Below are 72,089 nucleotides of genomic sequence, written 5' to 3' on the forward strand. Positions count from 1 at the left end.
CTGGGCGTGGCCAGTGGGCTGGGATTGGGCGTGGGCACGCTGAGGCCCTGCTTGGGTCCCTTTGTTTTTCGATTTTTCGGGTGCCAGTAAGGCCCTCTGGGTCATGCCATATATGATTTTAGGGTAGAATGAGCTGATCTACGCAATGAACCTATCTATTTCATAAAATTCCCCTTGGTTAGAGGCCAAAATTTTAATTTTCCTACATTCTCACTAATTTCGGTAAATTTGTGTTTACCTTTAATTCTCTATCCCCAAATGGGTCGAAACTACTAAGTTCGGTCCGGTATTAGCTCATTTTTCTAGGACGATGATTTCGACTATCTAATCTTTCAATTTCTGACTCGTTCCTTCCAATGTACTGGGGAAGTTCTAGGATAAAATGTTGTCAGGAGATTATTTAAGGAGATATGTTGGAAAGAGAGATTTCGACTTATGCTTGTCTGGCTAAGGGCATTTAGTTGCACTAAATGGGGTTGCAATGATACTCCTAACTCAAGATTTGGGAATGGCATGTGTGGAATGGGTGTGGGACGAAATTCCAAATTAACTTCCTAGGCTTGCTAGATGAGCCTGGTGTTAGAGGCGTAATGTGGAATTTCCAAATCTCATGATGATGGACTTTCCAAGTAAATTTCGGAAGGAAAACTCAAAATTTACCTCTAGTTGGATACATTCCAACAGGTCATCATGGAACATGGGATGCGCTCATCCCGTGGACAATACCTTACACCTACATTAATCGTTACTCTAACATTCATTTCACCCTAATCACACCTACTTCAGTTGGCCCAATGCATGGGCTCTAGGAATTTGATGGACTAACGAGCTAAACCTCCTAGTCAATCGAATCGAATCTTGCCGTCAGGTTAAGACCCTCGGACCCCCTCTCTCGCTACCCATTCCTAACCCCTTGCAAGTCCTTCCTTCCGTCTAAAATTGTCAATTCAGGGTCTGGGATGGTTCCTAGTGTTCTAAGTCCCTGTTGCATTTTCTAATAAGTATCATCTCAAGTCAGCGGACGCGTCAGTGAGTTCATGACCCATGGCCCAAGGGATTCCAAACTATTGCTCTGATACCATCTGTAACACCCTGAAAATCGGGGGTCGTGCATACGCTCGACTCCCGGGTTCCTGGGGTCACTTATAATGGTTTTCATTAATATGCGCTTAAATCAAGTTTAAATGCGCAGCTTAGGACTGGAGCAAAAGCCACGACCACAACAAGTCTACTGAAATGAAAAGAGATGAATCTATATAGATATATATATGTACCTGCCCCAAAGAATATATCAGGGTCGCCTAAGGCGTTGCCCAACAAAATTACAAAAATATATTAAAAAGGATGATAAGCCGAGTTCACCACTCAGCGATCCCAATAGGCTGCTAATCTATGACGAACCGCCCATCAGCTGGAAGAACAGCTCGTCCTCCTCGAACTCATCGCTACCTCCAGCCATTAAAGAGTCCGGTTAGTGTTTTAAAACACCGTCCCAGTGGGAGTGAGTGATCAACTCGATGGGTGCTATTAGTCTTAAGTTGCAACAAGCATCAATTATAATAAGAATTTAATGAAAAGCAATCAATCATAAACATCTATCTAGTCTTGTTAATGTGCATGCATGCAGGATGATATGATGTATGCCCTCACCACAACGCTCCCTCGTGCGACAACATCTAACGATCGCCAATGCCAACACTCCCTCAGTGCGACCTCGACTGCCGAGTCGCCAACCTAGCTAATGCCATGCAATGATGATGTTAACCGGGTTCTTAGTTAAGTCCATTCATCCAGTAGATTTGGAAATCTGATACACCCCACGTATCAAATGCCCTAAACTAGTTGCGAGGCCAAGGCCCCCCAATGTGTGAGGCCGAGACCCCGCGATCCTTGACCCCGTCGGGTTTCCCCCATCCCCGACTTCAAGCACATGGGGGTGCTGAATGTGGGATCGCTCGCGGTCACTACGGGGAGGCGCGTCACCCCAGCGTAGGCCGACAGCTCGGACACCGTGTCCCATTCCACCATGCCCGGCTCACGAGACTGTGGATCAATATTCCATCCGGTATCGATGGGCTACAACGGTGGTAGGGTGTTCCAGTTTTCATACATATATGAGCAAACAAGGTTAACAAACCAGGTGGGTCAGCCAGTGGACTAAACCGCACGAGCCCAGGCAAGTATGTGGCGGAACGACATCGGGTACAAGCGACCCATGTAGCCTAACTACTGCCGCCCACACGTACTCGCCCAAACCCATGAGTTTAGCCTCAAGGTGGTCCTACCAACGGAACCACCTTCGCTCTCCTCATGTTCCTGACCAACCCAAGGGTAGGAATAGTGACTCATAGCATGCCAACTACCAATGTAACATCAAGCATATTCAACACCATGTTCTCATGTTGCTCAACATACAATTCAAATTTCTCTAGCAAGCAAACTATTAATATCATGAATAAGGTGTATGTGTGTGGTGTGGGTTGGTGAGGAAGTTAAGCACTTCCTACACCTCAAGGGATCAATTACACAAGAACAATGAATCAACACACTAAGAAGCAACACATATGAGAGAAAAGAAAATCAAACAAACATGGGCATGTAATCATCCATACACTAGATCATGAGAGGCAAGATTTAACATCAAGGAGAACTAAACATGTCATTCCATACAATCCAACAACATACCATTCCTAGGTTCCTCTAGATTCTTCCATACAACATACCAAGCAAACAAAATCATTAAACTCCAACTATAATTGGTGCTAGGCCACCTAAGGATAATAGTCCGCACCTATGGATCGTTGAGATCTTGGAAAACGACCTAGAAACGCCAAACTCGATGTTGATCGGAATCCTAAGACATTACACCTGCATGTTAGAATCTCATGCAAAACCTCCCTCAACATGAGGAGTTTCCAAAAACTTGAGAGATTTACCTACCCAATCGGCGGAGAGGGATTCTCCCGGTTGTGGATGATGGATTTCCTTGAGGGAGAGGTAGGGTTTTGCAAGATGCATGGGACTCCCTTGGCCTCACTTTGATCTATGGCCCACCTTCACTCTCCTTCATTCTCCCTTCCTCTCTTCTTCCTTTCTTCTTTCTCCCTTTTCTCTCTTCTCTCTTTCCCTCCCTAGGGCAAATTCGTATGGGGAGAGGGGTGCCCCAAATGAGGCTCTTATATAGTCTCGGGTTTGGTGCAAATGGCCCCGAGTGCTGGGTTTTTACTAGATTAGACCTATGAGAGGGATTTTCTAAGCTCTAGGGCCCACTATGGGGAGTAGGAGTCGACACCCGCCGTAGGATAGCTAGCCCTAATGATGATCTATGTATGGATATGATGGGCTCGCCATTTGGATGCGCCGATCGATAGATATGATTAAAAGTCTATTCAACGGTCACCGATAGTCGATCAGGGGCGCGGATATACAGATATGAGAAGAGAAATATCCTTACTCCAAGGGTAAAGTTTGGTCGCAAACCGACGGTCCGAAATCCTCAACTTTGCATAAGAGTGGACGACTTAATTCACTTAAGTTCTAACTCTTTCCTTTAGGGTATTTGCACTTCTCATGCACTCGTCTTTCAGCTCAAGTTAACCGGTTCTGGACCGTACCCAGGTCCGATTCCCGCGATGGACGTCAAGCCCAGTAAGATGGACATTATTATATAATTTTGGAACTAGTGGCTCACCAACGAGCGGTCTAGAGCTTGTTTGGAGAATCGGGGCAGTTCTGTTGGCCCAATGGCCATGAAACTTATAGGATAGGTGTTTTATGGCCCGATGAAGGGCCATGCAAAGTTTGGGGACGATCGGATATGGCGTTTGGTCGCACGGGTACGATTCGCGATCAACGGTCACTGTGTCACGATCGGATCCTAGAGTTTGTGGACGGGCGTAGAAAAATACATTAAACTCTCATTGTAAATTATGAAGAAATCTGACAGCTGAAGTGTCTTACATTTCAGTTTTATTTATACGTGCCAGATTCCAATTTTTGGCTTTGGTGGGGCGCATTTGGCAAGGCCAGTATAGGTGTCCACCGGGTCCGTGGTTCGCGATGGTCCCCGAGCCCAGTGAGATCTATGGCTCCCTAAATTTTTATAATTTTCTGACCTTCCCATGTCGCGGTATAGCCCTTGCACGTGCCGCGAGTGTAAACGGCCATCTGGCTTGGAGGCCCGCACCAGGTTCTATCAGGACCTGTCTAGCCTAATCAATTGGGCTAATCTTGGTTTAGTTTATTTGTGATACCTCACTATGAGTAGCTTAAACGAATGGTCCTGTGGCAAATCCTACGTGGACGCCCCAGGACACTGTTCTGGTTGGACGGGACGTTACACTACACCTGATGTTCAAGTGATTGGGAGGATTTATTAGTTTCCTACGGCTGATTAATCAGACTGGTGCGGTTCTTTACTGGTACCACCCCTGTAAACACTAACATTGAGTGCTAATGGTTATTAAGTAATATTTAGGTTAATTAAAATTTTAAAATAAAAAAAAAAATTGATGGATTTTTGAAAATCCAAAACGGTGAAAAATCTAGGATGAGGGGACATACGAAGAACCCTTTGCTTCGCAGGAAATGCGAAATTGCCTAAATGCGCTCGAAACCAAGATGGAAGGGATAGAGCAGAGGCAAGAGAAATGGAATAACAAGTTATATCGTACAATGAAAGCGATCTTATGGTGCGTGCAAAATGAGGGAGGGCTCTTTCCTTCGCCTGACTTCGAGGACCAGTAAGCCTTAGCTCTATTGTCATAGGCTTAATAGGACTGGTGTTGTTGCTTCCTCTTTCCTTCTTTTTTGCTTATGTTTGGTAGTGTGTTGTAGCTGAAGCTTTAATTCTTGTTCTTATGTTGTTATGTACTTGGTGTCTTTAGTACATCAATTGCGTAGGATTGATGTATTAAAAGACCTCACTTATGAATAAAATATTGTAGTTGATAAATTTGTATGAGTGAATGTTGAGCATACCAAAATATGAGATTTTTGCTTACCCAGCAATACCACGTGACTCCTTAGTCTGTCTAACTCACCCTATATTGAATATAAGAAATGCCTCCCAAGGGCAACCAGACTATGATACGTCTTGCACACGGTGGATTGGTTGACGGGGCCCATCCCCCCACCGATAGCCAGTAGGGCCCTAGCTTGGGTCCAGAGAGCGAGACATTGCCGAACTCGTTACCAGCCATCAGTACTATGGCTGGGACTGTACTGGACTTACCATCGGTATTGGGGAAAAACCACGCCTCATCCTCGATGCCGCCTACGTCTCAAGCAACCCCATCCCTAGATATGATGGGACAGATGTTGCTCCTAATGCAATAGCAGCAATAACAACAGTAAACCCTAACGGCACTAGTGGGGCCATCACCCAAAACCTGAATGCGGCCCCACCGGTGTAGCATGTGCCAGCTCCCATGGTAGCGGCGACGAGCAGGTAGTTCGAGCGCTTCCAGCACCTTAAGTCGCCCACCTTTGAGGGCATTCATCGGCCTGAAAAGGTTGAGTATTAGCTAAACCAGATATCTAAGATGATAAAGCCACTGCACTGCTCCGAGGCGGAGGAAGTAGAACTCGTCACCTACGGGTTCGAAAAAGAGGTTGGCATGTGGTGGGACAGTGTTCTGAGGATTGTCCCGGCGGAATTTATATGGACTTGGAATGATTTCGAGACATGCTTCCTTAACAAGTATCCCCCCTCACCTACAGCAATGAAAAGAGGGCGAATTCCTCCGCCTTCAATAGGGAGGAATGATGGTAGTGGAATACGAAAACTGCTTCACGAAGTTGTCGAGATACGCTCCCCTGATCGTGGCCAATGAGCTAACGAAGATGCGCGATTTTCTTAGGGCTTACGGGCTGACATCCGCACCAAGATGTGATGTGCGAACATCCACACATATGCCAATCTTGTGGACATGTCATTGCGATCTGAGCAGGATGGTGAGCCAGTGTCCCGAGTGCGCTTGCAGAAGGGCCCGAGGCCTAGGGCCGAGTTATAGTCTCCACCGCTTTTCGACAAGAGGCCACAAGTGCATTTACCCTTAAGACTCATGGCCCAGCCGGGCCCACAGACGCGGTCTGACCGTGTTTGCACTTATTACAATAGGGTGGGCCACACCGCTCCCTTTTGTTTCACCAAGATGAGGGACAATGGCTATGCGCCACCCCAACGTATCAACCGCCAGCCCCCTCACGCTATTACAGCCCCTCCATTGTGAGCGGTGGCACCTGCTCAACAATACAATCGGCCCCCCTGCATACCGAAATAGGCCGCCCGAATGGCCTATGACTTGCCACCTAATTGTCCGCAACAGGCACATGTACATGCACTAGACGCTGAGGCAGCTGATTGCGTAGTTGTGGTGCCACTAGCATTTGAAGTCACAGCCCACATCCAAGGTACACCTGTGTTTCTTTTAGAGGACACAAGGTCCACTGTTTCTTTGGTATCATGCTCCACAGTCAAGCGTATAGGGTGAGGGTTATCGCTACGACAGGGACCTTCTCGGACACCACTAAGCTCTGTAGGGGTTGCCCTTAGATTTAGGGAGCAAAATTGTGTGCATCGACCTGATTGTAACCAAGATCCACTACTACGATGTCATCCTTGGCATGGATTGACTCACCGAGATGAAGGGGGAGATTGACTATGAGTCTCGGCTGGTGACGACACATGGGACCAAGGGTGCATCATTCACCTTCCCAGTTTAGGTCGGCCACCCCTTCCGGATCCGCTACTATGCTTCCATGTTAAAAGGTCATCATGATCCATCGTTTGTGGCCACACCAGTAGTCCGAGATTTCATGGACGTATAAAGGATGATTCCTGGGCTACCTCCTCAACGAGAAATCGACTTTACTATCGACCTCGTGCCGGGCGTAACGCCCATCTCCTTGCCAACCTATCGCATGCCTCCATGCGAGATGAGTTAATTAAGTACCCATATCAATGATTTATTAGCATCCGGCTTCATACAGCTGAGTGTATCACCGTGGGAAGATCCGGTATTATTCGTAAAGAAGAAGGACAGATCGTTATGATTGTGCATCGATTATCGCAAGTTGAACTGCATCACTGTGAAGAACAAATACCCTCTGCCCATAATATATGACCTGTTGGACCAACTGAAGGGAGCCCAGTACCTCTCAAAGATAGACTTGCAGTCTAGGTACCGTCGGTTGCGTGTTAAGAGAGAAGAGGTGTATAAAATAACTTTTAGGACTAGTTTCAGGTAGTATGAGTTCCTCGTGATGTTGTTTGGACTCACCAATGCACTAACTATATTCAAGGATTTGAAAAAATAAAATAAAATATTTTTCGTCTTTTTGTTTATGTCTTTGAATATAGAGTATTTTTATTTGGAGAAACAACATAGTTATAGAACAACCCGATTGTCATAATCATTGAATCAACTGTGGATAGAGTATAGCCCATAAATTAAAGAGAGAAGACAATATTAGCTATATGTTTTCTATTTCTAAATTGGACCACTCACTCATCAATCAAATCTAGATATATGATTCGTACAATGGCCCATAATTTGGATGGTCTGGATATCTATACATCAGTGCCACATGTGAGGATGATGAATCACTGTCATTTTGTAGATGGGACAACTAACACAGGAGTCCATCCCAGTAAAAATCATACTTTAGCAGAGTGTGATGGATGATACACAATCACTTAGAAATTACTAGAATTTACACACGTGGCATGCAAAAAAATCAAATTAAGCCATCTTAATTTGAAATTTTCAACTAATCTTATTTCGATAGTATGACCAGAGAAAGTGGGTTCCACAATTTTCTCGTTTGATTTGAGCTAATGAGTGGATTCCAAAAATTTACAAATGTGGCATACAAATAATTCAAATTAAGCCATCCAAATTATGTATTCAAGTATATATGCATCACAATCCAAAAAAATACATGTATTTGATAACCAGACTACTGGATTGGTGGACACTTATTGTACGGTTACAGATGAAAACTATCCCATGGTCCTACTTTGAAGTAGGAGTGTCTGCCAATAAGAGGCTACGATTGTTCAACTAATCTTATTTTGGAACTATAACTAGATAAAGTGGGTTTCACAAATTTTCTGGTTCGATTTGAGTTAATGCATGGCAAGTATCCAATTTCTCTATGCTTGTGTATCAGGCTTCATACTCTACTAGAGTATCAAATAATTTCCCTAAAAATAATATCAGTACCACAAAAGGAGTGTGGGGCTAACTTAATGCATGTTCCTTACATCCATACCGTCCATCCGTACTGAAAACTCATTTTAGAGTATGATTCAAAAAATGAGGTAGATCCAAATCTCACGTGGACCATAGTTATATTAGCGACCGCATCGTCGCCGCGACTCGAGCGCTGATGCGATGCTCTGGTCGGGAGTTGTGGGCCAGCGTTCGGTGCGAGGAAACGCCGCGCGTGCGAATTTCGAGAGAATCTCCACGAGGTGTCACATCAATCAATCAATCCCATCAATCCCATCATGTCAAGTACACATCAACTTTCACCCTTTCCCAAGCAACCCCTAAAGTCAAAAAGTTTCTTACAAACCCATACCTCTCTTACAACTTTTAAAAAGTCAAAAATCTCTTACACCCCCATCCCTCTCTCCCATCCATCACTCCATCACCCATCATTCTCTCTCTCTCTCACTTACAAGTCTCTCTCAATTTCAAACCCTCCCAAAAGCAATAATCCAAACGAATGAGACTCTCTCCCATTTCTCTCAAGCTTCATGTGTGGCCCACCTCCCCATCCTTAGATCTCTCATCTCAACCATCCATTTTTCATCTTCCTCCATCAAAGAGAAACACAAGGAGCTAAGGAAGCCAAGGGAGCAAGAAGATCAAGTGGTGGGTGCCTTGATAGGGTAGATTTTTATATTTTTTTAGATGGGCCAAGTGAGACCAACCGATCAATGGTTGGATCTCACTTTGGACCCTAAGATGTGGCCGATGGCCCATTTGGATCATCATGATCATTCCATGATGGGGCCATTCTCCATGGACCCCATCATGATGTTTATTTCTTTACATGCTTAGGGTCATCTAGACCATTTATTTTAGTGGAGAAGGGATCTTCACCTTGGATTTCGATTTCATGGATCCACATGTAACGGACCCACTTGATGTATGATTTAGTGCAAGGGAGGGCCCAGGGGGGTCCCTCCATCACACGGGCCTCACTCTCTATCTCTCTCCCTTTTTATTTTATTTATTTTATTTTTATTTTTTCTTTTATGTTTTATGGGATTATGGACCCCACAATGAGGTAGGTATTTTATCCCCCCCAAAAAAAAACTATATAAGGGGTGGTCCACCAGGGGGCCCACCCCAGCGGATATGCCAAGTCGGCGGGGACGTGGGCGTCTCTTGGAATAAACATAAATATCGAACTCTTTGGGGTGGCCCTTCCATGTAGGCCCCACCTTGATGAATGTCTTGATCCACACCAACCATTCCTTTCCCAAGCCTCTTTTAGGCGTTGGGAAAGATGGGATTAATCGGACCTTCCGGGCCATACCCTACCAAATGGTGGTTTTCACCATTGAAACCTTTCCTAAATTCCTATACGCCAAAACATGTCCGATATTGGACTTGAACAGCTCGTGGTGAGCCATGGAAGAACACGGACGGCGTGGATTCACTGGATATGGACCCCACCTGCGAAATCCTTACAAAAAAAAAAAAAAAAATTTAAAAACCCCTGGGGCCCGTGCGGCGGCGCCGCCTCCCCGGACGGACATTCCACCACGGGGGGGGCCCCACCTGATGTTTATAAACCATCTAAACCGTTTATAGGGTGGGCCACCGACATGGGCCCACCCCAAAATCACCTTAATCCAAGACTCGGGTGGCCCCACCGTAGGAACTGGGAATGAGCCCCTACCAAACCCTTTTCGGGCCCAAGTTTTGGATCGGGGTGAAATTTGTTTTCACCCTTCATCTGGGCCCAGGGACCTCATCAAGGTTGGATGAAATGTAAACATTATGGTGGGCCCCACATGGAGCCCTCATTGATGTATAACGACAGGTAAGAATTGGGGCAGTATGATGTTTGTGTTTTCCCCCCCGGTGCGGGTGTGGTGCGTGCGTGTGTATATTTATATATTTTTATATATATATATACACACATATATATATATAATATTATATGATATATAATATTATATGTACTTATATATATTATATACTATATTATATATATTTTTATTCGTCGGAGGCCCATTTCATTACTTGTGGCCCATGGTTGAGGCCCACTTTGATTTATATATAAGGCCCATGGGTCGAGGCCCATTAAAATGTATTGGGGCCTATGGGTCGAGGCCCATTTGATGCACGTATGGGGCCCAATTGGCGAGGCCCATTTGATACATTATAGGCCCATGTGAGTAGGCCCATTTGATGCACGTATGGGGCCCAATTGGCGAGGCCCATTTGATACATATAAGGCCCATGTGAGTAGGCCCATTTGATGCACTCTAAGGCCCACGGGTTATAGCCCATTGCAATGAACATAAGGCCCATTGGTGCGGCCCATTGATGTGGCCCACTTAATGAATATAAGGCCCATGTGATTTGGCCCATTTGATGTATTTAAGGCCCAATGGAATATACCTAAGGTCCATTGCAATGTGTAATCCCACCATGATTTATGTAATGATGTTTACGTCAGGGCTATGCCTTGGGAGCAATGGTGGTTTGAGGTCCACATTGCAAGTATAGTGTGGTTAAATGTCCGCACTATGACTTTCCCTAGGACCCATTGTTAGGCTCGTACGTTTGACGTCTAGGCCCATCTTTGTTATGATTATCATCCATCCCATATAACATGTTTAATTCCATGATTCATAATCATATGCATCATACGTATGCTTGATATGAGAAATGCTGATCATAGCATATGCCTTCGAAGCAGATGGTTTAGGGGCTCCGTCTGAGGGTGTTGCCCTACATGGGCACACGATACGCGATTGTGCATATGGATAGTGTGATTCATGCATTCGCATTGTGTGATATGGTTTCTTGTATGCCCTAGCGACATCGGTTAGCCTCATGCGATATCGTGGTTGCGAGATTGGATTTAAAATAAGTTCTACATGGGGTGCGATAGATATCCGGTGAAAGTCCCTAAACCCTTATGGTACCGGAGGTTGCTCCAACGTAGACCCAGTGGGTGCATGAGCGCCGAGTGCCGATTAACAGACGGTTGCGCTTTCCACCGTGTCGTGGTCGGTTGGAAGGGGTGCGGCCTTACCCGCCCGAGAGTAGGGGTAATGCTAGGTGACCGCTCGAGGAATGGGTCCGCTATTGAAGAGCCGAAAGCGGGTAATAAGGTCTTTTCCACTCACCTTATTGCGTGCGATGGGGTGGCAATCTGGCTGGACCCCGGTGATATTCCCGATTTGAGCCGTATTGACATGTTGACTTAGATGAGGATTTGTATGCTTGACTTGCATTTCGCATTGCATGGCCTATATGGCCGACATCATTCTTTGCACCGCATGGCCTTGTACGGCTAATGGGATTCCTTGCATTCATCCAATGTTCCGCATTACTCGTATCGCATAGCTACATTACCACCTTGAGCATACACTTTCACCACCCTCAAGCTTTCTATAAGCTTATGCACGCCGTGCGTGCGGTGCGAATTGATCACAGCAGGCTGGCACTGCTGATCTTGGAGCTTTTGGTCTATCATCATTGTATTTCCTTATGCTCATTGTACTTGTAAAGTTTTTGATTATAGTGGAAATGTGATGGAGTTTTAGTTTGTTTGTGGGTTATGCCTTTGGTTATGCTTATTATGAATCAACCATGTTGAAAACCCTCTTTGTAGCCCCCAGATCCTGGCGTATGTATCCAATTTCTCTATGCTTGTGTATCAAGCTTCATACTCTATTAGAGTATCAAATAATTTCCCTAAAAATTATATCAATACCACAAAAGGAGTGTGGGGCTAACTTAATGCATGTTCCTTACATCCATACTGAAAACTCATTTTAGAGTATGATCCAAAAAATGAGGTAGATCCAAATCTCACGTGGACCATAGTTATAGGTGTACACGAGTCGAATCGAGTCGAGCTTGGCACAACTCGAGTCGGCTTGGCCTGAACTCGGCTTAGCTCGTTCCTCAAGCCTAACTGGCCAGCTCGGCTCGATTCAGTCAGCAGCTCGAGCCGAGTTCGAGCCAAGATCGAGCTTGTGCGGCATTTTCACAAACACATGGAGTGCACTTTCAATTTCTTACTGTACGTAAAACACCAATAGCTGTTTATAGGTATTTCATCAAACACCTTGCAACTAGCCGACGCTTTGTTGAGTCATTTCATTAAACACTTGGTGAGCAACATCAATATCAAAGTAACTGAGCCACCGAGTTGGTTCAATCTGAGTTCGATTTGAGTTGGGTTTGATCCGAGTCGAGTCGAGCCGTGGCCAGCTCAAACTCATTTTCAAGCTCAAAAAATCAGCTCAAACTCAGCTTCTAACCGAGTTGAATTGGAATTTTTTTGAGTTGAGTTGAGCGAGCTAACCAAGCTAGCACAGTTTGTGTACACCCCTACTAGTGGATTTTATGATTGTTCTTATTTTCATAATCCATGATTGTACAAATTCAAGAAAACTTCTTGCTTAGCTTTTATGGTTTTCAAGGGATGAGATTGTAGTCTCTTTTTAAGTGCATCGGAACCGGACCGTGAAAATCGGTTCGGTTCCGGATCGGTTCTGGGCTTTTTATAGTCCGGGCCAATTGCATATTATATTTTATAATTCATTTGTGTTGTGATCCACTTGATGAATGGCTTAGATATTGTATATGGTGTGAAAAAAATACATTTATGAAAACAAGCAAAGGGTGCATTGTAAACTATAAATCATGAGTCAAATATATAACTAAAATATATTGTAAACTCACAGTTCTAGGTTCGATTCCATGGTTCGGTTCCAAGTTTGGTTCCACGGATCGGATCCACGGTTCGGATTCACAGTTCGGATCACGGTTCGGTTCGGTTCTACATACCCCCAAACTGGAACCAAATTAAACTAAACGGTTCTTTAATTTTTGGAATTGGAACTGAAACCGGTGCACTCTAGAACCGGACCAAACCGGACAGTTTGGTTGGTTCCGGTTTGGTTCTACGGTTTTACCGGTTCGATGTGCACCCCTAGCCCTAACCATACTACAGGAGAAACAATAATAATTGACAATAAAAAACTTATGTTGGGCCACAAAAGTTTTAGACGAAGATTTTATTTTTGTGGTCTATTCACTCTGCTCTTTGTGACCTTATCAACAAATTGGATGGCAAATAAACATTATGTGGACCCACGAAGTTTTTAATGGTGGAGATTTAATCATGACAGTTTCCAGTGGTGTGGTCTATCTAAGATTTGTATATCCTTCATTTTTTGCATCATAAACTAAAATGGGTTTTCAATACATATGGACGGCGTGTATGTATGTCACATACAACAATGTGGGCCCTACAGTCAGGGTCCCACCCACCTCGGTGGATCCGGAGATCCCCAAATGCCGCGCCCCAACAAAAGCTACCTCCAGGCCGAAAGCAATCAGAAGATTCTCTCTCGAGGTGCGCTCATACAGTCATATGGCACTGATACAGCCCCAACTTGTGGTGGTACAGGCCAAGGGTTCCACATCAACTAAAAATACCATCCACTCTGTCCATCATTTTTCACACCTCATTGTTACCATTGAAATTAAAAATCAGGATAATAAGAAACTTATATGGACCACAACACAATGAACAAAGAAACATCATGGCTAAGATCTCTAAGTTCACATGGTATGATCCATCTGGATCCTAGAACGAAAGGATTTTTATTATTTCCATTCATCGTAGTGAGGATCGTTTGATAAATGAATTAGATGTCATATAAACAATACAGTGGATCCCACAAACATTGAGAAAACTTTTATTGGTTGGATTTTCCCTCTTAACATTTATTTGTAGCGTGGCCTATCTGAGACTTCATTAGAGCTGATTTTTTATATTCATATATAAGATCGAAGGTCAGACCTAATGGACGGGGTGGATCATATCAAAAGTTGACATGGGAACAGAGCAGCACGGTCGTACAACAAGAGGACTCCCACGTATGAGCGCACCTCCTTATTTTTCAGAGCAATATAAATAAGCCTTTCAGCTCTTTAAAATCATCAAGCAAAGGCATTCGCAATGGAAGGAGCAAACATTTCCAATCCAGCGGAAAAGAGGTACGTATGTCTCCCTTCCACTTTTGCCATACACGCTCTCACACGTGCAGAGCCCTGCCCATCCACACGTGATAACATGTGCCAATATGAAAAGCATGTGTGAAATCCCTGATTTCCACATTCTTGCCTAAAATCAGGCCGTTTAATCCGGTGGAACTTTATATTCAACATTTTCACTGTTATTTTCAGGTGTGCAGTTGTTACAGGGGCTAATAAGGGAATCGGATTGGAGATCAGTCGCCAGCTGGCATCCAACGGTGTTACCGTCATATTAACGGCTAGAGATGAGAAGAGAGGCTTGGAAGCTGTCGCAAACATCAAAGAATCTGGGCCGTCTGATGTTGTTTTTCACCAGTTAGATGTGAAGGATTCTGTTAGCATTGCTTCATTAGCTAATTTCGTCAAAACCCAATTTGGGAAACTTGATATCTTGGTAAGAAGTATGGAGTTGTTATTCTTTGATCTGGACCTTTCATCTAGTGGGCCCTTTCCAACTCGGCCGAGTGTGCTCGGTTTTAGTTGATATTGAGGACCGGAAATCCTCTACAACACCTGTTTTTACACACAATAAAGCTTTGTGACCCCATCATGTTGTCTATTTGAAATCCACTCCGTCCATCAAATGTGATGCCCAATTGTAGACCGTGGGAACAAAATTCATCCACACCCAAAGCTCAGGTGGACCACACCACAAGGAACAGTGGGGATGGGAAACCATCCATAGGTTTGTGTGGAGGGCCACAGTGGTGTGAATCTTTCATCAAACCCTTTCATCGTATGTGATCCACTAGGATGAAGGGATGATAAAAAAAAAAATTCGTTCTGATTCAAAACTCAAGTGGGCCACACCGTGCTAACTTAAAGGTTTTAGCCCAATTTCAAATTGCTCCAATTAGCGCAGCCCATCTGAGCTTTTTATCTAACCGATCCTTCTTATATATAAGGGTTCTCAACTGATGGATGAGATGGATTTTAAATATACAACATGGTAGGCCCCACATAACCCGAGTCTTTCTCGCCTCACATAAAATAGGCGGTGTTGGAGTGTAAAACATGGTCTTTTGACTCGGCGACTCGCCCAACGCGTTTTTGGGATGACTCGTTCGCCACCAAAACTGAGTTGACCCGTCCGAGTCAACTATAACTCAGACGAGTCGTGAAATTTTATGTTTAAGAAAGAGAGGATATCATGAGAAATTTATTTTACAATGCAGGTGAACAATGCTGGCATCCATGGACTTGTAATAGACTCTGATGGTGTAACGGCTTTACAACTCCTAGGTGGTGAGGTGAGACTCATGGCTAATTTTCAGTTTTATACAAGTGGGGCCCATTATTCAGTGATCTAAGCCGTTCATATTAAGGTCCCTACTGTGAATTTCAATACCCAAAATCTCCTTTAAAGTTGGCCCACTAAGGAACAGCAATGGTTTTGCTATATATTTTTGGCTACGATCTTTGAATTGGATGATCTTTTGTGCATGGGCCATCCAATATGTTACCCACCATACCAACGTTTCAGATCGTTCAACCATGGGCCCCACTTGTACAAATTTAAAGCTCGAATGCATTATATAAAATGTACGGCTGAGCATTTTGCTGTACCTGGTAAAATGTATTAATGTAGATGTGGGGCCCATCTTTTCGATGATCTAAATCGTCTGGAGAGTGACCGAACCCAACGGTGAATGGGAGACCCAAAAACATCTCTCATCAAATGATCCTGACCGTCTACATAAGCATTTGTTATATATGGACGGACGTCACTATCTTCATGGTACGGCAGGGATACTTTTAGGGGAGAAATTGGGACATAGCCCACTGCATGAAGGGCCAACAGATAAGTGGATCTGGCTGCAAAAAGGTGGGACCCACCATCTGAACCATTGGGCTCATGGACATCCAAGTCCGGTCCAAGATCGAACCAACCAGGTCCATTCCTAGCCCGGCCCAGCCCAGCCCAAATCCATCTCAGGGCCAGGGTGGGCCCACCATCTGAACCATTGGTTAAAAACATGAAGCTTTTCACTGAGTATCCAAGCATCATGGAAAAAGCATATTAGAATTGGATTGTGAAATGAACGGTTTGGATTTTGATTGATGCAGATGGATGAAGAGAAAATGAAGATAGCGAGGGGATTGTGGCAGGAGACATATGAAATGGCAGAAGAGTGTCTGAAAACCAATTACTATGGCAGCAAATCAGTAACTGAAGCTCTTTTCCCACTCCTTCACTTATCCAAATCACCCAGGATTGTTAATGTTTCATCCAGGCGGGGTAAGCTGGAGGTAACAAACTCGCCTGAAATGTGTGGTCCACTTCCTTGTTATGGCATGTGGGTATGAGATCTGGGCCATCTATCTGGTGGGTCCTGCTGTGGATTTATGCTCGCCCAAAAATCGTGCCATTTGGCTATACGGCTGGGGGTTGTTGTATGTGATAAATGGACGGTCCAAAGGAGTCCATTACCCATCCGTGACTGATGTATCAGCATCATAGACACATTGTGGGCCCCACCTGATGAGAAGAAGCAAGTGTTGATACGTGAGATGAGCATGGATTGCTGACTCGGACTCAGTCAAGTACGATCCGGCCCAACTGAGTCACAACTGACATGGTCGAGTCACAACTCGACTCTGGACCGGATGAGTTGGTACGAGCTCTTGAGTACCGCTGGCCATAACTAGGGGTGCACATCGGATTGGTAGAATTGTGGAACCCGACCAGAAAAAAAAAAAAATCAAAGAATCTTTTAGTCCAGTTCGATTCTCAGTTTGGGAGTATATACAACCAAATTAAATTGTCAACCGATCCGTAGAACCAAACTGTGGATCCGAACAGTAGAACTGAACCTGGAACCTTCCTCTCTCTCTCTCTCTCTCTCTCTCTCTCTCTTTCACCCAACGAACAGCCACCTTCCGCTCACCCTCTGCCCACTGGCCACCGCCCAACGATCCTCTCTCTCTCTCTCTCTTGCTAGCTCTCTCTCTCTCTCTCTCTTGCAATTGAGCTGGATCATAAAAATGGTCCGGCTCCGGTTTGGTTCTAGAGTGCTACTGGTCTAGTTCCAGTTCCGATTTTCGTAGAACAGTTAAGAATGGTTTAGTTCTGGTTTCACCCTAGAACTGAACCGAACCGAACCGACTTGTGTGCATCCCTAGCCATAACAGGTCTCATGCAAAAACCGACCCGGAATTCCATGGTCATGTTTCTCACACGTTGTTGTGTTGTCGCACACGTGTTTGAGATCTAGGCCGTTCATCAAGTGGGCCTCAACATGCACGTGGCATGGACCAAAAAATCAGCCCTGTACAGTCATACTACAGTCCACGGGAAAGAATTGACTACTGTCTGATGTATGCATGCAGCCCATACAATAGATACATACATGGCCCACCCAATGAACTGCCAAGATCTCACACAAGGTCTCGCCTTGTCATTCAAAATTGCAAATTGAACATAATAACATTTCCAACCCTATGGTTTCAGCTCATCCCCAATGAAAAGTTTAAAGAAGAAGTGAACCATGTTGATGGCCTAACCGAGGAGAGATTAGATGAATGGCTACAATCATATCTGAAGGATTTCAAAGAGGAACGGTTGGATAAACATGGATGGCCCACCACAACATCAGCATATATGATCTCAAAAGCTGCTCTCAATGCCTATACAAGGATTCTAGCCAAGAAATTTCCCACCTTCTGCATAAACAGTGTGCATCCTGGTGCCGTGAAAACAGATATGAACCACCTTTGGTGGACGGAGACCGTTGAAGAAGGCGCTCATGGGCCTGTGATGTTGGCGTTGCTGCCCGATGGTGGGCCATCTGGCCACTTCTTTGATCAGATGAAGATGTCAACATACTGATAGGAAATCGTTGGAAATTTTCAAGGGCTGTGATTGCTTCTCTCCTTTGTTTATCTTGAGCGCTTGTGCATGTTATAATTCGAAAACATGAATTTGAAATAAATAAATAAAAAGTGTTTTTTTGGTTTTAATCCCACATCTGAATTTTATTAATTGAAGAAATAACATAATTGTAAAGCAATGTACATCCACCAAATCACTGATTCAAAGGTGGATCGGGCATAGCTCAGAAATCAAAGAGAGAAGACAATATTAGCTATATGATTTTCGTTTCAAATTTGGACCACTCACTCATCAATGTAATCTAGATATATGATCCATACAGTGGCCCAGAATTTGGATGGTCTGAATATCTGTACATCAATGCCACATGTGAGGATGATGAATCACCATCATGTTGTAGATGGGACAGAACTAACACAGGAGTCCATCTCTAGTAAAGATAAGCCGTCTTAATTACAAGAATTTATAGATGAAAATTATCCCATAGTGTCCTACTTTAACGTACGAGTGTCCACGATTGAGAGGCTAAGATTTTTCAACTAATCTTATTTCGAGAGTGTCACCAGAGAAAGGGGTTCCACAATTTGCCCGGTTTGATTTGAGCTAATGAGTCTGATCCATGGGGTCTAACTAGTAAAAATATACAATGGCAGAGTACGATGGATGACACGCAAGCACTTGGAAATTACAAAAATTTATAAAATGTGGCATACAAATAATTCAAATTAAGCTGTCTAAAACATGTATTGAAAAAATAAATAAATACACACATGTAAAGTTTTGTATTTGTGTCAATTTAGGGTTGAACATCTTTGGATATTTATCTTTGATTTATAGATTTGAGTGTGTATCTATGCATGCATTCGCATGTGTCCGGGACCACAAGGAGTGATGTGGGGTCCACAAAAACTATCTAAAAGATTGAAAGTTCAAACTTTAAGGAGCATATACTGACTCCAACTGTGCTACTGCCAATTTGGTGGTGCCAAGGAAAAAAAATGAGTTTTTGGACAAACTTCGGAGATACTACCTCTGTAGCGACGATGCCACTGCCACCCCCTATTCAACACTGTAACAGTGTTCAACAACTAATAATTTAGATATGTTAATTTCAAATTTTCATATCTTTTGTTTTACAACTCCAATTTAGGTAATTCAGAAACTATGTTGAAACTTGATGAGTTTAATTTTATATAAAAATAAAATTTAAAGGGGTTAATTTTAGGACATTTTACCAATTAAACCGAAAGTCATTGGTTTTAAGCAGTTAATACTTATGAAAATTTTAAAATTTTTCTAAAACTTGAAATAAAGTAAAATTTTGTGGAGATAAAATATATTTGATGATGAACTATCATAAAAATTATAAAAATATTTTAATAAATAAAATTTTAAAAAAATAATAATCAATATACCAATTGAAATTAAAATTTTCTGCAACTGCAAGTTACTGATTGGCTATACATATCTTTTTCATCTTAGAGTTTTTATATTTGATGTCTTCTTATGAAATACTTATAATCATACTATGAATCATTATATATAATTAAATTAAGATTTTTTTATTTTTAATATATTTTACTAATTTTGATAGTTTTAAGTATAGTTGAATTATGATTATTAGAGTTGAATCATCGTTTTTGCTAATTACAAATAGGCCACGCTATAAATTTAGTATAATGTACCATATTTTCGATATTTTGGATTTTCAAAAACCCTTGAATTTTTTTTATTTTTTATTTTTATAATTAGCTTATATTATCACCTACTGACCGTTAACACTCGAGGTGAGCTTATACGCAAGTGGTACCAGTAAAGAACTATACGAATCCAATTAATCAACCGTAGGAAGCTAACGAATCCACCTAATTATTTAAATATTGAGTTTAATCACGTGATTTGTTCATCTAGGATCCAAATCTAACGGACTCATCACTAAATAATCAAGACAATCATAATAAAATAAAGACATACAAAAAGCATAGATAGGTAAAGTTCAGATCTTAATTAACAAACTAAACTATCCCAATTATCCTTTTAGCTTGAGAATCAATGGTTTCTGATAATTATGATCGAATCGATATTTTCATTAGTTGTGAATAGGCCATACTATGAACTTAATTAATTCAAACCCTTATTATTGTGCACAATAAATCTCGCTATCCAATTCATTCTAGAAATGTCTTAATTATCCAAATAAGCTCTAAACCGCTCGTTAGTGGGCCTCTAAACTCAAGGATATAGAAATACGTTCGTCTTAATGAGCTTGAGGTCCATTGCAGGACATTGAGCCAAGATCGTATATCGAATAGTTCAACTTGGACTCGCAAGGCGAGTGCTTGAGTTGTGCATATACCTTATATGAAAATCTGGAAATTAAGTGAAATTAGTCTATTTGTTCTTTCACAAAGTTGTAACTTTCGGACCGTCAATTCATGACTAAATATGGAGTGTCGACTAAAGATATTTCTCCACACATATCTGTATAGCCATAACCCCGATTGATTATCGGTGACCGTCGATCTAAGTTAGGACTTTTCCAGTTAATCGACACGTCCGATCATCAGATGATCATGTCCAAATATAAATCGCCTCTTGGGATACTTATCCCATGACTTAGATTGACTCGTACACTTCCCAATGGGTCCCATTGGTTGGAAGCAACCCCCTCCAGGGTTAGTATAATGAATAAAGGGTCATTGGGGCTATTTGTGCAATATCTGACACTATAAATACCATTCTATTTTCACCCCCTCCCCATACGAATTTTGCCTTAGAAAAAAAGAGAGAGAGAGAGAAAAAAGGAAGGATATCTTTTGTTAAATTACTCGGTCTGTCTAATAAGTGAAACCCACCAACCATCATTACATTTATTAAGGTTTTACTTGCATCCAAAGGATGGCCCAACTATTATTAATTTTAATAGTAAGATCATCATCTTGGACAATGGGCCCAATTGAAAAATATGGGCCACTAAATGTCGAAAAGAAGAGAGCAGCTTTAAGCCCAAAACCGGGCCTTGAAAATTGGGAAACAAGTCCCCAAGTTGAGTCTTAATTATGCTCAAAGCTAAGCCCATTTAATGACGTAAACATCATCAATGGACATAGGCCTAAAATATCCAAAGAGAACCCCAAAAGGTTTAAAGATGAATATTACATTACACCCAAGATTAAGCCTAGTATGTACATCAGGAAGGCCCTTAAAATTAGGCTTGATTCAGTAAGTCACGGGCCTAAAACTCAGACCATGAGAAATTACTTAAACAATCCCAACTGGGCCTTATTCCATCATAAAAACAAACCCAAATACTATATGAAAAGGGCCCATAGCCAAGTCTAAGGTGGATATAGCTAGCAGGCCCAAAGCTGGGGTTCTATATTAATTGAAAACCAGCCCATACCTGGCCTGATTAGATCCACCAAATAAGCCCAGAAACAAAGCAGGCCCTATATCAACCTCAAACGGGTCCAAAACCGTGGTAGTTTGAAGCTTGAAACGGACCTGACCTTGGCCTAAAATGCAATTAAAACAGGCACAAAATGTAAAGCATGAATATCACCACATCTTGCACAACTAGGGGTCAAAACCCTAGCTGCACCCAACTTATGTATGTGTTGACAACGAAATCGGATTGAGTACTGAGTTACTCCGCACACTCTTATCGTAGTGAGTAAACTCTGTTTGGCCTACCGTGAATGTATTTGGTCTATCCATGCCGTCCATCCATTTTTCTATCTTATTTTAGTGGTTGAGACCAAAATTTAAGTATACCCAAAGATCAAGTGGACCAAAACAGTTGGAATAATGATTTTCACCGTTGAAACCTTTAAAGGGCCCACAGTGATGTTTATTTCTCATCCAACCCGTTCATAGGATGACATAAATATGGATGAAGGTAAAAAAAAAATACAAGCTTGATCCAAAACTTCCATGGCCCCTAAGAAATTTTCAATGGTAGATGTTCAATTCACACTGGTTCATGTGGTGTGGTCCAATTGAGGTTTGGATATATTTCATTTTTGGGCTCAAGCCTTAAAATTATTCGGTAAAATGGATGGATGGACTGAATAAAATACATAAATCACGGTAAACCCCCAGAGTTTACTCAGTATGCATAGCGGACTGAGTTGCTCAGTACGCAATCCGCTTCCTATGACAACATAGCCACTGCACCACCTTCCATTGCCAAAAAAAACGATAGCAGATTGGCTAGTGTACATCACACCAACTACGTATGTTGTAGGTACTTGTCGTGCAAAGACGAGCAGTGACACTCCTTGACCTCCGAGTTGTACGAACGGTCCAAAGGAGGTCAAAGTTATATGGCTCCACAGTCATGTATTTATTATATCTATACTGTTCATTTATTTTTTGAGATCATTTTACAACATTATCCAAAAAATGAATCATATGCAAATATCATCTGGACTACACCACAAATAGCAGTGGAGATAATAATTTTTACCCTAAAAAAATTCATAGGGCCCACCATAATGTTTATTTTCCATCCAATCTATTCATAAGTTCACAAAGACCTAAATTAAGAGGAGAAACAAATTTTATATTGATTCAAAACTTTTGTGACCCCAAAAAGAGTTTCAATGGTAGACGTTCAATCCCTCACTATTTTTTTGTAGTGTGGTCCACTTGATTGTTAGATCTATCTTATTTTTCGTCTTAAGCCTTAAGACGAGTTCGTCAAATGGATGGACAGTTTAGATATAACACATACCTCATGATTAGACCCATAGAACTTGTTGATGTCAATACAACACCTATATAGCTGATGTGAGGTACACCAGCCACTCTGCTTTGCTGGTGTACCTTACACCAGCTATATAGCTGCTGTAGAAGCAGATTGGCCGGTGTATCTAACACAGGGTATATAGTTATTGGATTGACGTTATCAAGTTTTGTAGGTCTGATTATGAGGTATCTGTTATAATCAAATCATCTATTCATTTGGTGAGTTTGTCTTAATGCATGAGATGAAAAATAAGATAGATCTTACTATCAAGTGAATCACACAATAAAAAGACGTGGGGGATTAAACTTCTACCATTAAAACCCTTTTTGAGGTCACATAAGTTTTGGATAAATATGAAATTTGTTTTTCCTCTTCATTCAAGTCTTTTTGACTTGATGAGTAAATTGGATGGAAAATAAATGTCATAGTGGGCCCTACAATTTTTTTAACGGTGAAAATCATCATCTTCGCTGCTATTTATGGTGTAGTTCATATAATCTTTGGATATGATTATTTTTTGTATAGTATTTTAAAATGATTTTTAAAAATAGATAAACTATATAGATATAATAAATACATCACTTTGAAACTTACGTAAGTTTGACCTCATTTGAACCATTTATACAACTCAAAGCTCGAGGAGTGTCTGTGCTTGTCTTCGCACAACATGCACCTACAACAGCTACGTAGGTGGTGAGGTATAATAACCCATTCATCCGCTTTCACAAAAGGAAGCAGGTTGGCTAGTGTACCATACACTTCATGCGAACATCCCAATTGTACGCGCAGTTCAAATGAGATCAAAGTTACATGGGTCGTTTTATAATGTATTTATTATATTTATACTGTTTGTTTTTTTTTTTTTTTTTTTTTTTGAGATGATTCTAGGGCATTAGAAAAAAAAGGGATGAATCGTGTTTAAATCTCAAATGGGCCACACCAAAAATAACAGCCAGTATAATGATTTTCACTGTTAAAAAATTTGTAAGCCTGCCATTACGTTTATTTTCATCCAATCGGTTAATAAAGTTAAAAATATATAGATGAAAAAGAAAAACAATTTTGGTATTGATCTGAAACTTCTATTACCCCAAAAGGGTTTCAAAGGTAGACATTAAATCCCCCCACTATTTTTGATAGCGTGGTCCAATTGATCCTTAGATATGTCTTATTTTTCGGCTCAAGCCTTAAGACGAGCTCGCCAAATTGTTGGACGGTTTGGATTTAACATATACCTCATGATTTGACCCACAGAGCTTGCTGACGTCAATACAGCAGCTATATAGCTGGTGTAAGGTACACCAGCCAATCCGCTTCCTCCACAAAAAACCCCGCCGGCCCCAGAGAGGATGCTGACAACTGCCAGCGTAGGCCGCTGTCAAATCTGGCTACACCGCAGGACAGCCTCTGCCCTTCTCCGATCTCCTTCCTTTGCAATTGGAGGTGGGATGTTTTTGTAGCCATTAATGGTTGTCTCTGCTCCGAGGAAGAAGAACGAAAGTAACGACAATCTCCACAACCCCATATGACCAAGAAATCGGAGGTGTGCTCGGATTTTTTTATACATAAGTTTGAAAGGAAGGTGGGTTCCGTCATTGATGGCAGTCTGCGGTGCTGGAAGAGGAAGAGGAGGATGTTCTTGACGTTATCTTCATTAGCTACCAGAACGGACAGAGAAGAGAGGGGAAGTGGCATCCGCCATTTCCTCTTGGACAAGAGGTGAGTCAACCAGTGACGGCCATGGTTACTGCTAATTCTAACGGATTTTTATTTTTATTTTTTTGTATAACATAACCTTTAATGGCTACCGCATGCACTGCCACCGTCTCAAAACCAAATCACCGCCCTTGCCTTTTCAAAGCCTCGACACCCTTGACTTCATGGATGACAGTCCGCTATTAGAGGAGGTGCTGAAATTCAGGGCTGATGGGTTCAAAAACCCTTTTGCATCAACCGCAATATCCTCCATCAGAGACGGGGCCTTATGTCAGAATCCAACAATGGAAAATTGAGCCTCCCTGTTTGGATGATCTGGCTAGATCTGGCATGTCATACAAAAGCCTTCTTGTATGATGCGGGATTCCGGCTTTCATCCTATCAGTGTGGTTTGGAATCATGCGTTTAGGGGCTTTGATGGATGCCAAAAACGAATCCACCACATTGATGCATAGGTGGCTTTGATATCAACTATAATATGAATAATGGACTAAACAGATTGTCTATGCATTAATAATGGAGATTTTTAACTGTAATCTTAAATGCGTACCTTGATGGGAAGACATTTCTGATGCCGTGATGTTGTTGAGAGATCTTGATCTTTCGCACCTTACACCCTTTAGAAAATCTCTTAATGGGACTAGGGTTTTTTTGTCTATGTTGGTGAGGAGACCAAGACATGTATTTATAGAGAAGAGGGTTGGAGAAGCTTACCCATCACGCTTCTCCCCCCTAGGATCTTTACACCGTAGGTTTCCATATCCATCTTAATAACTGCATATAGGGACCACGGTTCAAGTGTCCCGCCCCAAACCTATTTTTAATGATCACAATTGTAGTGGGGCTCATGAATTATTCAATCTGAAATAATCCAATGGTCAAATAAAACAAGATGATCATGTTGGGCGCACCTGATAGGAGTTGTATAGAATAATCTTAAAAATAGGAATATTACAAGACCCATATGGCCACGCAAAGTGAATTTAGATTTTTTAGACATGATTTCACAATGTTCCCTGCAAATAGGGTCATTAGGTGGACACAATGGATCCCATGTTGTGCTTGGTTAGTTGTAAGCATTTTTTGTGTAGAGGTTTGTAATACAAAATAAGAGAGTTTTTGGAAACATACTTGCACACACCTATTCTTCTAGGCTGGTACGAGGATATGTGTCTTTCATGTGAATCCTTTACTTTCTCTCTCTCTCTCTCTCTCTCTCTCTCTCTCTCTCTCAATATTGCTTTTGACACCCCCAAACATGCTTTTGGCACTAGCATGCGTATTGTTATCACAACCCTATAGGCAATTGCCACCACCACGCATGATGTTGTTGCTACCACGTGTGTATTTTTTTAAATGACAAAAATTAGCACGATTGCAGTTTGGAGCCAACTCCTCAATACAAATGCTGGTGGAGGAAGTCATAATTTGATTATTTCCACTTTATTAGACTAATAATTGCCATTCAATTTGACAGCGTATCCAAATGCACTCATAATTTTTTTAGTTTTTTTTTTTTTTTTTCTGAAGCTGAATCAATATTATTGTCGCCAAAAGCAAAAAAAGGCTGGCAAAAGAAAAATCAAACAAAAGGAAATAACAAAACAAACTAAAATATAATCCCACCCACATGCCTAGCCCAAAATAATCTTAGGACAACTAATCAGTAACAACCATTGTTGAACTATTAAGATTCCAAAAGGCACGATCATTCTTTCAAGCCAAATTGACCACATGATAGATAGCACCACAACTCTCCATTTACAGAACCCAAAAGAACCCTCTCCTCCCACATATTGACGCAGGAAGAGCGTGAAACAATAATGGAAAAAATTGACATCTTCCTTAAGTAGGCAAAACCTCAAATTCACAAGGTTATTCTTGAATCTACAAGATAAAAAGGGAAATTCAAAATTTTATTATTCAATAATTGTATAATGTGTATCATTTCTTGATTATACCAACAATAAAAAATAAAACCTTAATTCAAAATTATTTAAAACAACAAAATTCTAACCATAATAGTAGTCCTAATTCAACTAGAATAGAATTGAAATAGTAAGTTTTTCCAAAAATAAAAAGTTTCAAAATTAACCTTATTGGATGATTCCTAGAATCATTACAATCAATATCTATAAAAGATGAAAATCTAAAATTCTAAAAATAAAGAAATATGACAAAAATCAAAATTACTAAAAGTAGTAAATTTGATCTAAAATATCGATTTTTAACTGGAAGTATTCGTTTTCTCACGAAACGGACGGGCTTGACCTCGGATGGCCCATCACATAAAGATCGATAGTCATACGTCCTGTAACGATACTCGGATCAAAAGTTATGGCCAATTTATGGTTTACACTTCAAACGATAATTTGCTCCTATCCAAAGTGAATTTCTTCGAATCGGATGCGCCTGGGGCCTAGTTACTTCATGTCCAATATAGGATTACACCTAGGTCTTACGGACTACTTCCGCTTTCATTTGGCTCTTTTTTAAAAAGTCTAGTTATGCTAGGAATGCATCTATGCTACATCCTACATCAGTTCCCTCCACTTGGAAAGAACTCGTCCTCGAGTTATCCAACGGACTCGGCTTATGATACTCATATAGGTCTGCTACATCGAAAGTTCACGAGATCTCCATGCCCTCAGAAAGATCAACAACATAGGCATTATCATTGATTTTCCTAAGAATTAGAACATGATTGATCTTCTTATTCCTTAGCTTGTTATATTTCCCAATAAAAAAATTTCTCATTACACAGGCGAACAAGCACGTTATCGATCATCCACTTCAAACATCTTTTGGCACCGATGTATATTAGCCTTTTTATTATACTTGGTATTGGACTCCTGAAACTTTTTTTGAACTTCAACATGTATTGCCATGATCCGGTCCACCATATTTTCTATCGCAACACACATATGTATACCCGATAACTTAGGTAAAGGGACTAGGTCAAGTGTATGTTTGGAAACACGATCATACACAACCTTAAATGAGAACTTAATGTGGATCGATTTTGAATGTTGTTGCAGGCGAGCTCCACCTGAGCAAGAGCAATATCTGCATGGGGGACAACTTGTCGAGAAATTCATCAAGCATAATCCCCTTGAATTCTTGCAATACTAGTTTCAACTTTAATAAAATGTTCGTGGATTTTACTTCCTTTTCATTTAGCTATGTTGTGTCATATGATTACCTCTCAACACTTGGTCTTTGGCTACATCTGTGAGCTATAATGCCCTTCTTTCCTTCCCTGCTTTGAAAAGTAGACAGAGTGCAGTTTGTTAAACACCCAAAAATGAGTTCCATCTCATGTCATTTGAAGGTGTCGTGGGTTAGATGAGCTCATTTCATTTAATGGTGATTGTGTATTAGATGAGCTCATTTGTGGGTGCCTGCTAGACAGGCCCTTAAAGCTATATCACTATAAGAAAGTAAGCAATAGCCGGTGGTTGGGGTCATTTGCCCCTTCTCTCTCTCTCTCTCTGCGCCTCTCCCTCTTCGCTCTCTCTCTCTCTCTGCGCCTCTCTCTCTCCCTCTCCGCTCGTAAGCTCTGGCAAATGGATGAAGCGTTGCTTGGAAAACCTCACCAATCTTAGAAAATTAGGAATATTGGTAGTTACAGAAGCAGATGTTAAGGTATTGGTGAGACTTGAGAGAGCGAGTGAGAGAGAGAGCAGCGCAAGAACAACTCCTGAAAGATGGATGGACAAGAATCAGACGATAAAAAACAAAGCACTGCTGACATGACTGCCATTGTGCAAAACCTTCTGATGCAGATGCAAAGCAGATTCCAGGCAATGTCCGAGTTGATTGTCTCGAAGATCGATGAAATGGGTACCAGGATAGATGAATTGGAGCAGAGCATCAATGACCTCAAAACCGAAATGGAGGTAGACAACTTGTCCCCTTTGGCCCCTGCCAAAACGAAGCCTGAAGAAACCAAACCAGCAGATGGTTTTACATGAGAATGCTGAGTTGGAAGGATGGAATCTCTGATCTGAAAGATGACTCACAAGGCCTTTTACTTGCTTGATGTCTCTATCTACTGTTTTGTTTGAGATTGAAGGTGTGGAACCTAGAACTTTTACTTGATTGTCTGAGTGTTGCAGGTGTTTGTGTATTTTTCAGGATTTATATTTCATTCTCACACATGCCATAAAAAAAGGTATTGGTGAGACTTCAATCCCCTCTTCATTTTTATTTACCTCTTTAATCCACATACTTCAACTTCCTATAATCATATCATTTTCTTTTTCTTTTTCTTTTTCTTTTTGTAACTTAGAAAAATATATATAGTCTTATGCATTTAAATTACATGTATTCTTTTAAGTAATTTATTCATTTTAAATACTTTAAATTCCTGCTATGAAATTTTCGAATGTTTGCTTCTTTATTCCTTTTATAGTTTGTAAAACAGTATTTTATAATTTATACAGAAATCTGCATTCTACTTGTTTGAAGAAAAGCTTCAGCCAAAACCCCTTTTGTATAAAACCACGCTTGCGGGCTAGTGGTCCGAAATGCCATCTTCTCTACATTGGTTTCTGAGTCATCATGGTAGGGCCCACATAGCTTTTTCAATCCTCTGCTGTGCGGCTTACTCGAGCTTTGGATTTGCATCATTTTTGGGCCCATCAAGCTCACGGTGGGGTCCACCTAGCTTCTTGTCGCAGGATGCTTTGGCAAGGAATCCGCATCCTTTCTCACGAGGATGTGGATTGCCTACTGACACTGCCATTAGCCCGTCGTGAGATATGTGTTTTAGGCTTTGAAAAATAGAACTTATTATCAGTTTGATTTTTGAACAATGGTATCCTCGAAGGGGATCTCCTTGTGAAGACGACTGTGTGCAAAAATCAAGATTAACAACTAATAAGGCAGGCCACACATATATATTCAATTGCCATAGTTGGAAATTTTATTTAGACTGTTGATACTTTTTTTGTGCAAGACCACCTTATGAGTGGGCCAGTCTGAATTTTTTGCATGTGCAATATGCTCATCTTCTATGTGGTTATTTGCTCTATAATATACGTGTTCCTTTTAGTGGCAGTACCCTAGTTTTCGGTTGTTGACAGAGAACATTGATGCGCCAAAAAGTTTGAATTTTATGATCAGTTCATATTTTCAAGTAAAAAATGAATGAAAATGGTGATATCCTAACCAACAGTACAGAGTATCATCCAAATATCCTGTCAATCTGATTTGGGGTTCACGATTAGTTACAGTAATTCCCAGAGTATAGACTATTTAATTTGACGTATGTGTATACACATGTACATTTTCTGACTACTAAAAGTCACACTGCCAAATTATTGAATTGATTAAAAAAAATAGCTTTAGTATGAATAATTGCACATCATTTTTAGGCTTTAACCACACAGTTGATTCACAGTACGTCTCTAGATTTTATTGGAGATGTTACTTTGCTCGTTTTAGGCAATTGATGAGAGTTTACACATATTCTTGACCAAGCTGCTCATCAGGTGGGAGCCACTATGTAGCTTCTTTGGCGCAAAATTCAGGTCGTTTGCTCATCTGATGTGCCATCATGTACGTTAAATGCTGATTGTCCATTTTGTCCGTATACAATTGGCTCACCTAATTTGTGTCTGACCTTATTTTTGGACCAAGCATAAGTTGTAGGTGAGGTTTCCAAAGCCCACATGTGTGGAGCATTGCCCAACCAAATACAACCACATGCACCAATGCAGCATAAGAGTGTTAGATAAGACCTTTCCATCTAGTAGGTCAAAATTTTTAGAACTTCTAACTTAAAAATCAAGTGTTTCTTCCTTGGGTGGACCACTTTGTATGAAACAAATGGATGTTCGGAAAGAGCTGTATTAGTCATTCATTTCTTTTGTATATTGTGGGTTTCAACACTGAGATCATGAGTTTTGAGTACCCATGTGGTGTGTGTGGATGTGTAAAAAAGGAAAAAAAAAAAAAAGCCACTGGGTGTGAGGGTGTGTAAAAAAGAAAAAAAGAAGCCACTCATTTCTTTTGTATATTGTGCCACACTTTAGGATCGAAAAGACTGATTCTTGCATGCGGCTCATCTAATGAAAAGCTGGGATCTCACACGTGTTCCATATTGGCATGTGCAGCTGCATGTGAATGGACACAATTCCACATACATGTGGGCTTAACCTCTGTTTTATGTTTACTTCATATGTTTTCAGACTTTTTTAGTCACATATGATAGTTGGCATCATAGCTTGTATAATGTTTAATTATAGTAGCTTAGTTTTTGTTTGTGCATGGAGAACTCATTGAGAAGCCAATGTGTCTGGATTTGTTTGCAGTCATTCTATGATTTGAAGCTCATATTGGATGAGTATAGTAATTTCACATCTTGAGTTTGAAATTTAATCGTGTTAGTAATATTCTTATAAAGAGTTATCTATTTGTTATGACTCAAGAAAATTTAATTGAGAATTCTTGTCATGTAATCTTTGGCCATCTTTTTTTCCAGGCAATTGATTTATTATTTTTCTTAATCGTCTTTTGTAGGACATTGATTGACAGATTAGGAAATTCTATCTGTAAGAATTTTGGAGCATCTTCCATCTATGGCAGTGCCTATCAAATCAAAGTTTGGATTTTAGAACTATTGGCCCCACTTGTAACAAGCATCATCAAGACACTTGGACCGAATGTCCTAGGAACTTATACTTCCTGTTCTATCCATGAATAGTTTCTAAAGTTAGGTATATGCTTTGAAATCTTTTATAAATTTTTGAGCAAGCAAATTCTAGCATATAACTTTCATTTTTTAATCACAATTTTCATTTCCAGACATTTTTCTCATAGCAAAGAGTGCGATGACCTGCACATGCAAAGTGATTGGACAAAGTGAAGAATGGTGGAATGGTGACTAGATGGTGATGAAATGCTTGGATGATATCTTGTAATTGTAACAGGAGGGCATGGATGTTTTGTTTCAGATCTTCTGATAGTGCTAATATTTGTTATATGTTCTATACTTTAATTCGCAGAAACCGTTCACTTAAGGTTTGATTTATTTCACTATAGGCATTGTCTGCCTGTGTAATATGTTAGTTAAAAACTGAAATAGGAAGCAATTTCTTTACAGTATATGCCTAGGAGGGCTTCCATGAATTTTCATTTATTACGTACCATATAACTAGAATAACTAAGAGTTTCTGCAGTGAGCTTGGATTTTCATTTTTCAGTTGAAGATTTGCTAGAGGCTTCGGTATTTTTCAGGATTTCAGTTGGATGACTTGGAGCTACGAAATTCAGAGGTCGAGCAACCAACAACCTCATCAGCTGAAAGTGTGCATAAGCAATCTTTTGTAATTGGTAAGTAATTGTCATATAATTTTAACTCATTTATGTGCATCCTATTCTCGACAAATATCCTTAATGGCAAGCAATGAACATCTTATTTGAACTACTTCTGTAATCTGTTATTTGTGATGGGTAGGCTGAACTTTATCCATCTTATTTTAATGTCATGTTTTAGTGTTTAATGGAAATTTTTGATGGGTATGCTGAACTTTTTTCTGCACTTCACTCGCTAGGGGATGTGATTTATTCACTTGCATTTCTTATTTTAATGTCATTCACGCTATGTAGCTTGTACCTCATGCTTCAGATAGGTGAACACTACGCTACATGCTATTTGATATTTAAACACTGCTGTAGATCTACCATGGTATGAACACTAGACCTAGATATCAGGATTAAGTGACTAGTACCATTGGGCCACAGGTCTAATATGTGAATATTGTTGAGGCAACAATTTAACATGTGACTTGTGAGTTGTAATCAATCATTCCCCACCAGTATCCTGAGAACGTTTGGTGGTGCGGCGTCAGGAAAATTCACACCATTTGGTGCTTTTTGCACAGGAGTTGCTGGTGGTGCAGCATCAGGGAAGACTACTGTCTGTGACATGATCATTGAGCAGCTTCATGACTAGTGTGTTGTCCTTGTCCACCAAGTAATTTCTTGCTCCCAAATGCCTGTTCATTTTAACCTTTTGATCATTAACAATTGATCCATTGAGGGAAAAAGGGAAAAAAAAGAAAAAAAAAAGGAAAAAGAAAAGGAAAAAGAGAGATGTTAATGTTGAAGTTCAACAAGCCCTTTTTCAGGTTAAATGGTTTACGTTTCTTTAACTTGATCTTACTGAGTATAAAGTATTTGTGGTTGCCTTGATTCACGTTAATCTTGTAACAAATGGCTTCTATTTTGTGAAAAAGTGCTTGCATTTAAGACTATTGTGCTTATGATATTACATGATTCCTTATATCACAATTTGCCCAAGGAGGAACTGATGCGAGTTCATGAATATAATTTTGACCATCCCGGTAATGTCTACCCTTTCCTAAAGTTGGAGAAACAAATATTGTAGTGGTATTTTGTAGAATATCTAAACTATATATGTCATGTTGTAGTGGTATTTTGAGTCAAAATTCTGGCACCTGTTTGCTAATTATGCTGTGTATGAATCAGTGGGAGGATCCTTATAAATTCTTTGGCAGGTCAATCCTTCAGATGATAATTTTGGAAGGGATACTAATTTTTCATATCGTTTCCAAAAATGCTGTGATCTAGTCTAGTTACTCATGTATATGAACCATGCATCAAAGTGGCAGCTGTAAAAGCTAAAAGTCCATCTTTACATGCATGAAATCCACCCTCTCCATAAGGTACAATACCCCTTTTCTTGATTTGATACCAGCTCAACATATTTTTCTTACCAAAATTTCTCCTAATTTCTTAGTCAACTCTACCTGTAAGTTCCATCACATTTCTTGCAGTCCACTTTTGGGGGCGTAAAACAATGTAAGAACATCATTAAATTGGCTCCAATTGAAAGGCTAATAACTTTATTTTTCGACCAGCCTAACATCTTGTAATTCTAAGACTATTTGAATGACTTAGAACCATTTTGTTCTTTGGTGGAAAGCTTTTAGCCCTTTATGCTGGTGAAATTGGTGGGAGCTGCTTTGGTGGTTTTGTTCATCTTTTCTGGTACAAAGGTGGAAGCAGATGGGTCAAATCACAAGTATAAGGGGAGAGATCATGTCCCTTTGTTTGCAAACAAAGTGGGTCTTTTTCACAATCCAAGGTTTTTTTTTTTTCCTTTTCCTTTTTCTTTTTGGGTTTTTTGAAATTCATGTAGATCTGTATTTGTTTTGTTCTTTTTTCCCAAGACAATTTTTAATGAATTTATTTTGTTCTCTTACAGACCCCATACTATAAGTAGAGTAACATTGTAACCATGGATATGCCATTGATGGGAAGCCATGTAACATCCTTCCATGGTCCATGTAACAATTTTTAATGAATTTTTGGATTGGCAATGGGTTGGGTTTTGGTTGAGTTGGATCAGGGGTTTGACCTGTTCACTAAAGGTGTGTTTGGCCGGGCGGATTGGAAGGGATTGAATGGTATTAGGGTGGATTGCATCACTTTCAAGGTAATGATGGCAGTGTCAGTGGATTGGTGCAAGATCCATGGGATTGCTATATCCCGGGATTAGATCACCGAGTCTGTTTGGCCCGCTGTCCAATCCCGGGATTGCACCTTCCAATCCCTTCCAATCCGTCGAACCAAACACGTCCAAGGCAAAATTGAATGGGATAAGGGTGGATTGGATGGATTTTAAGATAATGATGTTGATGTCAGTGGATTGCTAGCGATCCCATGGGATTGCTGTATCCCGAGATCAGAATCCCATGTCTGTTTGGCACGCCCGGCCAATCCCGGGATTTATTACTTTCCAATCCCTTCCAATCCCATCCAATCCCTTCCAATCCGCCCGGCCAAACAGGCCCTAAGCAAGCGAAGAAGTCAAACCTATGCCCAGCTCATTTACTAAATGGGCTGAGATTCAAACTAGAGCTCAACCTAGAACTCTTGAATTCAAACTACTTTCTAATCGTGGAGATTTGACTTTTTATGTAAAGATTTCGCAGCTCATATGATTACAGAAATGTTTTTCCAGATGCTGTTTTTTTCTTTTCTTTTCTTGTTGTTCTTGTTGTTTGGTCTCGATATTTAGTACTTGTTTTTCTTAGAATCAGAATTTACCCATTGAATTTGACCCAGGGATCTATCTTACAACAATTTCAGTGGAGATTTGCAAGTCTCATTCAGTAATTTGACGAATCTTAACATTCTGTAAGCATGACAATAGGCCTATACTTCTTCTAATCGTGAATTTAGCATTTTCAGGTTTTTTCAAGTTGCATAAGAATCTTCCAGCCTGGTTGAAGGGCATTGTTAGTATGTGGTAGGTTGTGCATACCCGGTCCAAAAGCACCAGGTTTGGCAGAGATGTGTGTCCATTTAATAGCATCTTTACAGCGATTCTTGTTGAAGCTATTCCACAGAATCCCATCCAACTGTTTCCAATATCAGGGCCCACATGCTGATTGAGCCTGTTTTTTTTTTTGGGAAAATGTGTTTAAGGTTGGACCAACCTGATGATGTGTTGGGTCCCGGAGTGATGTGCCATGCTAGCAGATGTGTGCCATCTACATCAGCTTTTTTTTTTTTTTTTTTAGGTGCGTGCTTAGCAAAACTCTATATTATATGATGCATTCTGATATCTTGAACTTTGGATGATATTTCTGATCTTGTATGTGCATGGGTGGATGTGAGTCTGGTGAATGATGTTTAGTTTACTTTGTCCTCTACAGTGGGGCACATTGTATCAATAATCTTGATTGCTAGAAATGGGCCCACTATATGGGATGCTGAAGCAAATGAAAATGCCGACTGATGTATTGTTGAGAGGAGAAGAAATGGATGGATAAATTGGGTCTTTTAACAAATTTCTTGTGTTCATTTTGGATTTTTTTTTAAAATTTTTTGTATGTATTCTATTTTATTCATTCTAGTTTATTTGTAAACTCCTTTTTACTACCCTGCCAAGAAATGATGATTGAAATACTGCATTTTCCCCAGAATTTTATCACTGATCTGGGTTTTTTCATTTTTGAAGGTCAAGATAAGATTACTGATTTTGAGATGAAGCTCATGGACATTGACAGCGAGCATCTTGGAATTCCAGGAGTAGAGTATCATGCCATTGTAAAGATGCCATCAGGTTCGTCAAAGAATCCTAACCTCTGAATCCTGGGCGCTTGGTTGTTGAAATAGAGCCATTGGATAATTTTCCTTTTAAACTGTCCAATGATGTACACCAATCCCATAGTCATCTGATCAAAACGAGCTGAAATTTTAGTTCAAGATACATCTAAAATGGGGTGGACTGTTCAATTTGAATTATTTGCATTCAAAATATGCAATTTTTAGGTTCTTTTAAAGCACATACGCACCATTCATCACACTGTCAGAGTATCAAAAGCTTTTCTCCGCTGCTTCAATCCGCCGTATACGTAAAATATTAGAGTATCTGTCTATGGTATACCTCGCTGGTCAATGTGGACTTATTCAATAGCGAGTACTGCTCTAATATTGGAGTGCGACTTGCTTGTGACCCCGGAACCAGCGATGTGAGTGCTACCTTTGACTATAGGGCCCACCTCAATATGCATTGCTCATAATACAGACCTTTATATTAATAGCTACTGAAAAAGCTTTGTGGATCCCATCATAATGTGTGTTCTATCTACCCCTATCTAAGCATTTTGCTAGCTCACCAAAACATCTCTTCATTTGGTTGACTTAACCTTTCCATTTTAGGCATGCCAACACACGTTTAAAAAGAAATGCACTAACGGCCTGTTTGGACAGTGGTATTAAGTTTTATTAAATGGGATTGCATTACTAATCCCACTTTGAAATTGGGGATGTCATGTTCGGAAGGAGTGTGAGATGGGATTAAAATTAACTTTGTAGGCTTTGGAAAATGAGCCTTGTGTTGGAAAGTTTGGGATGGGATTATTAATCCCACGGTTGATGGATTTTTGCTTCATCTAAGTTCAATCCAAATGCAATTTGAAAGTAAATCCTGGGATTTATTTTTTAATGCATACATTCCAAACATAGTGTTAGGAAATATGGGATACACCCAATCCAGGGACAATACCTTACACATGCATTTATTGTAACTTTTACAATTCCATCCACCTTAATCCCACCTAATGCAATGGGCCAAACAAGCCCTAACAGTCTACATTCAATGGAGAAAAAGATTTGGTAGATAGGATCTTCCAATTAGGGAGATTTTTTTTTTCATGTTTCATCCATGATGGCAGGCATCCGATCAATGGCATGGTTGCACTAGTAAAGAGCCCCAAATATACAGATTAGCAACCAAACAGGGAAGTTCCATGTTGGTGACAAACAGGGAACTCACCATCTAAAATGATATTTAAAATCCTGCCAAAGTATAATTATATTAGTAAATAAAAATATACTAAAATACCTTTAAAATAGTAGGGCCCTGTTTGGTAGAAACCTAAAAATGAGCTCATCTCATGTTAGTCAATTGTAATTTTGTATTACAGATCTTGATCTCTAATGCGTTAGGGATCAAGATCTCCACCACACGCTTACTGTTAAAGAAATGAGATGAATTCATTTTTACGCATCTACCAAACAGGGCCTAATATATAACCATTATAGTTCAGCAATGCTCAAGTGCCCTTAGAGCACACGCAAGTCATAATGCTCCTAGCTGTATTTAGACATTTTAATTTTAAACCGTCCAATCCGTTGATCTAGACTTTCATTAGATCCAAAGCACATTTCACATTTCATGGGCTACCATGCAAACATCGCATGACAATGTTAAGCATCTTCAATAGCCTTCAATATGGACGGTAAAGATTGATCACACAAAAGTAGGTTCAATCAATAATTTAATCTGTCTATTTGTTACGGCATGTCGTGGATTGGTTATGATATTACGGAATCACTTTTGTCAGGCAATCTTAGTCATCACATTCATCACATCCATCACTTGGAACAAGGATGAGAAGAAAAAGAAGGCCAATTCAAAGATGAATTGGATCATCCAATCAGTGTGATGTCTGTAGGGTTACCCTTGAATTCTGTTTTGGATTCAATGAACAGTTCAAATAGATTGGTTAAACTGCCCAAGTGGCCTGATACAACTAGGAGCACTATTAACTTACAAGGCTCCAAGAGAACTGGAGCATCTTTCATCTAATCCTTTTTCCTACAGCACTCATTCCCAATGTTTAACATTTGTCAACTCTCCTACATTAGAGAAAACTAGGTATGTTAATGCATGGAGCACAATGATCATCATCATCATTATTATTTTTTTGCTATTTTGTTTTGCAGGATTTAGGCAGGGATGGATGGGAGCTGGAACGATGGATTTTTTTTTTTCAAATGTATTTGGGATCATTCAACCTATTATTGTAAATATTATTTTAATATTCATTTTTAGGGCTGGCTAATGAATGGGCTATGGCCGAGCTAAGGTTGATGGATCTTTCCTTTGAGGAACCCACAAATCCCCGTTACAGGCACATTTTACAATCATTATGGGTCATGGTCAGGCATGAATTACAGGCATTGATAGGCTTGACTTCTGGAATTAATGAATAGACAAAAGTCTGCATGACCGGCAACTGTCTTCCATCAATTTTAGTTTTTACTAAGGACTCAATACAATGGACAGGCAAAGCTAACATATTTTCTGCAGGTGCAGTTTCATGAGTTAACAATTGTGACAATGCTGATTTGAGTGTGGCCACAAGGTTGACAATGGAATTTGTAATATTATATTTTAAGTTTTAAATATATTTTTAAAAAAAAAGAATATAGGTTTCAATCAAATATAAGCAGTGGCCTACACATATACTGGTACTTGGGCAGACCTCTTATCGGCATTTCCATGGCGCTTCCACAGGCCTTTATCGGCGCTTCGACATGCCTTTATCGGCACTTTATAAGCGCCGGTAAATATTACCTATAAGGGTGTCCAGCACAACCGCCGGTAAAGCCTTTACCGACATCGCCTTTACTGGCGCTCACCTCACTGCCAAGCTACGCAGATGTGGGGCCCACATGGTGCATCCAACCTGTACATTGGCTTATCTTTCCTCCACGGTTGTAAAAATCAGGCTGTTCTGTGAACTAGCTGGGCCACACCACTGGGAGAAAGCGTCATCGTTGATTTGCGTGGAGGGCTGATTGCATTGTATATATGAAATCCAGGCCATTTAGAACGATCATCTAACCTGGTTGAAAGGTCAAGCCTAAAATCAATCTTTTTCGATTCAGATGGGCCTCTATGTAAATTTGTTGTAGTCCACTTGAATGTTTAATATTGCTGATTTTTGGCATTTGGCGTTAATATGAGGTGAAACTTTTGATGAACGGATTGTATGGCCTTCATACATTACGTGGGCCCCACGGGTGCCCAGCCGGTGCCACTTGAGCACCATATGTGTTTACTATACACGCATATAGTCTCTCTCTCTCTCTCTCTCTCTCTCTCTCTCCCTCTCTCTCGATATATATATATATATATATATATATATATATATATATATATATATATATATATATATATATATATATCCAAATGATCAGCTGCGCACCAGTTTGCACAGAACTCATGCAAACTTTTTGAGAACTCATCATACGTTATGTGAGTCCAAAATCTGAATGGTGGCGCATTGAAAAAGAAAACAGTTTCCTCTCTTAATTTGCAACTCTCTTTACTATAGTCCACCAGATTTATATATCAGGGTGACACATAGACCGTTTCGATTAGACAATCAGAACACATGCAAAGGTGCCCATGTGCGCAAGTGAGCATTCCTCTGTGTGTGAGAGAGAGAGAGAGAGAGAGAGAGAGAGAGAGAGAGAGAGATTTTTTAGTTTGGTTCATGGTCTAAATTTTGGTTTTCTAAATTCTTAGGTTGGAAAAAGATGTAATCAGCACAGGATCCTTTTCCCGGACTATGCTTTCTATCAGTTTCTCAGCCATGAAAACCTTAGATTGATGTTGACTTCATCTCCAGTCGCGTGGATTAACATAGACTCAAATGAGTTTTGAGTTTGACTCAATTCAATATCTAATATATGAAAACGGATTGCGTCTTGAGTTACTCGGTAAGCTCTTATCGTACTGAGTAAACTCAGTTGGGCCCACCTTGAATGTATGTGGTCTATCCACACCGTCCATCCACTTTTCCATCTAATTTAAGGGGTTGAGCCCAAAATTGAAGTATATCCAAAGATCAAGTGGATCATGCCACAGGAAACAGTGGGGATAATGATTTCCACCGTTGAAACCTTTCTAGGCCTCATAGTGATGTTTATTTGTCATCCAACCTGTTCTTAAGATCAAATGCTCCCTTAGGGATTCTGACCTCAAATCTTGTTGAGTTGACTAGTTGAGCAAGTCATTGGGTTCTTGAACTATGGGTCAGTTTGTCTTAGACACCTGAGCTTTGTAGGGCCTACAATTTTGCATACGTGAAATCAAGTCTATCCATTGTGTGAGAACACTCGCATTAGCAACAGTTACAAACGATCAACATAGGGATGGCAATGGATGGGTTTCGACAGGGACAACCTAGGGCTAGGCTGGGCTGGCCCGATGCTTTATACCCAAGCCTGAGCTGGACCTAAGCCCCTAAAAGACCTAGCACAGAACAATATGCCTAACCTTGTGATGCGGACACAAGCGCATTCAAGGTGTACCAACGAAGAAAGTGCCAACCACAAGTGTTGTCCTTGTGGATAGGCGACTATTGAGGAGCTGAAGATCTTTCACATGTGATTGGACATATAGAAGACCCCACTCAGAGAAGACACATGTGAAAGAAGATTGGAGAAAGAAGACCGAGCGCCCAAACTTTTCCGTACTTATGTTATTTGTGTGTTTTTGACTTAGTTAGGGGTCTTTTAGTAATTTTATGTCTTTATTTGCTTATTATAGGGGTATTTTAGTAATTTTATGTCTTTATTTGCTTATTTAAGTGGGCTAAAGCCCTAAACTCGAATTTTAATTATTGATTAATGAAAAGCAAACCCTTTGGTTACCTCCTTCCTCTATTCTCTCTAATGGTGCTTCTTCTCTCCCCTTGATTTTCTTCTTCTAATTTCTTCTTGTGCCCCTTCAACTTCTTCAAGGTAATAATTTTTTTCCTTTAATTTTTCAGTTTTGGCTAATCCTTCTTCGATTAAAATCTTGAGAACCGATCTAAACCTTAAATCTCCAAATTCTCAAATCCCTAATCCGAGAAACTTCTTGGTTCTTCGGACTAGTGATCTTCATTGATCGATTGGGTATGACCATGCAAGATCGGGAGGTCTCATCCCTCGCCGGATCCAACCTAAGTAGTAATTGAATTCCATAATCCATGGTTGTAGTGATGGCCCGCTCCCTTGCATATTTCCTTTATGATTTTCTCAGTTATGATGATTACTGTTAGAATTTTAGATCATTTATTCCTTTTATTTCCGCTGTTTAACTATCTCAATGAGTATGCATCATAATTAGGGCTGTCCTGCGTAACCTTGCCAAGCCCACGATAAAATCCCTATTTCCGACTTGAATGTTCCTGATCTATCCAATGATTAAGTGCACCACCCTCGCACAAAAATGATAGGAAATTTAGAGGGATGAAATCCAAGGTCTACATTCAATATGGGTGTAGTCCTCCCTTAATCAAGGTCTTTGTGACCTTATCAACAAGTTGGATGGAAAATAAACATTTTGTTGTCCTCTAAGAAGTTTTTAATGGTGGGTATTCGTCAACACTGTTTTCGTGGTGTGGTCCACCTAAATATTGGATTGGCTTCATTTTTTAGTTCATATTATGAAATCAACTGTCAAAACGGATGGATGACATGGAGGTAAGGCACATACATTAAAGTGAGCCCCACAAAGAGGGGCATGGATTCATCGAAGCCGAGCGCTGACACTCCTCGAGCTCCGAGTTATATGAACGGTCAAAGGAGATCAAAGTTACATGGGCTGCATAATGATGTATTTATTATATCCACACAATTCATCCAATTTTTAAGATCATTTTAGAGTACTATCCAAAAAATGAATCATATCCAAAGATCAATGGGACTACACCACAAATAGCAGCCGAGATAATGACTTTCACCGTTAAAAATTTTGTAAGGCCCACCGTAACGTTTATTTTCCATCTAATTTGTTCATAACATTACAAAGACTTGGATGCAGAGGAAAAACAAATTTCATATTGATCCAAAACTTCTATAAACCCCAAAACGGTTTCCGTGGCAGATGTTCAATCCCCCCAGTGCTTTTTTCAGTGTGGTCTTTTTGATTGTTAGATCTGTTTAATTTTTCATCTCAATCTTACGATGAGCTCGAAAAATGGGTGGACGGTTTGGATATCATACCTACCTCATGATGGGACCCACATAACTTGCTGATATCAATACATCAACGATATAGCAGGTGTGTACGTGGTACACCAGCCAGTCCGCTTCCCGCCCAATGTGAGAGAATAAATAAGAAAGGAAGCGGATTTACTAGTGTACCACACTAGCAAAGTACACCAACAACGTATTAATGTCAGGAAGTTTTGTGGGTCTTACCATGAAGTATGTGTTATATCCATACCGTCCATTCATTTGGCGAGCCCGTTGTAAGTCTTGAGTTGAAAAATAATACAGATATAAAGATCAAATGGAACACATTGCAAAAATAAGTGGATTGAACGTCTAGTATTGACACCCTTTTGGGGTTATAGTAGTTTTGGATCAATGTGAAAATTTTTCCCCTCTTCTACTAGGTCTTGGATCAATATGAAAGTTTTCTCCTATCCAAGTCTTTGTGACCTTGGGAACATATTAGATGGAAAATAAATATTATGGTGGGCCCTAGGAATGTTTTAATGGTGAAAATCATTATCCCTCTGATATTTGTGGTGTGGTCCAGTTGAGATATAATTCAATTTTTTTGGCTAATACTATACAATGATCTCAAAAAATGGACTAACGGTGGGATATAATAAATACATTATTGTGGGGGCATGTAACTTTGATCTCCTTTGAACCGTTCTTACAACTCGGAGCTTGAGGAGCATCGGCGTTCGTCTTTGCACGACACGTACCCTAGCTGGTGTGTGGTACACCGGCCAATCCGCTTCCAAGTATAAAGGTCTCTTGTCGAATCCCATTTGATGACAGCACATATATTTCCATCTAAGAGTTTTAATTTTATTTGTCGCCCATCTTTGGTTGGGGTATCGTGGAAGCTACTTTGATCAATAAAATATGAGAATTTATTTCTGTGGCCCCACGCAGCTTACCACCACAAGAGCTTCGTGTGGACCGGGGCACACGAAATCCACGTCGGTTGTAAAAATACTTTCCTTCTCTTCTTGGCAGCGGATTAGGTGTTGGTGTTACCCTTACAGTGGGGCCCACCTTGATGATTTGTTGTTTATCCACCCTGTCCATCCGTTTCTCCAATTTTAAGACATAGTCCATAAAATTAAGCAGGTCCAAATCTCAGGTGGACCACACCACAGAAACAGTGGTGATTGAGTGCCTCGCCATTAAAATTCCAAAGTGCTACTGTGATGTTTTCCTAATGTTTATTTCCCATCCAACCTGTTGATAATGTCAATAAGATCCGGATGAAGTGAAATACAAAGATAAGCTTGATTCAAAACTTTTTTGGCCCACAATTTTTTTTAATGATCATTCATCCCTTTTTCTAGTGGTGTGGTCCACTTTAGATTTGGATCTTCTTAAGGTTTAGGATCGCATTTAAAATGAGATGAAGAAACGGATGAACGTCTTGGATATGTAACAAACAAATCAAGGTATGCCGTACAGGGTTGGGGGTAACACCCACTAATGTCTTACCCGAGTAACAGCTAATACGCTCCCTCTCCTCTTATAAAGGGCTTCAGACACGTGTTCACGTCTTCTTGATAAGCGCGTCGGGTAACTACTTATGATAAGCGGACTACCACTTTCACTTCTGATATGATAAGCCGTTACCACTTTCACTTTAGATATGATATGCGGACTGCCACTTTCACTTTTGATATGATACGTTGACTAGCACTTTCACTTTTGATATGATAAGCAGTACGACTTTCACTTTTGATATGATACGTTCACTACCCTTTCACTTTTGATATGATAAGCGGCAACCACTTCACTTTTGATACGCGGTATCAACGTAAGACGCCGGGCAGGTGGCAGCGTGGCATGGAAAGAGAAGAAAGGGATTAGAGGCGGATTTATTAATCGAAAATATTGACCATGGAGCTGAATTAGATGAACTTAAAAATCTAATATAGAGTTTGGAGTTGTATTAGATGAAATTAACATTATTATTGTACAAAAATCTAATATAGAGTATGGAACTGTATTAGATGAAATTTAAAAAAATCTAATATAGAGTATGGAGATGTATTAGATGAAATTAGCATTATTATTGTACAAAAATCTAATACAGAGTATTTTGGTATTTTGGCTGTCCAATTTCATATTTGACATCAAATTCGTCCTTTGAAAAAAAATTGTATTAAGTAAAATTTATATTTGGTGGACAATTGAATTATGATTAATTGACAATCACCAATGAAGGCTCATAGATAGAGTGAATTTTAAAATTTGTACGAGACCCAATGCAATTCAATACCACCTAATCTCGCCATCTAAACATCTAAACAGGCATGTTCAAACAGTTAGGAGGGGATGGTAACACCGTGCCGGCAGAGAGGGTTTTTTGGTAAGATGGGTGTTTCAGTTTTTCAGTGATCGAGGTTTTTCTTTTTTAAATGGGGCTGCCGGACGGTGGTCGCCGGGATTTGGACGGTGGGTGGTGCGCGAAGCAGCTGGAGGATGGGTTCGGGGGGTGCGGAGAGTGGCTTTCGGGTGGATCAGCGCAGGAATTCTCCGGTGGTGCGGAGAGTGGCTTTCCGGTGGAGATTCGGGTGGTGAGGAGAGTGGCTTTCCGGTGGAGATTCGGGTGGTGATGAGAGTGAGTGGCTTTCCGGTGGAGATTCGGGTGGTGAGGAGAGTGGCTTTCCGGTGGAGACTCGGGTGGTGATGAGAGTGAGTGGCTTTCCGGTGGAGATTCGGGTGGTGAGGAGAGTGGCTTTCCGGTGGTGGTGAGGAGATTCCGGTAGAGATTCGGGTGGTGAGGAGAGTGGGTTTCCGGTGGAGCAGCGGGGGAATCCTCGGGTGGTGTGGAGAGTGGCTTTCCGGTGGAGCAGCGCGGGAATTCTCCGATAGTGCAGATGGTGGATTATTAGGTTCTCTTCTTGCTGCGAGAATGTGCATCTCTTGAGATCAGGTCTCAGGTAATTAATCTTCTTGCTGAGAGAATGTGCCTCTCTTAAGAGTAGGTCTCGGGTAATTAATCTTCTTGCTGCGAGAATGTGTCTCTCTTAAGATCAGGCCTCAGGTAATGTATCCATCTTAGTCTGCAGCTCTTTCCACACCGCTGCAGACCTGTAATTTTCCAACAGATGAAAGGTCAGATCTTCTGCAAGTGTATCATATGAACCGATACCTTGATTGCATGATGAACTGGGTAGTCTCTCTTTTGCTGTACTTTTGAGCTTTTGGTATTTTTAAATTTTCAAGTGGTTTGGGTTTTTTCTTTGTCGCGGATGACATTGGTAACTCTGAGAGAGGTTCCAGATTCGCAGGTTTTAGGGTTTTTGATAGTGAGGGGTTTTTCTATCTGAATAAAAAGTAAATGAACAAAACTTAGAATTCAATTCATGTCCATACCAGTCATCTGCTTCCTAACCATCAACACTGAAATCGAAGTCGTCCGATCAAATGACGATCCATGGACCTTGGCCTTTGTGCTCTTCGTCTATGTACTGCTGATGCTGTTGTTTTGGTGCTTGCATGTGTATGACCGAAATTCTGAGAAGAGGAAGAGATTGAAGATCCCTATATGGGTGGTGGCGACGGGCCCTCAACGTGGTATTCGCCTGTCCCGACGATCATGAATGTATACATGAAGTGTTTGGTGTGGGTCATGGCTATCTTCAGCAGCAGTTTGAGATTTTACTTGCTCTTCATCTTCCCTAATAAGACCAACAACCGTCCAAGAAAATCATGATGGCCCATCTCAGCTCATCTCTGCTTGATGCTAAAGTCTGTTATTGTAATAGTTGATAGCTGGTTATTATTCATTTTCGTAAGTAGAAGATTGTAATATTATAATTTAGTTTTTTTTTTTTTTTCCATGTATTAAAAGATTCATAAGTTACATGCACACACACACAAACAAAACTGAATATGAATTAAATCACAACCTCATCGTACATTTCCAAAAATGCTTGAAGAAGTTACAGAAATCCCTTCTAATATGTTTTTTTAATTATTATTTTAAAAAAAAAAGAAAAAAAAGAAGAAGTCACAGAGGCTAACGACACCATCACTCGACCTCGATGTACAGACACAAATCCCCATCATCTCCACATAGGAATGCCCAAATGCAGATGGAATCCCCCTCCTTCAATTTGTTCAGCTCCACAATAACCTTCCACTCTTCGTCGAGCTCGAATTGGTCCATGTCCCGCCGCTTGATGACTACATAATACATCCTAAACTCCTTATCGACGGCCTCAACTGCGAGGCCGTTGCTCTTAGAATCCAGCAGCACTGATACATCAGTCTTCTTCATCTTTGGGATCAGGTCCTTCAGCAGCTCGTTGTTGAGGACGACATGACCTAGGCTTGGGTCGACGTCACTCTCGGTGAGCTTTCTGTACAGCACGAGGGTAGGATCTTTACCACCCATTCGTAATTCGATTTCAGCGTAGGAGGTGGAGTTGAGATCTGGAAGCCGGGGACTATTCATTTGCATTCTAGCTAAGATAGGAACTGGCTCTAGTTCCTTTCAACTCTCTTGGGTTTTTGGGTTGGCTTTTGGACATGTAGTACCGGAAATGGTTTCTAAGGAAGAGGCTGATGTCTGTTTCATGAAATAATAATAATATTATGAGAAGAGTCAATGTTTCCTTGTTTGAACGCAGATTAGGTACTACCCATTATCCGAGCTCGGAACGTGCTGGGGCGGGCCCACCGTGACTTTTGGATTCATCTACACTGTCTATCTATTTTTTCGTATCATTTTAATTTTAGAATTAAAAAATGAGTTAGATAAAAGGTTCAAGTGGACCACACCATAGGAATCAGTAGTGATAATGACTCCGACGGTTGAAACCTTCTTAAGGTCCACTGTAATGTTTATTTGCCATCTAACTTGTTAATAAGGTCACTTGGAACTGGATGAAGGCAAAAGACAAATATCAGCTTGATCCAAATCCTTGGTGGCCCACAAAAGAACTTCAACTGTAGATGTTTAATCTCCACTGTGTGGTCCACTTTAGACTTTTAACTACCTCATTTTTTGTAATGAAACCTGAAATGATATGGGAAAATGGATGGGTGGTGTTGCTAGACCTATACATCTAGTGGGATCTCAAATAAACTTCATGGTGGACCATCGGAAGGTTTCAACGGTGGGCGTCACTCTCATCACTGTTTTCTGTGGTGGGGTCCACCCCAGTCTTGGATCTGCCTCATTCTTTGGACCGGTGTTGATACAACAAATGCATCATGGTAGGGCCCACGTCACTTCAGTAGCTAATCTCGACCTGTTAGTATCTCATCCGCGTCCGCTGGAGCATGTACTAGTAATTACGGGTGTCAATGGGCCGGACTCGAGCGTAAAGAAAAAGAAGAAATAAAAAAACAGAATTTGGATTAGTGTGGGCCACACCCTGGCCCGAAACCGTTCAAAATCCGGGCAAAGACGTACCTCAGGGCTGACCGTTGACTGCCCTGTTCCCTCGTAGCAGTTGATACCATAGAGTTGGAAGAACCGGAATCTGATAGCGCACATAATTGCTACCTACACGTGACATGTTGTCTTTCAAACAGGATTAATGTCCATCTAGTGAGGCCAAACGTGGATGGAAATCGATCCAAGGTAGTCAGATATCGGATGAACATAATCATCTAAATAGTGGCCTCCAAAATGGTCATTGTTACCGGGAAAATTGAACTGTCTAATCATACAAGACGCATGACAAAGGACCAGCTGAGTTAGAGACACATGGCAAATGACCAGCAGAGGTAACTCCCGAGCCATTGATGTGGCTACCACCCGAGAAACCGGCTTGAACTATGATGAAATACTCATTTACGGAGCTGAACTGGTTAATTTCTGAGCTCAGCAATAAGATTCATCAACCGACCTAATCATCTTGACTAGACTACCTAATTGACATTGATCTCAGATATCAACCTTGACATCGAAACAAAAATATCCGAGAGAATCTCACATCATGTGAGAGCAGGATTGATCCGACGATTTCCTATAAAAAAATTATGCCAATCAAGATAAAATTGGAGAGGTTCTTGAGAGCAAATTCCAATTCTAATACAGGCTCCTCCGACATATCTACCAAATCTACTCAGATACAAAGAAATCATATAAACACACCAACCCACCTTAGGAGAAATGTACGCACAAGAATTCCAGCTCTAGCCACATCTACCTTAAGTTCGTTAACCGAATTTAGGCATCGAAGGGTCTCTGGCCACAACCGGCGCCCCCATTGTCCATTATTTTTATATTAAGTGTAGGTATCCAACAACCTATAGGTGGAGTTGCGGGTTCAACAAAATTCGAGCGATAAAAATAATCATTTTAATGTTGGAAAGTAAAGGAGTGACCTGACCTACATTGCTTGTGATGGAAGCTGGGCGGGCACTGTGATGTTTGTGAGAAATCTACTCCTTTCATCTGTTTTATCAGGTCATGTTAGGACATGAGCCCAAAATTGAGAAGATCCAAAACTCAAATGAGCCACATGAGAGGGAATAGTAAGGATTGAATGTCCGTCATTGAAACATCCAAGCAACCATGAAAGTTTTGGATCACCATCCAAATTGTTTCACTTAATATGGCTCACATAAATCACATATGTGCCTAATGTTTTGTATCCATGCATAACGTTTTTTTAGGAAACTAATTGTTAGAATAGATTTCACATAAACATCATAGTGGGACCCATAAAAACCAAGAGTAGGTGACCTCTCTCCCACCATTTATTGGTGAGGCAATAGCTTACCTAGGTGATGATTAGCTACTTCGAAAGAATAATTAACTACATTGTGATGCAGGGATGAACGTGATGAGGATAACTACTCCGAATCCACGGAGCTTCTCTGGACTCCTCACAGAGACTTCTCGAATCCACGAGAAAAGAAAGCAGAAAAAGAAATAAATTCTAATAAATTCGAAATTGATTAATTGATGAATAAAAACGAGTTCACAACCCTTTAAATAGGGGTACCAAGCAATGAGAAAGAAATCAGAATCAAACTACAACTCAAACTCCTAGAATCCGCGACTTACTATAAATAGTAAACTTACTATTTATAGACGGTCGTGATGTCTACTAGTGCGCGAGGTTTTCGGCCAAAAATAGTAAGTGTCCTATTTGGCTTCACCAAACCGTTCTCCTAATTATTCTAAGCTCTTTTCACGTTGGGCGCAACTCCTAAAGCCCGACAGATGAAGAGTTATAATCAAACTAAAACTTACTATTTATAGTAAAAACGAAATTAAAACAGGAAAATGACTGTCGATATAGGGGTTTTTCGCAATTCCGGGCTGCGCAACCCGGCATAGCGGGGTTGGTTGGCTTCAGTAGCTCGTTCTACCCCAAAATCATATATTTTACGTCAGGTAACTCATTCCGGATTGTAAGATACGCCTGATTTAATGTTCGATGGTCTGGATCACTTCTGTCATCGACCGGGCCTTTTCTGATCCATCTTGGCCATGTAACTGTCCGCGACCCGCTCTACATCAGTCTCCTCCACTTCAAAAGAACTTGTCCTCGAGTTCTCGTCATGTTCTAGTTCATGATACTCGGTAAGGTTCGCGACATTGAAAGTCTGTGAGATTGCCATGTCATCTGGAAGATCAACAACATAAGCGTTGTCATTGATCTTTCGGATGATTGGTACCGGTCCAATTTTCTTATTTTTCAACTTGTTGTACGTCTCGGTCGGAAATCTCTCTTTGCGCAGATGGACCATAACGTGGTCGCCCACCTCGAACACTTTTTGTCGCTGATGCTTGTCCGCTTGTTCCTTGTACTTCTTGTTTGAGACATGTAGCTTGGTCTGTACTTCTGCATGGATGCCCATGATCTTGTCTGCCATATGTTCTGCTGCAATGCTCGTGCCTGGGTGCTTGGGCAGAGGGACCAAGTCAAGTGTGTGGCGAGGCACTCGTCCGTACATAATCTGGAACGGTGATCTCCCTGTCGAGCGGTTTACCATGTTGTTGAATGCAAACTCTGCTTGAGATAAGGCCAAATCTCACTGCTTGGGTTTTTCTCCTGAAATACAACGAAGGAGGTTTCCCAATGTGCAATTCACAACTTCGGTCTGCCCATAAGTCTGTGGGTGGTAAGCACTGCTGAAATGAAGTCGTGTATCGAATCGATTCCATAAAATCCGCCAAAAGTGGCTAATGAACTTTGTGTCACGATCGGAAGTAATGGTCTTGGGGACCCCCTATAGCCGTACGACTTTTCTGAAAAATAAATTCGCCATGTGTATTGCATCAAGGGTCTTCTTGCATGGGATAAAGTGCGCCATCTTGGAGAAACGATCTACCACCACGAACACCGAATCCATGCCATGTTGTGTTCATGGGAGACCAAGCACGAAGTCTATTGATAAATCCTCCCAAGGACCATCAGGAACAGGTAACGGGGTGTAGAAGCCCATATTTTGAGATTGTCCCTTGGAGGTCTGACAACCATGACAACGTTGTACGGCTTTTCCCACATCGCATACTAACAGCGGCCAATGATACCGCTCTTCCACAAGAGCTCGCGTCTTGTCTCGCCCCAGGTGTCCACAAAGGCCACTTCCATGTAGCTTCTGAATAATCTGCTCCCTCAGAGAACTTTGGGGGATGCACAATCGATTCTCTTTGAATAGAAAATCGTCCTGTATATGAAGTCACTAGGGTGACCTTCTTGACACTTCATCCAAGAATCTTTAAAGTCCTCATCCTCGGCATACAGCTCCTTGAGACAGTCGAAGCCGACTACCTTGTTGCTCATTGTAACTAGTAGTGATGCACGACGGCTAAGTGCATTGGCCACCTTGTTCTGCTGCTCTGACTTATGCTTCAGAACGAACGTGAATTCCTGTAAAAACGTAACCCATCTAGCATGCACACGATTCACATTAGTCTGACTATTAATAAACTTTAATGCTTGATGGTCAGTGTACAAAACAAACTCTCTTTGAATCAGATAATGACGCCAATGTCGCAGCGCCTAAACAACTGCGTACAACTCAAGCTCATAAGTTGACCACTTCTCTCGGGCTTCGCTGAGCTTTTAGCTGTAGAAGGCTATCGGCCTGCCTTCCTGTGATAATACTCCTCCAATTCTGACGTATGAAGCGTCACACTCAACCTCAAACAATTTGTTGAAATTAGAAAGCACCAAGACTGGTGTTGTAGACAAACGATGCTTGATCTCATGAAAGCTCTTATCAGCTTTATCGGTCCACTGGAACGGTCCTTTTTTCATGCAATCTGTTATAGGCGCGACTATGGTGCTAAAATCTTGCACAAGTCGATGATAGAAAGAAGCTAACCCATGAAAACTCCTCACCTTATGAATGTTTGTCGGGATCGGCCATTCCTTAATAGCTCGCACCTTTTCATCGTCCACATGAATGCCTGTGGACGTTACAACAAATCCTAGAAACAACAGGCTATCAGTTAAAAAACTACACTTCTTCAAGTTGAGATACAACTTGTTAATTTGTAGGACCTGTAGCACCTTCCTGAGATGTTTCCTGTGCTCTGCCTCATCCTGGCTATATATCAATATGTCATCAAAATATACTACCACAAATCGGCCAGTGAATGGTTTTAGAATTTGATTCATCAAACGCATAAAAGTACTTGGTGCGTTCGATAGGCCGAAGGGCATAACCAGCCACTCATACAACCCTTCCTTGGTCTTGAATGCCGTCTTCCACTCATCACCGGGTCGAATACGAATCTGATGGTACTCACTCCTTAGATCTAGTTTAGAGAATACCTTGGCCCCTTCTAACATATCGAGCATGTCGTCCAACCGTGGTATTGGGAACCGATATTTGATGGTAATTTTATTGATTGCCCGGCTGTCGACACACATGCGCCAGCTTCCATCTTTTTTTGGTGTTAATAATGTTGGTATGGCACATGGGCTCATGCTCTCTCTCAAGAGACCCTTACGGATCAATTCCTCCACTTGCCCCTGAAGTATCTCACACTCCTTCGGACTCATCCGATAATGAGGGCGATTGGGCAGGTTAGCCCCAGGGACGAGGTCTATGTGATGTTGGATGTCCCTCATGGGGGGCAATCCATCAGGTAAATCCTCGGGCCAGACATTTTTGAATTCGTTTAGCAACAGTCTTAAACTTGGAGGGATGTTTGAGGGTTCCTCTTCCTTGCCCTTCACTACTACGGCGTATACCTCACCGATTTCCTTGGATTCCTCTAAAAAATTTCGAATGGTCAAGAGGGAACTCCCCTCCACTTTAGAGGCTTCAGGATAGTTCTCTGGTGCCATAGGGGTAAGGATTATTTTTCGACTATCCTTGATGAATACGTAAATATTATCTCGTCCCCTATGGGTCACATCACGGTCCGACTGCCAGGGTCGACCGAGTAACATATGACAAGCTTCCATATCGACCACGTCACAAAGTATTTGATCTTTATAATTTTTGCCAATTGAAAATGAGATAGTGCATTGTTCAGTTACCTTGGTCTCATTCACTTTTTTTATCTAGCCGATTGAGTACGGGGAAGGATGTTTCATCGTTGGTAGCCGCAACTTGTTCACCATCATTTTCGAGATGATATTCTCGCTACTACCACTGTCTATGATCACATTATAGACCTTTCCGTTGACGGTGCACCGAGTACGAAATATATTGTGTCGTTGTGGATGTAATTCTTTTCGTGGGGCATACAGTAATCGCCTCACAACTAGAAATTCGCCACGATCTTCGCCCGTCATTTCATCACCACCTACTATTTCTTCAGTGATTTGTTCATGTTCATGAAAGCGATGGTCTTCTTCTACGGCCTCATCTTCAGTGCCCCCTTCGTTTATAGTCAAGTGTGCTGCGGGACGTTGCGGACAAGTGTTTGATAAGTGGCCTGGTTGACCACAACGGTAACAATTGTTCGACCTTGGCTGAGCATAAGGATTTGGAATCCTACTCGGACCCGCTATTGTGGGTGCTGCACATTGAGGTCTGGATGAGCGGCTCCCCGTATCACGGTTTGCGGTTGTAAGAAGTTGAGGTACTGGGTCTTTTCCTCGTGGCAGCATTGGATCTTGAGTGGGACCCGTCATGGGGGGTCGAGTTGAAGGATATGGACGAGCAGGAGTTCTTGCAAGTTGTGTTTCTGCCCTGCCCGCCAATTGAACTGCTTCATCCATAGTCCCGACTGGGTACATCTGAACTTGGTCCTGAATTATCGGTCTCAACCCACCTATAAATTGCGCTACCTTCTGTGACTCAGATTCAGACAGATCGTTTCATGTAACCAGCCTTTGAAATTCTTCAGTGTAATCTGTGACTGTTCGATTTTCTTGTTTGTAATTTTGATATTATTGGAATAATATCTGCTCATAATCACTGGGGGGAGATCGAGATCAAAGAAGACGTCTCATCCGTGGCCATGATGAGATGTGCGCCTTGTTCTGGCGGGCTCGTGAGAGTTGTAATTGTTCCCACCATGCAGAAGCACCAGATTTTAATTTAAATGCTACCAATTTTACCTTTTTATGATCTGGCACGTCCATGTAATCAAAATATCTCTCTACTTCGGCTAGTCAATCGAGAAAATCTTCTATACGTAATAAACCGTTAAAACTAGAAAGTTCAGCCTTACCTCGATAGTCTCTTTCAGCACGATCTAGATGATCACCTCCATGGATTGGTCATCGAGCAAAACCTTCATTAAGGTCCTCGTCGCTAGAACTTAAATCATCTGGTGTAGCCCTACAGTTTGCCACTGGTAGTGCTTTACGAAAATCGAGGTTGTGTCGTACAGCAACCATGGGTGGTGGAGTACCGCCTAGGGCTCGGTGTGGAAGTAGCGCATCCGCAAGACGGTCGAGAGTTGCCTGCAGCCCTTGCATAGTCAACTGACTCTCCCGGTGGAAAACTTTCACTCTTTCTGAAAGATAACGAATCCCTGGATCACCGTCCACAGGATTTTGATTCATACCTTCGTTGTTTGTCATCGGCCCGAGGGGAATCCTCGCTTTGATACCAATTGACGCAGGGATGAACGTGATGAGGATAACTACTCCGAATCCACGGAGCTTCTCTGGACTCCTCACAGAGACTTCTCGAATCCACGAGGAAAGAAAGCAGAAAATAGAAATAAATTCTAATAAATTCAAAATTGATTAATTGATTAATAAAAACGAGTTCACAACCCTTTAAATAGGGGTACCAAGCAATGAGAAAGAAATCAGAATCAAACTACAACTCAAACTCCTAGAATCCGCGACTTACTATAAATAGTAAGGCAGTCATGATGTCTACTAGTGCGCGAGGTTTTCGGCCAAAAATAGTAAGTGTCCTATTTAGCTTCACCAAACCGTTCTCCTCATTATTCTAAGCTCTTTTCACGTTGGGCGCAACTCCTAAAGCCCGACGGATGAAGAGTTATAATCAAACTAAAACTTACTATTTATAGTAAAAATGAAATTAAAACTGGGAAATGACCGTCGATACAGGGGTTTTTTACAATTTCGGGCTGCGCAACCCGACGTAGCGGGGTTGGTTGGCTTCAGTAGCTCGTTCTACCCCAAAATCATATATTTTACATCAGGTAACTCATTTCGGATTGCAAGATATGCCTGATTTAATGTTCGATGGTCTGGATCACTTTTGTCGTCGACCGGGCCTTTTTTGATCCATCTTGGCCATGTAACTGTCCGCGACCCACTCTACATTACATTGGGAGTAAGACATGGCCTAACTCCTATGAAAGGTACCATTGGTGAATTTTTTGTAATAGTTGAAATCCTGATGGAGCAATACCGAGTGAAGGTAGAAGGCCCATGGGTCATAATCTTTTATATCTTTTGACTAAATGACCATCTAAAAGATTTATTAATGATACATCAAAGGGAATGGGGCTGAGCCTAATATATGAGCTACCAGTGTTGGCAACCTAAATTATACAAGTGAAGATCTTATGAGATAGGTTCAATGGGTAAACAATAAGACATGAAGTAGACAATTGCACTAATATAAATGAGCTCCTTCTATGGTATAACAGTGCAAGCAACAATGAAGAAGGATAAATTTTTGAACTCTTAATGAATCCATTACCATATATTTGATGGTGTACCCAATTGTTATATACACTTGATGCAATTTACCTATATAGGTGTGGAGGTGGAAGCCACTTCTTATGAGAATCTAATCGAATTCTCTAGAGCACTTATGAAATTCAGGTAATGATGCATGGCAAAAACGCATCGAAGCATAGAATTACTTATAGCGGAAAAGTTGTATAAGTGGCATGTACTTGCAATTTATATCAAAAGAAGTCAGGTTCAAGATTATGGTGTTACCTAATTCCTATAAACTTGTCTTGCTTATCCTAATGTCGATTCAAGTATATGATGACACCGACATCATTGCACAACTATTCCATCTAAACCCAAAATGTTATAAATATTTTTAAAACATAAGGGGATTGTTATACTTTAAATTATTTAAAAATAAATTAGTGTTCCAAAATTTCTGTCGGGATAGGCTGTGGCCGTGGCCATAGGTGTGCGCGTGCCCTATGGATATGTCTTTTCACATAAGTCTCAAGGGTTGCCCCTTTCATATTTTGTTTTGAAAGGTTGTATCTTTTTAAGCCTAAGGGTCACACAAATTCGATTTAACCCAATAGTCACAACCCTTTGTTAAAGGGTGTCTCTACACCCTTAAGGGTATCCTCCCAAAGTCTATCAATAGATTTCTCCTTTTCGGTTTTGGAATAAGTTAGAAGGTTAGGTTTTGTTTTTTAAAAATATGTTTAAGTATTTCTTGTTTGGGTTAAGACTACAAATGATTCGAGCTTGCGTACAATGAGTGCACCGCTAGGACTGGGTCATAGTCGTTGCATCCTAGAGGTCGATTGCTCTGGAAACCTGTTGCACTTGGGACGCTGTCTAAGGGGAGCAAATTTGATTTCAAGCCGAGTGACTCATGTCATGCCTCGACTTCTATAAATTAATAAGTTTCTAATTTTCTTATTTTAATTTTATATAATTTAAACAGTTTTCTAAACATCCAATCTCTAACATGAATAAGGCGCTCGTGGGTCCATGGTGTTAACTTTTCAAAATTCAAACTTATTAGATATGTCATCAGAAGATGGTTCATTGGTATATATTTGGGATTATGTAGCCCAAGTCTTCTTCCAAGATGAAAAGATAAAATTACAATGCAAGTTGTGTGGAAAGTAATTTGTAAGCAAAACAAATTAGTTAAAATTACATTTGGCTTGTCAGGGAGGAGACGTCGCCCCATGTAGTAAACCTCCTTCTAACGCCATAGTTTTCAAAACCCAAGTATAGTACTCTTTTTTCATAAACCCAAGTATTTACTTAGAGAGAAACTGTATGTATAATGCAAACTTAAGGAAAATCAGAGTGCGAAGGGGGGGGGGGGGGGGGGATGGTATGCCATCGCCATCACATATCAAATTCTAGTCCACTAAGCTAGGGGCTTAGTACAAAATCCAAGTTCATAAAATGTTTTAATTAATCTAACAATTAATAGGAAATAAAATGTGATTTACTAGTTGAGCCCATAAAGTTCGACGACATCTTGACAAGGATCCTCATCGAAGAGTTCATCTCCTACCTTAGTGCGGTCAGCATCAGGGGTCACTTCATAAGTGTCATCATCCAAGGTTATGCCTGTATTATCTGTACGGTTTTATATTCAAAGGATGAGTGGTCATCTTAGTGTGAATTCCCTTTAAGACTACACACCACCATATTACTAAAGCATAGTTTAAACAAGAAAACATACAAAATAATCTATGATACAATCTTATTTAAATACATGGATGTATGAATGCTCATCAACTAGGGATGCTTATCCTGTTGGACAAATAAATGGACCTTTCAAACAGTTGGTCCATTCATGTAAAAGAATGAGTCTTTCAAACAGTTGACCCATTCAAACTACAAAAAGGTCATTCAAACAGTACACCCATTAATGAATAGACATTTGAAATAGTCAACCAGGCACCTGATAATGCCCACGTGCTAAATGAATGGACATTTCAAATAGTTAACCTATTCATGTGAGAGAACGGGTCTTTCAAACTGTCGACCTATTCAAAATTTAAAAAAGGGTTATTCAAATAGAACACTGGTCTTATAAACAGTCAGCCGGGCACCCGATAAAGCACACGTGCCATGAATACATGATTAGCCCAACCATTATTATTTCAATTGCAAACAAGCAATTTAAGAAAGCTCAAAAGTCACTGGGAGGCTCGTCGCCCAAGATAGGTCGATAACTTGAGCATAGTGTCTCATACCACCATCCCCGGCTCATGAGACTCCAACATTAGAATGTTTAATAGTAACTTCCTCAACTAGTGTGTAGTTCAACAAGTGGAACTTATCATCACAGGATTATACGAAAATAATTCATCAAGCCATTTAGCGAAAATATCCAATCGAAGACATATAGGGCAAATATCAAATCAAAGCCACATAAAGCAAATATCAAATCAAAGCCACATAAAGCAAATATCGAATCAAAGCCACAGAGGGCAAATATTTCATTAAGGAGTGAGATAAAAAGGGTTATCCCTAAAAGCCACATAGGTATAACGATATGCAAGATGGTAAGTCTACAATAAAATTTCATTTATTAATCTATTAGTCAAAATGGCCACTAGGTCGAGGGTCCATTATAATTATAATCAATTAAGTTATATTCCAAGTCTTGATGTACATATATAAGTAGAGTTTCCCGTTAACAGATGTAAAAATTCAAGTTCTATAAACAATCCACAAGTATGAGAAAATATTTAAGTACAATATGTAAGTTTTATACAATATAAATGTTGAGCATATAATTTGAGGTTCAATTCCAATAACTAGCACAAATAATCATGAAATAAAAATATCAATCATCAGTCGAAATTAAAATAAAAACTATCACTTAAGCTAATATAAAAGCGGAAAGCCCAAAGGTACCTAGAGCTTTACGAAAATTAAATCACCTATCATTTAAGTAGGATTAAGATTCATTAGGTTTGAGTTTCAATCAATTCCCCATGAAAGGTTAGAGAGTTAACTTACCTCTTGCTAGTTAGCCTTCATCACTATTCTCAAGTCTAGTAGTTAAAAAGTAACAAGAACATGCAACCTTCTTCCCTATATTAAGATTATGGGGTAGAAGTTGCCAGTCCCGATTACATACTTATGCTAGATAGTGGTAGGGGTGTACATCGATCCGAACCGAGTCGAGCTGGCCTCAACTCGGTCACCAGGCACACCCAGCTCGAACTCGACTTGGCTCGATGACCGATCTAGCATCTCCATCTCGGCTCGACTCGATCAGCAATCAGACCAGTTTGAGCCAGTTTTGAGCTTTCGAGCCGAGTTCAAGGTCGAGCTTTCGAGACGTGTTCGAGTTCATTTTTTGAGCCAAGTTCAACCCTGACCATCTAGATCAAAAGAAGGCTAGTGATCAAACAGTCATTATCATTCAATTAAAGTATTTTTCATCTTATTGCAAATCCATGGAGCGACCCATCGAGTGGATGATCCAGATTGATGGGCGTGTGCAGCGATTGAAGGATAAAATGTCATTAACAAAGCATAGTTATTTAATGAGACACAATATTTCCCCACAATCAGCTCATATACCCATTGATCTTGACCATCTAGTTGCTGGACCATGTCACATGAAATAAAATCTGCACTGTCTAATCAATGGACTTTTAACAGCCCAAAAGAAGGCTAGTGATCAATCTATTGCTAATCCAAGAACTGGCCCACCGAGTGGACGTCTAGATTGATGGGCATTTTCGGTGTTGGCCAATAACCCATCAATCGGACGATCCAGATTGATGGACGCATTCGATGTTGGCCAATAGCTCATCAACTGGACGATCCAGATTGATGGGCACGTTCAATGTTGGACAATAGCCCATCAACTGGACGATCTAGATTGGCCCTGTAGTTGGTGCTCTACTGTATCATTGTCCTAAGGAGTTGCAGCGTACTGGCAAGCTGAGCGTGCCAGATAGACAGGGAACAGGCGATGAGCATGTCGGACGGCAAGGTGAGAGCGTGCCGGACAGGGAACAGCCGATCTAAGAGTGCCGAACAGGGTGAGGTGAGAGCGTGCCGACAGGGCAAGTCGGAGAGGAGGGAGAGACTAGAGAGAGAGAGGGAGGAAAAGGAGGAGTAGTAGAGATTAGGGGTGCCGGGCAAGGGAAATGGATTAGGGTTTAGGGGCACCGATCGTTAGAGACTTAGAGTAGTAGGGTTTTTTTTTTAAATTTTTTTAAGGGTATATATATGCCCTTGCACTCAGTTGAGTCGAGTTCGAGCTGGATTCGATCCGAGTCGAGTCGAGCTGGGGCAAGCTCGAACTCGTTTTTGAGCTCCAAAAATCAGCCTGACTCGGTTCGAACTCAGGTTCGAGTTGAGTTGATTCGAGCTTTTTTGAGTCGAGTCGAGCGAGCCAACTGAGCTAGCTCGGTTCGTGTACACCCCTAGATTGTGGTTCTATTCGAATCACAGATCTCAACTTGTATTGGGCCATTAATTCACTAATGAACTCCACTTCCACGAATTCAATCCAGAGGGACCCAACTGAGCCAATCTGAGTTGACTCTGCAGTAATCATTTATTTGGCAATTGTCACAATGACTTTGCTGTTGGAATGAATAGACTAGGGTTGGCATGGACCCGACCTCTGGTTGTCCTGTCCACGTGGTCATGGCCCACTGAATCAGCCCTGGAGTCCATTTGTTCCTCCAGTTTGACTCGGTTAAGGCCACGAACTGGTGGAGTAGCGCTCCAGCCGGGGGATCAGACCGTGGGTTGCGAACCAGCATTGGTGTTATAGATTCATGAGTTGAGCTCAGCTCTTATACAACACAGAACTCATTGGGTGACCAAGTTCGACCCGGCATTTGTTGAAACGGTTTATCCTGACTCGGGTGCATCAACTGAACCGATTTTGTCTTGCGACATTGAGTTCGTAGGAATGTTTCAATGGTGGGCCTCGTTATCCCCACCGGTTCTGCTTGGAATTTGTTATCCCTATTGGGCCCAACACATCAGCTTACCCCAGGTTAAAGTCAAAACAAAGCCCAAGTGGAGTCTTATCAGCAAAGGTATGACGTGCGGACACTGATTTTGGAATAGCCTAACCTTTGACTCGCGGACACTGATTTTGGAATAGCTTAACCCACTATGTCATGTGGTGTGGCCCAATTTTAACTTGTGATATAATTTAATTCAATTTTGGGCATGTCCCCTGAATGAGCTGGAAAATAAACATAATCACATTCGACCTGGTATTGGGGTCAACACGCAATCCGCACCCCAACCGTCGATATATCCTTTCTAATATTCTATCTTCTGTGATCAGGTTATCAACATCAGACAACTCCTACCTGGCTCTTTAGTTGGAGATGAGCTACAACAATGCGTGGGAATGTGTTCACTCCCCAAGTATAGGGTTGTGATGTAGTAATAAACTCGGTGAGACTGAGGTCGAATCCTAAGGGACTGATACCTGTACGTAATCTGAAACTAGGTAGAAATAGAACTAGCTTAAGATGAAATCTAAATCAAATATAAATTGATGAATAATGGTGAGAGATTAATGTAAAACTTAAGAGAAATCAGAGATAAGAAACTAGGGATTCAGAGGATCCACTTGTAGAGATCAGGGAGATCTTATGCCTGCTTCAAAAATCATGAAAATTAAACTGAACTTCCTCTGATAAAATTTTAAAGAGATGAAAAGTATATGAATTAGAATGGATTCCATCACCAAACCATGCCCATGAGACAAACTAAATAATAGAATTAAACTAATTACCAACCAATCAACATGCTATGAAGGTTAGGAAGGATACCGTCATCCTACCATGCCTAGGAGACGATGGTGAACAACAAGGCTTCCTAACGTCATAAACATAAAAGAAAGGAACATACTCAAAGCCATTGCAGACCCATTGTAATTTTAGTCACAACAGACCATAAAAAATTAAAAACACTCCCTTAAATAAACTATAATCAGTATCAGTTCAGTATGAATACAAAACACAAGCGAAAGAGTCCCCCATCACGCTACAAGCTTCACCTCTTAGCCCTAGCTAAGAGGTTCAGCCACTCATGGACATGATGAGGCTATAATCTCTGGAAAAATTTATAAACAAAAGAAACAAAAGAAGAAGAAGAAAAGCTAGAGCCTGTCTCTGCTCTTGTTTCTCTCTCTCTTCTTCTTGCTCCACATCCCTGCTTCCCAAGCTCCCTCTTCTCCATATTTTGGAACTCTTTTTATAGCTGCTGGAGTGGTGGAAATCGGATTTGGAAAGCTATCGCACGCACAGCGAAAGCCTTTTCGCAGCTAAGTTCGGGGCTTCATAACTCTCGCGTTCCTTGCATTATTTCTGTAAAATTAATGTCTCTTGGAAGTATTTTGGTTGGCCTACACGATGGACGGTTCAGATCTGTCATATGATCAAAGATGGTGGGCCACAATCGTCTAGAAAATCGAATTTCGCGGACATGTATAACCTTTCGCACATCCAGCGTTGTTGTGATCGGTGGGCCCCACAGAGGTGCTTTCATGGAAATCCACCCCGTCCATTATATTTAGGATGAAATTTTAGTCAAGAATGGGTGGTTTTAAACGTCCATTGACGCGACCCAATGGAGAAATCATAATAAAAGTACTTTTGAACGTTGCAGTGCAGTCCGTTTGTGGCCTCTATACCGCATATGTGTGTACGTATAGGTCTAAAATTTCAATATGGGTTTGTCATATTCGAGGCCATCTATAAGATGGACGGTTTAGATTAGTCGTACGGTTGACAGAGGTGGCCCACTATCTTCTGCAAAATGGACCGCCCGTCGGTTTGCGAAACAGAGAGTTTCCGTCTCTGTTTTGGCAACTGAGATGGTGCGGTCAAAGGTCCGTTTGACCATGGTGGATGTACAACGCACGAGTAGTGCACTTGTGCACGTGCACATATGGAATCCACTGTGATGTTCTTCAGAAATTCAATCCATCCATCCTGTTTCTCATCTTATTTAAACCATCAAGTCTAATTTTGAAGGATATCCATATTGTAGGTGGGCCTAAAATTGGAGACTAATGGGCTGATCTGTCCGTTGGCCAACTTTTAGAGATATCCAATGGTTGAAATTTAATATTTACGGTTTATTTATGGTCCCTAGCCATATACGACGTTTTTTAGCCAATTGGATGGCGGGAACCCTGTGATCTTGCATTCTTCACCAGTTTCGGGCCTCTTTAACGTGAACGGCTTGATTTTCTCAAATTCCTGGCATGTAAATTCTTCAATATTGGTCCTCTGGAGTTCGTCCCTTGCTCTGGTGACTTCGGAGCATCAAATCCATACTTTTGATACTCTTTTTCAATTAACGCTCCTTATTACATCCTGCAACAAAAACACGATTAAATTACGACATTAGGCGTTATCATATATATAAAATTAGGCAATAAATGAGGTCTAATATGCAATATTTGACCCTCATCAGAATTCATGGTCAGTTGATAAGTGGGGCCCAACTTATGGCAATCCATACCGTTGCCAGTTGTGTCCCAAAGTGAATGAACTACGCCTTAAAAATCTCCTTCTTCGGACATACAGATATATATATATATATATATAGAGAGAGAGAGAGAGAGAGAGAGAGAGAGAGAGAGAGAGAGTTAAGAAGAGAAGTATAACAGCTGTACCAGATTCAAAGATTATAAAAATACTAATAAGTCTTAATTTTGGTCACTGGGATATCCCATTGTGATAGATATTTGGTGCCTACTTTATCCAAGGTGGGTCCCAACAGACCAACGGTCTCCACTAAAAACTCGGCCGCGTCAACTAGACTCAACAAGATTTCAAGCTTAGCCAAAGAAATTTGGTGACAAGCCAGGCTCGGTCTGAAACTCACCAAGATTCATTGAGTCAACATGACTCGAAACTCGACTGAGTCAACTTTACTCAATAAGATTTTGATCGAGTCCCTAAGAAACTTGTTGACAAGCAAGGTTCAGTTCTTCCTTTTAACACCCAGGTCTTGGCATTGATTACCTAGTGGGTGGCTAACAGTGAAGTGTGATCTGACAGTGGGTGTACTAACAACCTAACAGATAAAAAAAAGAAAAAAAAGGTTTAGTTCTTCCTTTATCAAAACTCGTTGAGTTGGCTCATTAACTTAGATGACTGGACTCTACCAACTCAGTAATTTAACTATCTTTGTTACTCATAAATATTTCAAATATCTATTATTACTATAAACACTTTTTAAATAAATCATTATATATTGAATTAAGTCAAGTCTTTGAGTCAACCCAACTCGGTTGCATATGTACTAGTCAAGTTTTCAGGTTTTTGACTTATGAGGGCACACAAGCTCAGGACAAATAAAGGAGAGAAGCAATCACAACCCTTGAAATTTTCTAACAATTTCCTATCAATATGTCGACATCTCCATCTGACAGAAGAATTGAATGAATGGCCCACCCGTTGGGGGCTTTGCACAAAACCTTAGGATCTAGCCACCCAAAACAAACTAGAATTATGAGATAATAAAGCAATGAAAAATAATCAAAGCATAAACCACACCACACAAGGAATTTTTATGTGGAAAACCCTCAAAGAGGTAAAAACCATGGGACCTCATCCAGATCAACAATCCACTATAAAGTAGAATGTTACAACCTTCTTCACTCATGCAAGAGTGGATAAACAATAAGGGAATAAAAGAAAAACTAGAGAGATCTCACCGATCATGAGGACGTAGAAGCGCTGAGACGTCGACTCCCTTCCACAAGCTTCCTCTCTCTCTTTTCTCTCACACTCTCACCTTTGATAACCCCAAACCCTTTAGTAAACTCTTGCAAAGCTTTAGGAAACCCTCTTGTATTATGTAGAAAATTCACAAGCACCCCTATTTATAGTTTAGGAAACTCCCTTCCGCATCCTTATTGCGAAAGGACCCAAATTCCGCAATTCATGTAAAATCGCGGAATGAATTTGCGTAACCTCGACTGGTCAAGCAGGGTCCTCGACTGGTCGAGTGGCCCACTTGACCGGTTGAGCACGTACCTCGACTGGTCAAGCACCTTGGAGAAAATCATCCGATGGTCCCTGGACTTTGAGTTGAGCCCCACTCGACTCCACTCGACTGGTCGAGCAGCGCGGTGAATTACTCCTATTTTTCATTCGTTGCTCCATCTCTCCTCTAATTTGAGGAGAAAAACCCCATCAAATCTTTTCCTTTCCGACTTAGGAGGAATTCACCTTCTTCAAGCCAGCCTGATTTTTATAAACCTCAAATTTGCCCTTGAGCAAAGCCTTGGTCATCATGTCTAACCCATTATCGTCCGTGTGGACCTTCTCCAGCTGTAACACCTTTTGTTCCAAAGTATCCCTGATCTAGTGATATCAAATCTCTATGTGCTTCGACTTGGAATGATGACTTGAATTCTTGCTCAAGTGTATAGTACTTTGACTATCGCAATAGACCATGTGCTGCTCCTGCTTCAGGCTAAATTCCTATAAGAACCTTTTCATCCAAAGCATCTCTTTATATGCCCTTGTGACTGTAATGTACTTGGCCTCTGTTATCGACAATGCTACGACCTTCTATAACTTGATTTGCCAAGAAACCACTCTCCCTGTAAACGTGAACATGAACCCCGATGTAGACTTTTTGGAGTCAATGTCTCCTGCCATATCTGCATCTGTGTAGCCCTCTAACATAGGTTTTCCGTCACCATAGCATAGGCTCAACCTAGATGAGCCTCTTAGATACCGCAGTATCTATTTCACTGCTGCTCAATACTCTTTGCCAGGATTGGCAAGATACTGGCTGACAACACCAACCGCATATGTTATGTCTAGGCGTGTATACACCATAACATACATCAAACTTCCTATAGCTGATGCGTAAGGTATCTTCTTTATCTCTTCCACCTCTGCCTTCGTCTTGGGACATTGCCTGTCGCTCAATCTGAAGTGACTATCCAGTGGAGTACTGACCGGCTTCGCTGCTTTCATATTGAACCACTCTAGGACTTTCTCAATATACTGTTCTTGTGACAGTCAAAGTTTTCTTCTGCTTCTGTCACGGGTTATTTCCATTCTTAGGATCTGTTTAGCCGGGCCCAAGTCTTTCATCGTAAACGACTTGCTCAACTCTTGTTTCAGCCTGTCGATCTTCTTAATGTCTTTTCCCATGAGGAGCATGTCATCAACGTATACCAGCAAAACTAAGAAATTATTATCTGAGAACTTGCGCGTGAACATACAGTGGTTCGACTCCGTTCTGTCATACCCATGCTTCAATATAAACGAGTCGAACTTCTTGTACTATTGTCGTGGAGCTTGTTTCAGTCCATACAAGCTCTTCCTCAGCCTACACACCATGTGCTCTTTGTCCTTGACTTCGAACCCCTCTAGTTGGTACATGTAAATCTCTTCTTCCAGGTCACCATGGAGGAAGGTAGTTTTAACATCTAACTGCTCTATCTCCAGATCCATGCTAGCCGCCAACCCAAGCAACACTTGTATGAATGTTATCTTCACCATTGGTGATAATATCTCCTCAAAAGTTATGTCTTTCCTCTGACCAAACCCTTTCACCGCAAGTCTGGCCTTGAACCTCGTCTGTGAATTCTTCTGCTCAACCTTCTTTCTGAACACTCACTTCTTGCTCAAAGCTTTCTTATCCATAGGCAATTTTACCATATCATAGGTGTGATTCTTATACAAAGATTTCATCTCTTCTTGCATAGCTTTCAACCACTCCCCCTTATGCTCGTCGATTAGGGCTTCAGAATAATCTTTTGGCTCTCCCCCATCAATGAGCATAATATACTCATGCAGCGAGTATCTCTTGGACGACTGTCTGTCCCTAGATGACTTCCTCACCTGTGGCTCAACAGGTGGATCAAGTGGGGGCTGCTCCCCCTGTCCATCTTCTGTAGGAACTCCCTCGTCCTCTGCACCTTGTTGTACTCCCTCGTCATCAGGTACCATAGGAGGAATAATCGAATCTGTCCTCTAGCTCACCTGAACTAAGATGGTTCTTCTCTAGCTTACTAATGTCTTCTATGCACTGATTTTCAAAGAAAATCACATTTTTGCTCCAGACGAGCTTCTTCTCGGTCGGATCCCATAACTTGTAACTGAACTTTTCATCACCATATCCTAAGAACACACACTGTTTGATATTCATATCGAGCTTGGACCTCTTGTCCTTTGGTATGTGAACTGATGCCCTGTATCCAAATACCCTGAGATGACTGTACAATGGATCCTATCTAGTCCACACCTTCTCAGGTACTTCTTCATTCAACGAGGCTGATGGAGACCTGTTTATTAGATATACAGCCGTGTTTATTGCTTTTTCCTAAAACATCTTGGGCAACTTTGCATGGGATAATATGCATCTAATTCTTTCAACAATGGTGCGATACATTCGCTCAGCCATATCATTATGCTAGGGGGTCTTGGGAATTATCTGTTCATGCCGTATACCCAGGGACTTACAATACTCATGAAAGTCACCAATGTATTCACCAACATTGTCAGTGCGGATGCACTTCAATGCTCTACCTGTCTCTCTCTCGACCATAGCATGAAACAACTTAAACACACCAAAGACTTCGTCCTTAGATTTCAAAGCATAAACCAAAACCTTCTTAGATGCATCATCTATAAAAGTGACAAAATACAATGCCCCACCCAAAGTTTTTATCCTCATAGGACCACAAACATTAAAATAAACCAAATCTAATACATGCACTTTATTAACATGGGAAGCAGATTTAACAAATAAAACTCTATATTGTTTCCCTAATAAACAATCAATATAGGTTTTGAGAGGCATACCTGTAATGTCTGGAAGTAGCCGCTTCCTCGCTAGTAGCGGATACCTCTTTTTACTCATGTGGCCTAGACGCCTGTGCCACATGTCAATAGCTGAAACTTTCGCTGCTTTCAACCCACCCTTGCATACATTGACACTTGTCTTGTAAAGGGTACAACACTTCTTTCTTCTGGCTGCGATCAATGAACCCTTGATGAGCTTTCAATGCCCACCAGCAAATCGGCTTTCATAGCCATCATCATCCAACCTTCTCATTGACATCAAGGTGAGGCGAAGGTCTCGGATATGCCTCACATCCCTGAGAACCAATGTGTAGCCCACATCGGTCTTCACACAAATATCACCAACCCTTACGATCTTTGATATGCCAGAATTTTCCATCTTCACGGTCCCATAGTCACCTGACTTGTAACTTATGAAGAAGTCCCTGTGTGGAGTCATATGAAAAGAAGCTCCTAAGTCAATCACCCAGTCGGTGTTCTGACTCGTAGCCATGAGACAAACATCATGATCTGTTGAAAGAATAACTACAACGTCGCCATTTGAAGTGATTGCAGTGGAATTTGATTCATCTTCCTTCTTATTTACTTTTCCTTTTTTGTCGTTTTTATTCTTATGACATTCATGCTTATAGTGGCCCTTCTTCCCACAATTTCAGCATTAAACATCTTTTCTTTTACTTGACACTTGTCTCTTGATTTATCTCAGGCCTTCCGCCCTTTCTGTTCTTTCCTCTCCCCCATTCCTGTGTTACAAGGGCCTTTTATTGAGTAGACCCCTGAGACTTCCTCCTTGTCTCCTTATTGAAGAGACAACTGGTTACCTGTTCCATAAATATCTTTCCATCTAGCGCGGAGTTATTTAGAGAAACCATTAATGTCTCCCAACTGTCAGGCAATGAACTAAGCAATAGCAAAGCCTGCAAGTCATCATCCAGGACCATCTTCATAGCGGAGAGCTGGTTCACTATATCACTGACCTCATTCATGTGCTCGGCCACAGAACCACCATCCTTGAACTTAAGATTCATAAGTCGCCTTCTCAGAAAAATCTTATCACCGGCTGTCTTCCTCTCATATAGCCCTTGTAATTTTAGCCATAGGCTAGCAGCTGAAGTTTCCGTAAACACATGGTGGAACACAGAATCATCCAACCATTGTCTAATAAACTTCATTGCCTTCTAGTCCAACTTCTTCCAATCCTCATCAGACATATCCTTGGATTTTGCTGATATGCATAAAATTGGAGAATATACGTCCTTGCAATAAAGCAAGTCCTCCATCTTAGCCTTCTATATGGTCTAGTTAGAACCATTGAGGTTGATTATCCTTGATGAGCCACCTTACATAATTCAAAAACCGATCCTACCCATTCAATGAACTTAGGGCTCTAATACCACTTTGTTGGGGGCCTTGCACAAAACCTTAAGATCTAGCTGCCTAAAACAAACTAGAATTATGGGATAATAAAGCAATAAAAAATAATTAAAGCATAAATCACACTACACAAGAGATTTTTACGTGGAAAACCTTTAAAGAGGTAAAAACCATGGGACCTCGTTCAGATCAACAATTCACTATGAAGTAGAACATTACAACCTTCTCCACTCACGCATGAGTGGATAAACAATAAAAGAATAAAAGAAAAACTAGAGAGATCTCACCGATCACGAGGATGTAGAAGCGCTGAGACGTCGACTCCCTTCCACAAGCTTCCTCTCTCTCTTTTTTCTCTCACACTCTCACCTTTAATAACCCTAAACCCTTTAGTAAACCCTTGCAAAGCTTTAGAAAACCCTCTTATATTACCTAGAAAAGCCGTAGGCACCCCTATTTATAGTTTAGGAAACTCTCTTCTGCATCCTTGTTGCGAAAGGACCCAAATTCCACAATCCGTATAAAATCGCGGAACAAATTTGTGTAGCCTGACTGGTCGAGCAGGGTCCTCGACTGGTCGAGCGGCCCACTCGATCGGTCGAGCACCTCAGAGAAAATTATCAGATGGTCCCTGGATTTTGAGTCGAGCCCCACTCGACTCCACTCGACTGGTCGAGCGCCATCCACGACCGCTCAAGCAGCGCACTGAATTACTCCGATTTTTCACCCGTTGCTCCATCTCTCCTCTGAACTGAGGAGAAAAATCCCATCACCACCATCGCCTTCTTCAATGGTCAACGTTTATCCAACAGTTCCTCCTTGAAATCCTTCAAATACGATTGTAGCCATTCATCTAATCTCTCCTCGGTTAGGCCATCAACGTGTTCCACTTCCTCTTTAAACTTTTCATTGGGAATGAACTGAAACCATAGGGTTGGAAATGTTATTATGCGAAATTTTCAATTTTGAATGACAAGGTGGGACCTTGTGTGAGATCTTGGAATTTCTAAAAAAACCTTGTTTGTTGCAATATGAGTGGCACATAATCACATAGGTGTCCACAAAAGCACAGAAGTGTCCACAAAGTCAATAATGATGAGCCCTAGGAGAATAATATATGTGTGTGCATTTGGAGGGAGCCCGAATTGTGGGGAGAGATCATCAAAGCGTAGGTGTGCATGGAGGAAAGAGAAAGTCATTATTAAAGCGTAGGTGTGCATGTGCATCCTACCCCGCCCGTCGCATGTGCCTCCCACGGCGAGCAACATGGCAGAATGTAGGCAGATTTCCCGCCAAATGCGCTGGGAACTTAGGTGGGGCCCACTATGATGTTTGTGAGAAATCCTCCATGTCCATCCGTATTGTGAGTTCATTTTAGGACATGTTGCCCAAAATGAACTGTATCCAAAGCTCAAGTGAGCCGTAATAAAGGAAAAATGTGGTTAGGGAAATTCCTACCGTTGAAACCTTCTTGGGTTCAACAGTGATGTTTAGATGCCACCCATACCGTTAATAATGTCATTCCAATTGGGACGAACTGGAAAAAAAATTAGCAGAATCAAAACTTCTGTGGCCCCATAAAAATGGATGAATGGAATGGATGTAACACAAACATCATAGTGGGCCCACAGAGCACCGACCACCAGCCACGGGGCTGTTAGCAGTGGGGAGTAGCCAATCCATTTCCGTCTCGGATACGGACGTGGATCAGAGGAAGTGGATTGGCTGGTGTACCTCACACCAGCTATATAGCTACTGTATTGAAGTCAACAAGTTATGTGTGTCTGATCATGAGGTATGTGTTATATCCAAACCGTTCATTCATTTGGTGAGTTCGTCTTAAGGCTTAATATGAAAAATAAAACAGATCTAACATATAACATGGCAATCACAACCCATATAACATGACAACCGTGACCCATATAATATGACAATCATGACTCATATCACGTGAAACCACAACCCATATAATATGATAACTACGACCCATTTAATATGACAATCACGACCCATATAACATGACAACCACAACCTATGACAACTACGACCCTTACCACATAACAACCATGACTCATATAACATGACAACCACGACCCATGATAACTACGACCTATATAACATAACAATCATGACCCATATAACATGACAGCTACGACCTATGACAACCACGATCCATTTTTGGTAGTATAAATGGATCGAAGGTTACAGATTAAGGTCGTGGTATACTCCAATTGATCTTTGGATATGCTTCAATTTTGGGCTCAACCCCTTAAATTAGATGAAAAAATGGATGGATGGCGTGTATAGACCACATACATTTAAGGTGGGCCCAACCGAGTACTAAATCCGATTTCCTCTCTCGCGCAACTTACACTGGGAAAGAAAGAAAAGCGGGCCAACCACAGTCCTACCTCATGACAACCACGACCCTTTCCTCATGAAAACCACAACCCATATAACATGGCAGGGTCGTGGTTGTAATGTGGTAAGGGTCGTGATTGTAATGTAGTAAGGGTGGTAGTTCTCATGTTATATGGGTTGTGGTTGTCATGGGTCGTAGTTTTCTGAGGTCGCAGTTGTTACATGTTCACTTTCTTTACTACCAAATGAAAGGATAACCATTGGTACAATAGTCTGAGGCCAACAATGGGAAAATTTATTCCGTCCATCTTGTCGGCCAGCTCGGCGTGGGCCCAAAAAGTCCTGACTTGGGCAGTGTCTACTTCTAACAAACATCACAGTGAGCCTGGAAAGTTTCAACAACGGGTTTTATTGTCACCATTATTTTCTATTATGTGACCCACATGAGCTTTGGATCAGGCTGATATTTAGGCCCTAGCCCTAAAATGACACGGTAAAAAGGATTGATGGCATGGATTATACACATACATCAATATGGGCCCTATAAGTTTAGTCCTTGCCCACGCGCAAAAAGGGTTCTGTACACATCACTTTACTAGCATTAAATACTACTTAACTTCTTAGTCCCTAAAAAGCCGTGCAACTACGGAACCAAGGTCAGGGGTATTTTCATCCGAAACAAACTCCAAAAGCTGTCAGAAGGCCCTTTAGGGCCTGTTTAATTTTTGAAGTAAATGGTAATTACCTGGTAAATAAATAATAATTATTTACCAGGGATTTACCCCATCGTTTCCTGCGCTTATGTTAACGGGTTAGCTTTTTGGTGTTAAAATCGAGGATGGCTGCCAAATGAATATAGGGCCCACTATGATGTACGTGATGTATCAACACTGTTCATCCTATACGTCAGCCTGATTTAGGGCACGAACTCAAAAATTAGGTAGATTTAAAGCTCCAGTGGACCACACCATAGGAAACAGTGAAAATTGAATGCTTGCCGTATAAAAATTTATATGGCCTGTAGAAGTTTTGGCTGAAGCTGATATTTGTGTTTACCCCTTATCAGTGTTTTTATGACCTCATGAACAGGTTAGGTGACAAATAAACATTAATGTGGGCCCAATAAACAAAATAACTTTTAATGACGGACGTTTAAGGCCATTGTTTCCTGTGATATGGGCCACTTGAGCATTGCATTTGTCTAAATTTTGGACTTAGGTCCTTAAATCTTCTGATAAAACAAATGGACGGTGTGGATATGTCATACACATCACAGTGGGGTTCACAAATGTAAGTCAGCTTTTTCAGACCAATTTTTGAGAAGAAAATGCATTTGAAATTTCAAACGGGGAAAAGGTAATAATGACCTTTTTCAAGGGTATTTCCCAATTCCCTCAAAGTCAAACAGGCCCTTAGGGAATATATGAAGTGTTGTAGCGTTCTAGGTAATTTGCCCAATCTTCAAGTCGAGTACGGTCAATTTCCCTTCTTTCTTTTGTCTTTTTTTTTAGTTGTATCGGGTCAACACTCCATTGACCCACATCTCACTTTAGTGTA

General features: G+C 41.0%; 5 protein-coding genes across 8 annotated transcripts; 3 read left to right on the forward strand and 2 right to left on the reverse strand.

Annotated features, from left to right (window-relative positions):
- The first annotated feature begins 14,158 nt into the window (after nt 1-14,158).
- Nucleotides 14,159-18,252, forward strand: LOC131230839 (salutaridine reductase-like). The gene is made up of 5 exons (XM_058226847.1): nt 14,159-14,273; nt 14,463-14,706; nt 15,488-15,562; nt 16,380-16,562; nt 17,764-18,252. The coding sequence occupies exons 1-5, from the start codon at nt 14,236-14,238 to the stop codon at nt 18,139-18,141; spliced, it is 918 nt and encodes a 305-aa protein (XP_058082830.1). The 5' UTR covers nt 14,159-14,235; the 3' UTR covers nt 18,142-18,252.
- Nucleotides 18,253-24,343: 6,091 nt separating this feature from the next.
- LOC131231254 (uncharacterized) lies at nt 24,344-31,720 on the forward strand. Of its 2 annotated transcripts, none has more exons than XM_058227393.1 (2): nt 24,344-24,613; nt 31,136-31,720. In XM_058227393.1, the coding sequence occupies exons 1-2, from the start codon at nt 24,420-24,422 to the stop codon at nt 31,317-31,319; spliced, it is 378 nt and encodes a 125-aa protein (XP_058083376.1). In that variant the 5' UTR covers nt 24,344-24,419; the 3' UTR covers nt 31,320-31,720. The 2 variants fall into 2 exon arrangements, with proteins under 2 accessions (XP_058083376.1, XP_058083377.1); XM_058227394.1 differs by lacking the exon at nt 31,136-31,720 and adding an exon at nt 27,649-27,876.
- An 877-nt stretch (nt 31,721-32,597) lies between these two features.
- On the forward strand, nt 32,598-38,189 carry LOC131231255 (proliferating cell nuclear antigen-like). 3 transcript variants are annotated; one of them, XR_009164261.1, is made up of 4 exons: nt 32,598-33,303; nt 33,415-33,725; nt 34,709-34,780; nt 35,607-37,855. XR_009164261.1 is itself a non-coding variant. In XM_058227395.1 (3 exons), exons 1-3 carry the CDS (start codon nt 33,647-33,649, stop codon nt 37,996-37,998), a joined length of 303 nt encoding a protein of 100 aa, XP_058083378.1. In that variant the 5' UTR covers nt 33,310-33,646; the 3' UTR covers nt 37,999-38,189. The 3 variants fall into 3 exon arrangements, 1 of the variants encoding a protein (XP_058083378.1); XR_009164262.1 differs by having other exon boundaries at nt 33,564-33,725; XM_058227395.1 differs by lacking the exons at nt 32,598-33,303; nt 34,709-34,780 and adding an exon at nt 37,880-38,189 and having other exon boundaries at nt 33,310-33,725; nt 35,607-35,711.
- A 6,116-nt stretch (nt 38,190-44,305) lies between these two features.
- On the reverse strand, nt 44,306-44,845 carry LOC131230622 (early nodule-specific protein 2-like). Its single transcript, XM_058226516.1, has one exon. The coding sequence runs from the start codon at nt 44,843-44,845 to the stop codon at nt 44,306-44,308; it is 540 nt and encodes a 179-aa protein (XP_058082499.1).
- A 113-nt stretch (nt 44,846-44,958) lies between these two features.
- On the reverse strand, nt 44,959-46,325 carry LOC131230623 (B3 domain-containing protein At1g05930-like). Its single transcript, XM_058226517.1, has 2 exons — nt 45,979-46,325; nt 44,959-45,016 (listed from the first exon to the last, which is right to left on the reverse strand). The coding sequence occupies exons 1-2, from the start codon at nt 46,323-46,325 to the stop codon at nt 44,959-44,961; spliced, it is 405 nt and encodes a 134-aa protein (XP_058082500.1).
- Between the last annotated feature and the right edge of the window lie 25,764 nt (nt 46,326-72,089).

The sequence above is a fragment of the Magnolia sinica genome, chromosome 17 (genome assembly GCF_029962835.1).
Source record: "Magnolia sinica isolate HGM2019 chromosome 17, MsV1, whole genome shotgun sequence".
Lineage (NCBI taxonomy): Eukaryota > Viridiplantae > Streptophyta > Magnoliopsida > Magnoliales > Magnoliaceae > Magnolia > Magnolia sinica.

Coding starts and splice junctions, on each gene's coding strand:
- LOC131230839 (XM_058226847.1), top strand. CDS start 14,236: ATGGAAGGAGCAAACATTTCCAATCCAGCGGAAAAGAG. Junction 14,707..15,487: donor TTGGGAAACTTGATATCTTG/GTAAGAAGTATG, acceptor TTTACAATGCAG/GTGAACAATGCTGGCATCCA. Junction 15,563..16,379: donor TACAACTCCTAGGTGGTGAG/GTGAGACTCATG, acceptor TGATTGATGCAG/ATGGATGAAGAGAAAATGAA.
- LOC131231254 (XM_058227393.1), top strand. CDS start 24,420: ATGACCAAGAAATCGGAGGTGTGCTCGGATTTTTTTATACATAAGTTT. Junction 24,614..31,135: donor CATTTCCTCTTGGACAAGAG/GTGAGTCAACCA, acceptor CGTCTTTTGTAG/GACATTGATTGACAGATTAG.
- LOC131231255 (XM_058227395.1), top strand. CDS start 33,647: ATGGGTCAAATCACAAGTATAAGGGGAGAGATCATGTCCCTTTGTTTG. Junction 33,726..35,606: donor GGTCTTTTTCACAATCCAAG/GTTTTTTTTTTT, acceptor TCATTTTTGAAG/GTCAAGATAAGATTACTGAT. Junction 35,712..37,879: donor CATTGTAAAGATGCCATCAG/GTTCGTCAAAGA, acceptor TTTGTTTTGCAG/GATTTAGGCAGGGATGGATG.
- LOC131230622 (XM_058226516.1), bottom strand. CDS start 44,845: ATGCACATTCTCGCAGCAAGAAGAGAACCTAATAATCCACCATCTGCA.
- LOC131230623 (XM_058226517.1), bottom strand. CDS start 46,325: ATGGGTGGTAAAGATCCTACCCTCGTGCTGTACAGAAAGCTCACCGAG. Junction 45,017..45,978: donor GATGATGGGGATTTGTGTCT/GTACATCGAGGT, acceptor GGAAAATTACAG/GTCTGCAGCGGTGTGGAAAG.